At 36.7% G+C, this 72,089-nt stretch overlaps 1 long non-coding RNA gene across 1 annotated transcript; it reads right to left on the bottom strand.

The window, feature by feature from the left end:
* Window positions 1-3,016: 3,016 nt before the first annotated feature.
* On the bottom strand, window positions 3,017-47,214 carry LOC138915989 (uncharacterized). The gene is made up of 4 exons (XR_011422563.1): window positions 47,123-47,214; window positions 32,803-32,891; window positions 8,244-8,337; window positions 3,017-3,140 (listed from the first exon to the last, which is right to left on the bottom strand). It is a non-coding gene; the product is annotated as an uncharacterized lncRNA (long non-coding RNA).
* Window positions 47,215-72,089: the final 24,875 nt, after the last annotated feature.

Genomic DNA, 72,089 nt, shown 5'->3' on the forward strand with positions numbered 1-72,089 from the left:
CACTGAGAACCTTTATTTATAAGTTGTCTCCAACAAGAGAGGAAAGAAAAGATAAGACCTAGAAACCCCTCAAAGCTCTGTAAACCAACTATTCTTACCCAGTGAGTTCTACTCAGCATCGGTTGAGAGAAACTCCTACTAAAAGCTATCAAGAAAACAAAACAAAACAAAAACAAGCATTCTTCTAGGCCTCAAAATGGAGCTTCCCCTTATGCCAGATTATGAGGCATGTATTCTCTACCAAGAGAAAAACAAACTCAGGAATCCCTATTATTACCTAATTCTTTTTTTTTTTTTTTTTTTTGAGGAAGATTAGCCCTGAGCTAACTACTGCCAATCCTCCTTAGGAAGACTGGCCCTAAGCTAACATCCATGCCCATCTTCCTCTACTTTATACATGGGATGCCTACCACAGCATGGCTTTTGTCAAGTGGTGCCATGCCTGCACCCGGGTCCAAACTGGTGAACCGTGGGCTGCCAAGAAGCGGAACGTGTGAACTTAACCACTGTGCCACCAGGCCGGGCCCTTATTACCTAATTCTACACTAGATTTCAATCCTTCCTAAAAAAGATGTGTTCTTAATAACTTTATAGATTCAGTCAAATTTATTCCCACTTGGTTTACAGTAGCCAAGCCTTGCTTTTTAAACTTCTAAAATGGGGCTTATAAATATTCTTCAACTTGCCTAACTGAAGAATTTCTTTTTATAATGCTCAAGTGTTCTCATTTTAGGATTTCCTATTACTCTTTGTTTACTGACACTAGTTCAAGATAAAACTTATTATTTCTCTAAAGTCTCTGACTGAAGAAGAAATGTCAATAATTGTGTATTTGCGTCTTATGTCATCAAATTATCAAAGACCAACCTTTGTAGCTTTAGATAAGTGCACTTATCTTTCACTTACTTATCATTACAAGCGAAATATGTCAAGACAGAGTTGATCAGAAGGTTGATAAATATTTACTTTACTGGGAAAACCAGAATAAATACTCTGAGTAGAATATTGGCTAAAAAACATCTATCTTGGAATAGGTCCAGGGTTTGGAAATTAATTTATCAGAGAATATCTGTATTTACTTAGGTACAGATTTTCATAAGGAGAAATCTGAGAAATTCCAAGAGCTTTTGTCCCCTATCAAGACTTACATATTTTGGTATCAGTTCTCATGGGCCCTCCTCAATATACACAGAAAGGCAAATAGTTCTGGGATCCTTATATCACTAGTAGTTACCCAATGAGGTGAGAGCTTATTGTTCTCTACTGAAAGACTCCATGAAAACCAGAGGAGATTAAACTCTTTAATAGATAAAGAACTGGAAAGACAGAAAATCTCTATGTATGACCAATGTTATAAACTCTTAGAGCTTTTCTACAGCAGTAAGCTTTAATGACACTCCCAGTCTCCCCCACACCACCCCCGCTGCTCCAAAAAAAGTGTTAGGTTTCTTACCTGCTCAGTTTGCTTTGTTTAATGTTAAATTCCCACCATTCAATACAAAACACTGTAGTTGTAACTCTTTTTCCTAGTTCTGAACTTGAGTTGGTTCCCATTAGGATGTATACATATGTATGTATTGACAACTAAACTACGATTTTCCTTCACTCCTCTACAAACTACTTCTCTACTTCTGTCATAATTGCTTCCTCTTCCTTCCAGTGTGAGTGAAAAGGATCTGGCAACAGCCCCTAGGCCAGTGCCCCATGTTCCTGGATCTACTCTGAGAGCCCTGAGCATTCTGGAAGGCCTAGTTCTGACACCGTACCAAACATCTTAGAAAAGGTTGTTAACTACCAGCAACACAGACAACCCACAAGAACCCCTTATGTAGTCACACACATATTCGATCAATTATTGAAGTCCTCTGGTACAAAAGAACTTGGAAATTTGGATTTAGGCCCCAGTTTTACCACTTATTAGTTCATAAATATAAGCAAGTCACCTCGTCGATACTTCCATTTTCTTTATTTTGCAATTGCAAAGGCATGTTCTGCCTAAGGTCCCACAGACATCCAGCATACCTGGGTCCCTACATGGACCTCTGGGCTGTTGTTAGCTTAAGAGGAGATCATGTTCCTGCAAGTATTTGGAAACTGATTAGGTGCTATACCAATGTATGTGGGATTGCTTCACACAAATCACTGTGCTAGATGCTATGATGGATACAAGGAATTCACAAGCTGGTAAGGGAGATAGTGCATGTATTCAGGTGTGACACATAACAATTAGCACTACTTGAGTACCAACCAGTCAGAGAGTTCCAGGGTATACCACCAAAATATCAGTTCTAAATGTAAAATCAAAATAATATATTATAAACAGAGGAAGGTCTTGATTTTGTGTGTGACCTGCTCTATTACATGTTATACACTGTCACTCCTATAGTCTAATGGCTGAATTCAGACTTTCTGATGAAGGGCAAAGAATTATTATTTGCAGCTATCACATGTTAGTCAATGGTCGAATTCAGCAGTGTCACATCTTTGTATAGCAATGCCTATTTGTACAATTATCATGATATTTAATTGCATTTTTGACTTATTGTTTCATAATAAATGGTAAAGATAAAAAAATCAAGAAACTAAAAATAAGAATTATGGATCTCACATTTAATAAAACCGAAGAAAAGATACTATCAGGTAAGCTAAAAATTTCAAATTATAGCTTAGACACTTATGAAATTAAATGTCATGTGAAATTAAGACAGTAGACCATATGTTCAACTGTTAAGTAAAATAGTAGAAGGCTTAGAGAATATTATAAAAGACCACATCGTACTAAAGGTAAATATTTAGATTTTACCATTAATAGTATTTTTAGCACAATGGGAATAAAACATTTGAGCATGTTATTTGAGTTCTAGTACCTTTTATTTTTCAACAAGTTTTCAGGAACGCATTATGTGTGAAAGTTGGAGAAAACTGATAGAAAGTGCTGTGGGAATTGGCAAGAGAAAGAACTTTCTAGATGGGAGGATAAGAGCTGAGTCTCAAAAGAGAACTAGAATTTGAACTTACAAAGATGAAAAGGACATTCCACATATAGAGTTCACATTGATCAAAATCCTTGAGGTGAGAAAATGCAGGGCATATATGAGGAATGGGCAATCACTGTTCCTCATTAGAAAAGGTGATGTCTTCTGGAAAGCAGCAGAAAATCATAGTTAGGAAGTTAGAAATAGTTGCAAAATGGCAAATAAGATTTCAAACACTCAACATACCTCTTTGCAACCATTGTTTTTCAATTTTGCCTACAAGTGTTTCTTTTCCACAACTAAAGACACTTGACCATCACATTTATGCTCTGAACTCCACTCCCAGTTTTGAGATACACTTCCTAATCTGAGCGAGAGGAATTTAGGGGACTCAAGTCCAAAACACTGGGGCGAACATCAAGTTATAGTTGCTGTTAATGCATAACGACTTGCCATTTGTAAAATAGGTAAAATGTGAATCTTAATTTTGCAATTCTGGTCTGGTCTCTGCTGAGTGCGTCTCGATTATGGTAACCTGGACCTGTCCTGTCTCCTGGCCAGCCAGTTTTAGGATTACCTGCCTGTTATAACCTGATTAGTGCCCCAAACCATTTTGGAACGGAGTCATCATTTCCCCTGTCCAGCCCAATGGTTAAGATCCTTCCCTGTGATCCAAGTTATTCTCAGCACCAACTGCCTTTTTGTACCCAAGGTCTCTGCATGTCACCAGCCCCCCAGTTTCCCATAGCTTTCCTCTGTCCACTTGTTGAACTCCAATGGTCATCACTTGCCTGGTCATTGTGACTCTTGCCTGCACCTGAAAGTACCATGTTCTTCCTGTTGATTTGGCCTTTTTCCTGGTGATCACAGTTAACTGACTCTAGCAGTAGGTCCTACTGCCCTAACCTGCTACAATTAATAGAGTCATTCCCAGCCATGAACTGACAGATGATACATTTCTTCCTCCCTCTTTCTAACTGTCTGTATTTATAAAATATAGCCAACACGGCATACCGTTTTTCAAGGCTTCATCATGAACTACTAACCTCTTGCCATATGTGGTTTAGGCACTAAAATAACTCTTACCTTTAAAAAAAAGTGGTTGAGACGTGCAAGCAGGTGTATAGGATTCCTCAGTAAAGAATCAGAAGTGTTGGTTTCAGATCATAGTCATTGAGTGGCATATTGCTTCTGTCAGTGACAGAACAGTGACTGCATTTGTGCTGCTGGGGCCAGTCTTTAGAGGGTAGAGGTGGACAATGACTAATCATATGCATTTTACAAGTGTGTGATCACACAGCAGTGAGGGTGGATCAGTTGCTCAACCAAATTCCTGAACCTACACTCTCTGAAAAACTAATAGGAGGCACTGAAGGGAGGGCAAAGGAAGGAAATACACTGCCTGTCTCCACCAACATCCAAAGTCAGTGACTGACAGCCCTGGCTAGGATTAGGATCAGCGGAGAAGCTTTTAAAAGCAGCAGATGCCCAGGCTATACCCCAGAGTCTTGGAGAGTAGGGAGGATTCTGATGAGAAGCCAGGGTTGGAACTCCCTATTCTATGATCAAATTGGGGAGTAGGCGAAGATTTATGTAATCAATATCCAAAGACAGGTTAATGTGCACAGCAGCAGTAATGTGTGCCTTGAACAAAGATAAACCATGTGGGGATTTAAGAAATTATATTATCTTACAGCTTGCCATTTGTCCACTTCCTGTTGTTCATATCATTTCAGAATTATCTAAACGCTGTAAAAATCAGTGAATCCAAAACAACCCTGATGATAAAAAACACCTGGAGTTCTCTTTAAATATACAAATTTCAGAGCCCTACCGCAGTACCACTGAGTCAGAATTTCCAAAAGCCTGGAAACCTGGGTTTTAGCAAGTATCCCAGGTGATTCTTAACATCAAGGAAGTTTGGAAAACACTGATCTGGACAGAGAAGACATTAGGTGGACTTTGAAACTGTGATACGGAGCCTGTGACCACCTGATGAGCACATTAGGAGAGGCACACACAAGCGTGAAACTCTCCCACTGCCTGTACAGCAATCACCCAGACTTCTCACAATTCCTTGACTATTCTAAGCCCATTTCCATATCAGGGACTTTGCATCTGCTGTTTACCAGACTGGAAACTTCTTCCTCCAGCTCTTCGGCAGGTGGAATCCTATTCATCTTTTGCCATGTTCTTAGTAAAGCCTTCCCTGCTCTGCTTGACTAATCAGGTGCCCTGTTAAAATCTCTTTGCACCCTTTCCTTTACTTCATAAGAATCATTACTGTTTCTGGGTGACTATCTCTTGTGATAACGCTTTAGTGTCTGTCTCCTACACCAGATGGTCAGCCCCTGTGAGTAGGGCATGCCATACAAGTTCACAGTTTTATCTCCACTATTTTACCACAGCAATGCATCATAAATAAATGAATACGTGAATGACTTACAATGCTCAGTGGTGGCATGTAAAGATGGAGTAAGATAGTGGGGAGAGGTTTGCTGGAGTGACTGAGATGAACATGTGCAAAGCCAGAAAGCCGTTCAGAGGGAGGAGAGGATTGTGCTGGGCTCTGAAGCAAGCAGCAGCGGACTGGCATAGCACAGAGGAGCAGAAACATGCCAGGTGGGCGGAAGGCTCTCTGAATGCCCTGGAGAAGAGAGACAGCATGTATGCGCTCTGAAAAAGGAGCCAGGCAGCTTGAATTAAGCAGAGAGAACAATCAGGCTATGATGAAAGTGGAGGACAGTTAGATAAAGAGTGACTCATGATCAGTTTTGATTTGACGTAAGCAGAAACTCAGAGATCCTGCAGGGTTCAGAGAAGGAGAGAGATGATCAAAACAGAGCTTGCAGGGGATGACTCACCTTCTTTGTGTAGGACTGAATGAAGGCACAGGACTAAAGATACTTGAAACCAGCAAGGAGGCTATGGCAATCAAATTGCAGTGTAATTAGGAATCAAAATGGGTGCCCTATTTTATTTGGGTTTGTCCTACCCAGTGCCACAAAGTGTTTGTTTGACGCTAGCTAGAAATATGATAACAGCTGTAGACTAGAGGAAGGGCAGGAGTCCTAAGAAAGAAGCCATAAGACATGGATTAACTTCATAGAAGAAGGAAGAGAATCAGTGAAGATACTAATTTGTAGACCCAAAAGGTTGTATGCTGCAAAATGGGATGGAGAGATACAAAGGCAGGGAAGTCTGAGAGCAGGAGGAAATTATGAGCTCCCTTCTAAGTACTGAGTCATAGTGTGACAATTAAGGAAGCTTATCCTTCATTCAGTGAGAATTATAAGACGTGAAAAGGGCCTGAGAATAAGAAGGCCTCAGTTGCCACATGATCATGATCTCTGAAACTTGAAGAGACACCCATGGTTATCAGGCTGCTGGAGGAGATAGAAATGAATCCCAAAGGACGTTTTCTAGAGTCTCTGTCTTTCTAGAATGTTCAATTGTATTTGATGCTTTTGACAACTCCCTTCCTTTTATCATCATATTTTTGGTAATCACTGAAATCCTCCCCTTCCTTCTTACTATTATATTTACTATTACTATTTTCTCTCTACCCAGTAGAATGCCTCTAGCTTTACTATTTTTCTTTTAATAGCTCTATTGAATATCTCCTGCTTGCTGAAAATACATTGGAATGACTCCCTAAGACACTCCCTGCCTCAGTATAGAGTTGCTTCATCCAGACCATCCTGATTTTCTCACCTGGATTATTGAAAACAGCCTCCCTGCTGGTTGCCCTGCCTCTAATCTCCTGCCTTACCATTCATACGCATCCAGCAGTAAAATCGCTCTTCTATAATTCAGATACAATCATGCCTGCTCCCCTGCTTACCATCAAATGACTCTCTAATACCTTCAGGCTGAAGGGCAGATAGATTTGCTATTATAAAAGGTCTTTAGGTTGTGTCCCTTGCCCTGCTCGTCTTCTTTATCCCTCTCTGTGGGCAGCTTGTACTTCTCACTACAGTCACACCAGTCATCTCGAAGGAGACATGCTGTTGCTTCCCTCTCTACCTTTGTAAGTGGTGTTACCCATAGCTAAGTGCTCTTTATCATCCTTTTTTGCCTGATAACTTTTATTTTTTCCCAAAGCTTCAGTCATCAACCCCTCTAGGATGTCTTCCCTGATTCCCTCTGTGACTCTCCCTTGTGCTCAAACAGCTGATTGTAGCGGAAAAAATCAGAAAGCAGCTGGTTGCCTTGAGTGGAAAACTCTAATTTGTGTGTCTATTTTTTTAAAATTTTAAATAAAATATTATCTTCTTTAGGCAAGGATGGCATCTCTCATACGTCCATTTTCTATGCACAGTGCCTGGCACATTGTAGAAACTGACATACTGTTTGAAGAAAAAAGGAAGAAAGGAAAGAACAGAGGAAGGAAGGGATAGCTTTTCCTCCCTCCAAAAGTTCTTCCAAAAGGATGAGAAGAAAGGGAGAGAGAGTGCAAAAGCCAGATTAGTTGTTATAACCCAAATTGAAGAAGATTGAGTGAATTAGATGAGTTTGGCAGCCATTAAATAGCATGAACTATTTTTTTATAATTTCTCACCATTTCAATAATTCCACGTGAAGCATTGTGTTAATCACTGATGCCAGGTACTGTGCTGGTGAAGGGAGGTGGTATAAAAGTGAATAAGGTTTGGTGTCTGCCCCAAGGCCCTCACAGTTCGTTTGGGGAGACATTCAGACATATGTTGCATTGATGCCTGACCAAGGCCCATGCAGTACAGAAGAGGGGGCAGCCAAACATACCGGATAGCAGCGTGGTTCATGGATGTTTCAAAAGGCCAGTGACTGAAAAAGGATGAGTAGAAATGTGCCAGGGACGGAAAGGGAGGAAAAGCATTCTAGAGAGAGAACAAGGCATCTTGGGGAATGGAAGAAAGTTTGGAGTGATTGCCCTAAGCCAAATACTCCTCCTTGTTGTTTTTAGGAACTTGAGGTAGAGAGAGATTAAAATGTGGTTCTAGCTCCTTTCTCAAATATCCTCAGGCATGTTGGTTCTGCCATGTTCTCTCTCTTTTGCAATGCACCTGCTGCCCTCCTTCTCTCTCTTCCCCCCACATCATGTTTGTCCAGTGGGCTGACCATTCCTCTCTCCTCATTCTTCCATGATTCCCCACACTGCAGTGTCCAGTGCACCCAATCACCACCTACCTTCACAAGACTGTTCATGACCATCTTCTCCCACTAAAGTGGGTCAAGAGGATGGGGCAGTGGTCTCACTATTCATTAAACCCTCCTAGTAACACTCACCCTCAGAGGCATTCTGGTAAATAAATTCTTCTATTATCATGTTACAGGATTCATCATATTTCAACATTGTCACTAGAGGACTCTTCTGGTCATTCTGAAAAGAAAAATACATGCCTATTTAAGTGATGGGCTACCTTGGTCAGATGCCACTGATAGTTTCTATTGTTATCTAAGTGGGATGTTTGGAAAGGGAGAGAATACTGCCACAGCACATCCCCAGTGCTGTTACCACATATGCCCTGAGCCACTCTTGCATACAGAACTGACTCCCGGGTAGACCATTGTCAGAGCCAGCCTACAGCTGCTCATGTCTGAAGGCTCTTTGTGAACCTGGAGGCTCCTTTGGGGGTGTTTCATGAACCTAACACCGGCTGAGCAACTAATATGCACCAAGCTCAGTGCTTGGTGCCCTTGTCATTTCACTCATGCTCATAATCAAAGAAGAAATGTATGGTAATTATTCCAGTTTTCTAGATGAGTTATCACAAGAATAGATATCTTAAATATTTCACTCAAAGTAACAAGCACTTCCTAAATAATTGGAGAAGCTACCATTTGAATTCAGGTATATGATACAAAGGACGCCATTTTTCCTGGTATGTTCCTAGGCACTCGTTCTTCTCTGCCCAGGAAACATTGCTAACAAATCATGACAATATCACCCACATGGCTGAATGCAGCCTCAGAAGCTTTGTAAGAAGTGCTCCATGTTTCCCCCAGTAATTGATAGGAGCATCCAGGCTCAACATGATTGCTTCCTATAGTCATTGCTTTGGCCTTAACAACTTATCTATAACATAGAAATGAGGAATTTAAGAGAGCAAGAAAGTAGACTTACCTAAATTGTAGGGACTTTTCAGCTTTAGAGTTGAAACAAACCCAAATAGTCTCATTCCTTGAGAACGTGCCCCTCCTACCCAGTTACATATTCTTACTCTGCCCACATTTTCCATCTCATCTCTTTCAGATTAGTCATAAAATTATGAGCTGCTTATGTGTCAACATCAAATTGTCAACTGTTAGTCCTACCTTAGAATAGCATTTTAAATAGTCTCTTCTCTTCAGAGCCATTTATTCAGAATTACTAACTTTATTCTTGAGAATAATTGGGCCCGTTAGTAATCTAAATCTCCTTGTTTACCTCTTTGCCATTTTCTTTCTCTATAGAAAATATATCACTACATGGGGACAAAAGAAGTGGTAGATTATAAGATTTCTAATCTATTTACTGGCAGTGATTTATTTCACCTGAGAGAATTCCAGAAGCCTTTCTCTAATAATACCGAATGTTTAACATACATAGAGCTACATGGCAGCAAGTTAAATGCTCACACATGGATATGCCTATTTAATTCTCAAAACAACCAACTTTGTAAGGTCAGTGATGTTAGTACCACCATTACACAGATGAGAAAATTGAAGCTTTCAATAGATAAAGTAATTTGCCTGAAATCATAAATCTAGCCAAGGCATGGTGCCGGTATTTGAACCTGGGAAGTATGTCTCCAAGTTTTTCAAGCAGGACATTATACCGTCTCCCACCATTCACTACACACAAGTCCCTTTGCTTCTTATAGGGCCAGCTACTTCCCAGCAAACAACGTGGCCACAGACAATAAAGGAGACTGATGCCATGGCAGAATTAGTCATGAAGTCACTCAGAATCATCTGAAGTCTCCACCCAGCTACAGGCCCTCCCTCTCACCCATTCTGTGGAGATCACACTCTGCAGTCAAAGAATTGATGAGTCTGCCTCATGAGGCCCTGTTGGTTCTTTAGCAACTGAATCTTCTTCCAGTCCAAGAAATGCAGGATACACCTGTATCTCCTCCCTTGGATTTGATGCCTTCTTACAGAGGCCAGTGTGCACTGTGGACTAGCCCTGTCCATGGCTGGGTTTTAAGGTGCTTTTTCCCAGCTTGGGTCAGACCTGCTGGTGGCCTTATCCCAAGGACTGACGTCTGGGATTCTGCTTTGTCCTTGTGTTTTATGTTAGGCCTGAAAATTCCCTTACAGCAGTCGATCCAACAGTGACAGCTCTGAGTAATACCTACATATCAGGTCTATAGCTCATTTATCTATAAATTTGGTTACATTTCTACACATCTATAAGAGCATAAGAGAAAATAATCTAAATTTATGTGATTAGCTTTTTTTTTTTTTTAAAGATTTTATTTTTTCCTTTTTCTCCCCAAAGCCCCCCGGTACATAGTTGTGTATTCTTCGTTGTGGGTCCTTCTAGTTGTGGCATGTGGGACGCTGCTTCAGCGTGGTTTGATGAGCAGTGCTATGTCCGCGCCCAGGATTCGAACTAACGAAACACTGGGCCGCCTGCAGCGGAGCGCGCGAACTTAACCACTCGGCCACGGGGCCAGCCCCTATGTGATTAGCTTTTGATATCATAGTGGAACTGACCAAGAGTTTTTATTGTCTTACAATAATGCTTCTTTATCCTTAATAATGTCTAAGTATTAAAGAGTTCAAATTAACATTTTAATACTAAAAATTCAGAAATGACAAAAGTAGGTTCATGGATATTACCACACTTTAGACTTGTTATAATGAGAGATTACTTTATCTATTGTTGTAATGAGAGATTACTATAGGTAAGTAAGCAACAAGATAATTTATCATTTTTATGTCATATTAGTGACCTAAATTAGAACTATTATAATTTTATAGTTTTCCTGATCTGTAAGTCCACCTAAATTTCGTCATCAAAACTTCCCCATTCCACTATCCAGGCAACAAATTAAAAGGTTTAATAGTTATTTAAATCACTGTGGAAAAACCAATAGAGCTTAGAAAGCTCAAAATTCCTAGCACCTTTCACTTGTGGTGGGAAGTTTTCATTCAGAGTTTGCTTTACTGTGGCATGGGCTCCACGAGGGAAATGACACTATGTTTCATAATTAGGAGATGCAGGTTGACTCCCCCCATATAGGTTACCTCTCTGAGGATCCACAGTGTGGGTGTGGCCTGGACCACTCCTCAGTGATTTCAGCTTCAACCCAGGAGTCTACAGACAGTGTAGACTAAATGGACTCCATTAATAACCAACCCTTAACAGTAGCTAGCATATTCATTATCAGTTACATCTTCAGCAAGCATTTTAGAACTCCTGCAAAATATTGTTTACAGGACTGGGCCTAGAAGAGGCTAAGGAAGAAAGAAGTACTATTATAAAAAGTAGAAGAGGATCAAAGACCACTTCACCTACTTTATGAACTTGCCTGGGGCTGCTCCATCTATGGGACTCCAATTCATCTTTGGCATGAATGACCTATGTTGCCAAACACTTGACTTTACATAAAAAGGCAGAGAAAGACATCAGACTTGTGCCATCTGGTATTATTGTTCTTTTTTTGAGGACTAAATGTAAAATTAAAATGTAAGGAGGAAAACAATGAAGATTGTAGCTGGGGGAAATGAAAACCACATTTTGATGTTTATTTCTCTGGTCTCATGAGGTTAACTTTGTAACAAACAAAGGGATGTGGTAGATTAAAAACTAGCATTAAAATAAAGAAATACAGAAATGAATCAAGTATTTAGACATGGAAATATACAGATCTTCAACTTTAGTTTGTACAGCTGTTTGATTTAAAGCGTAGAACTATTCGTTGAAAAGAGTTAGAAACCAAAATCATCTTAGAGATCCATGAAATTCTAAAATGGCCCCATTTTCCTGGTTGAGGCTCAAATTATTCTGATCACTTTAGTTTGTCTTGGATAATTTTTGTTCAGTTGGATTACATAATGATTTTTGCTATCTCACTCACAGAATTTATTTTGCCATTTTCCCACAATCTAGAAGACTTTTAATGCCCATAATATTGTTTATAAAAATAAAGGTCAAGATCATTTTTACAATTGCTTAATCCTAAGATTTTTTGTCTTGGAAAGATCTATGGGTTCTAATACTGGTGAATCTATAGAAAATTTCTGGTAATTCAAGAAGAGCTTTTTGGCCTTTTCCTATCTTCCTAGAATATTGTGATAATCAAGGAATATAGGTTGGTACTTATTTTGATGTACAGAAGGGCAAAGAACACATTCAAAATAATAAAATGTGAACAACACAATATTCAATTGGATTCCATGAGGTTATTTAGAGAATACAATACAACTTTGACGAGAGGACTCCTGGAAGAAGCTAGGAATGACATTTCCCTGCATACTTGTAAGAAAAAAAAGATTCTCGATAATAAAGCAGGAGAATACCTTCTTAACAGTTTTAGAGGGAAGGAAATCCCACAAAAACCACCCTGTGAGACTAGGGTAGACCAAGTCTCAGACCAGGGTAAGAAAAATACAGTGTCAAGGTAGCTAATTTCACTCTGCTGATTTTAAAAGATAATCAGTATGGTTCATGAGGCCTCCACAGAAAGTGAAAGTAAAACTCTTATTTGATTTAACCCTGTTAATTTCAAACGCATCCTGTACAACTGTTGGCCAAAACAAGTACATTATTTGGAAACATGGGCAGTTTTTTTTAAATGAACAGAAAATATTACTATTATTTTTTTAAATCATTGACCATAGACTTGAAGAGTTTTTTTTGGTTGAAAAGGAGTCTATTCCACGTTAAAATCTTACGAGTGATTTCTAGGCTAATCCCCAGTGAAGGGAATGCACACATCCAGTGTGCATCAGCGGCCCTTGCATTAATAACAATTTCTGAATTTCCTTGCAGGTTTTTAAAAGGTTAGATTTGTTGGTTGTGTACAGACTAAATGCAATATTTCATGGATCTAGAACTTAAAATAAGAGGATGCCATAAACTGAATGTTTGTGTCCCCCCAAAATTTGTATGTTGGAACCTAACCCCCAGTGTGATAGTATGAGAAGGTTGGGCCTTTGTGAGGCAATCAGGTCATGAGAACAGTAGTTAGGTCATTGGTGCCTTTATAAAAGAAGCCTCAGGGAGATTCCTTGCCCCTTCCACCAGGTGAGGATACAGAGAAAAGACAACTGTCTATGAACCAGGAAACTGTCTCTCAGGAAACTAAATCTTCCAGAACCTTGATCTCAGACTTACTAGCCTCCAGAATTGTCAGAAATAAATTTATGTTTGTAAAGCACCAGTCTGTGGTATTTTGTTATAGCAGCCTGAAGGAACCAAGAAGAGGGGAGTGTGGGGGGAAGTAAAGAACTAATTTCCATGATAATCCAAGAAAAGAACATGCATAATTTAGACACAACTTGCTAGTAAGGATATCCTAAATTTATGAAATTATGGAAAAGAGAAAGGTTACAAGTTGAATGTATCTTTTGTTCTTGTTTCTGGTCTTCAAAAAAATGCCCAAAAAAAGGAGAGGGAAAGATGAAATAAGTTTGTGAGTTGCCGACTGTAGTTGGGAAGTGAAGCATTGATAAGTGAGTGTGCATTTATGTGTGTGTGTTTGGTTTTACTGAAAACGATCCCTTATCTTTTTTAGAAGTATGAGACATATATTAAAAATAAAAACAAATAATTGAGTTGAATAGAAGTAAGGGATATCATACTGATATTATTTATGAAGATTAACAATTTAAATTCTTCTTAATCTTGCTACAGCTAAAATCAAACAGATTTTGCCACTAGACACAACACAACAACATTTTAGGCATTTCACAAAGCCTTAGTGTGAGCAGAGGCCAACGCAAACATAAACTGAGGAACAGCCAGTACCAAAGTTTCAAACCCTCTTCAAAGGAAGGCAATGGTGTTGAAAATTCCATGGCTTGAGATACAATGATGCATCCAGTTGTTTCATTTCATACTTTGTAATTAAATTGGAATTATCAAGATACATTTTGGCTTTCCAAATAATCCGATAAATATTAAAAGACCTTGAAATGTTAATCATTGCAAATAAAATTAGTTATGTGGAGATTATTTCGAGAAACAAAACCTCATTTGATTGTTTTACCTACACTCAACCCTTCTTGAAAGGCCTGCCTTAAACGGCAACAGTCCTTTCAACCTGCCTGCCTCTCACGTACAAAACAAAGTACACAGGCAGTCATTTGATTGTTTGGGCTTTTAAACTTGGCTCTGAGTCCTTTGGAGCATAATCCCTTTACTGGAAATTCAGTTAAAGTAACTCCTTCAACCTCCAAAGCTAGCCAGACAAACGTCATTTCCTGTCTTCATGCTTTCTACACCACTCTGCAGATTCAGCACTGATGGCCCAGAAGAGTATAGCTTTTGACAGCTGGGCAGGTTGATGAAAAACAATCTTCTATCACTTGGCATCTATTTCCCTCTCTTCACTTTGTTTATCTACAACCACTGTCAACTTTGGCTGCTCATTAGACACCTAAAGGGAGTTTTAAAATCTCTCCTCTCTCCCAGGAGATTTTTATTTAATAAGTCTGGGGTGGGGTCCAAATATGAATTTCTTTTTTTTCTTCTTCTTCTCCCCAAAGCTCCCCAGCACACAGTTGTAGATTCTAGTTGTGAGTGCCCCTGGTTGTGCTATGTGGGACTCCACCTCAGCATGTCCTGAGGAGCAATGCCCTGTCGGCACCCAGGATCCCAATCAAGGAAACGCCCGGCTGCCCACAGTGGAGCAGGACAACTTAACGCCTCGGCCAAAGGGTCAGCCCCCAAATATAAATATTTTTAAGAAACTTTCTAGGTAATTCTAATATGTAAACAGAATTGAGAAGTTCCTGTTTACCGGGAGTAAGGATGGAAAGCTGAAGCAGGGCAGGAAACCAGGCTGAGAGTGGCCTCCTGATAACCAATCAGGATGCCCTGAGCCCCCTTTCAGTGAACCAGTCAGGATGCTCTGAGACTTCTCTAGTGAACCAATCAGGGTAATCTGAGGCCGTCAGTGAACCAACTGACCTGGTCTGCATGAGATAGACTCTAAGACAATGCTCCTTCAACTTGAACGTGCACAGGAATCACTTGGCCATCTTGTTAAAATGCAGATTCTGATTTAGTAGGGCTGCACGGGTCCTGAGATTCTTCCAGGGGAAGCTGTAGCTGTTGTTCCACAGATCACCCTGAGTACCAAGTATTTAGGATAAATCTGGTCCCATAATAATAATTTGGTCAAGTTCCTTTCAAAACCTGTTTAAGTAATACTGATGCAAAAGGGTGTAACACAAAGCTATTTATAATAGTGAAAATTTAGAAATAACCTAAATGTCTCATAGCAAAGCCAATATGAAGAGATAATATTCAATGTGTACGTTAACGAGTTTTTAAATTGCATAAAAAATCAATAAAATGTAAAATGAAAAGAGTAAAGTATAAAATTATATACAAACTATACAGGAATAACCCAATTACATTCAAATGGATGGAAATAGACTGAAAGAAAGTGATCAAGTATGTTAATTGATTATGACAGGTTTTGTGATTATGAACACCTTTAGTTTCTTTATAGTTTTCTGTATTTTCCATTTTATCTAATTAATATGTTTTATCTTTATAATAAGGTAAAAACGTATTAGGCAAAATACCGTATTGTATCAGATCATACATTTCTTTCTGACATTTGTGTCAAGGGACATCTACAAGATTTAACCTCCATTGGTTTCCCTAACTTTATCAAAATTTTCTTTATATCTATTGATGTGTACTTTTTCGTAACTCGTTATGAATTTCATGTGTTTATCGTCACTGTGCATATGCAGAGCAATACCTTCTCAGATTTGTTGAAAAAGTAAAAGAAAAAATTTATTTCAAGCTTCAAGAGGATTGAGTATTGACAACTGTGAAGCTAATAAAGTTACATTTGATAACCTCAATCTTTTCTCTTTTCAGGAAATTACAAGGCAATCACACTGATGAAAAATAGATGCTATATATACATACATATTTGTTGCTATGTTGCTTATGGTTTTTGCGTCTCTTTTTAATGAGTGTGATCATACATGATAAATCAAGCATCATCTATCATGATCAAGCTGTATTTAATCCAGAGATGCCGGCTGATTTAATATTTTTTAAAATTAATAATAAAATGATGTGATTCACTATAAAATAGGATCTCACAAGGTGAAGTCCCTCATACCATGACAAATTATTTGTGATATTTCAGTAAAAGCTCCCACCCCTCTATTCACCAGGGTCAAAGTCTCCTCAAAATCTTGGGCCTCGTCCACTAGGAATTCATCTAACAAAATAGAACACATATTCCCTGAGGAATCAAACTTACAGAGAAACCATCAACACTGCTTTTGAGTCTTAAATCCACCAAAAGCCATACACAGAAATATGTGGGTGGATGAGAACTCAGCAGGCTCTTTCATTAGAAAATGGTTATTTCTAAGCACGCTTGGAAGTGGCATAGGTTCTCATCCTTTCAGAAGAGGGCTACCAGTTGCAGTCCAGACCTGACTGAGCTATAAGGACAACTTTAACTAAGATAAAACCCTTCCTGAGCAGAAAACACCTGGGGATCTCCCTGTGGGTGGTGATACAGCAACCAAACTTGTTTTGTGGGTGTGTTCACCTGGAGCATCCCTCAGCTCAATCCTGCTCAGTATCTTGACACCACTGAACAACTGCCTTCTACCTGTCGCCCACATGTACTCCAACCCATGCTGCAACAAACTGAGGCTTAACCCTGGCTGGGTATAAAATTCACCTGGTGAATTTATCTGATGCTGGGCCCTACCTCAAGAAACTGAATCAGTCTTTGAAGATGAAGTGAGGACCCTCGAATATTTTTTAATCTCCTCAGGGAATGCTGACATGCAATAAAGGTTGAGAATGCCAGTGATGATAGCCTACCAACTTGGCTCACCATTGCCTTGAACAAAATAGAGCACTTTAGGGTATTGGCATTTTAATATTGATCAAAAATTTAAGCCAACGTAATGGGATTTCAGGCATCAATTATGACCGTAAGAGAAAGAAAGTGAATAGCAGGAAAAGAAAATCACAATTTTGACAATAGTAGAGCCTCTTGGGGGCCTCTCAACTCAGGCAAAATGAGTGGTCCTCTTTTTATCCAATTATAATGGTAACTCTCTCTTATTTTAGTGTTGTGAGATTTTTTTATTCATTTTATCTAATCTCAAATAAATATATGCTTCTCTGTTCTAACATTTTTACAGTCAAGCTGGCGTTCTGAGCTATGCTGATTAGATGGTCTAAGACTGGAGCTAGCAGGGATATTTTTATGACATTTGTAACATACATTGGCCCCAATTTCCAACAGTAATGGTCAGGTTGTCAGTACGAGCATCTTCTCCCTGTCAGGTATTTATCTATTTTCTACCTGTCAAATCTGAATGAGAACACAACCAGCCTCTTCTCCCCACCCCAAAGCAATGTGATCTTTCTAACTTGCCCTCATGTAGATGCTTCCCCTTCCCACAAACTTAATTTTTCTTCTCAATCTAACTTTATATTTCACTAAATTAGAGTTACCAGATAAAATATAGGGCTCCCAGTTAAATTTAAATTTCAGATTAAGAACAAGTAATTTGGGACACACTTATACCGAGAAAATATTTATCATTTACATGATATTCAAATTTAACTGGGCATCTTATTTTTTGTTTTTATTTTAGTTTTTGCTAAATCTGGCAACCATAAACCAAATATATTCTGAAATTTGACAAACCATTTGGGAAATTTGCTTGGCGTTTGAATTACGGCAGAATAAAACCAAGTAGTGTCGGCTCTCAACTTAAACTTACGATCAACCCAAGAAAAGAAGAATCCCAATTTCTAACCTTTTACTTAAAGACTTGAGGCAGGCTGTCCTAGTCACATAGTAGTTAAGTTCACATGCTCCGCTTCAGTGGCCTGGGGTTTGCTGGTTCGGATCCTGGACACAGACCTAGTACCACTCATCAAGCCATGCTGAGGCAGTGTCCCACATAGAAGAACTAGAAGGATGTACAACTAGGATATACAGCTCTGGACTGGGGCTTTGGGAGAAAAAACGTAAAGAGGAAGATTGGCAACAGATGTTAGCTCAGGGTCAATCTTCCTCACCAAAAAGCATACCTTTAAAAATAAAATAAAATAAAATAAAGACTTGGGGGCAAAATGGATAACCAAGCAATCTGTGTAGAAATCAGTCTGAGTTAGCATTGAAAAGACCAATTAAAGAAAAAAATCCAATTTTGAAAACATTATTATCAATATGACATTTCTTTGTAAAGGTTCTTGTAAATTGATTTTCCATTCAGTAAAAATTTTCTAGATTAAATGCAAAAGTCATCTGTTAATCAGTGAGATTTACTTTTAAAGTAAAACAAAAAGGAAAGTAAGACTACAGAAATAATGTGTCATTCTATCTCACTTGTTTTGTACATAGACACAGTGCCAGGATTTTGATATTTAATTGTTTCAGGCTCATAGGTTTTAATTATTTTATTAATTTTTTTCTAACAATTAGATGGTTAGGTCTTAAGCTCTTTTCAGTTTTACAGAGATTCCCCATAAGACTGTAAATTACATGATGGCACTGAGTAACATGATCTCCCCCTGTGATGCTGCAAGCCCCCCGCCCACCCACTAAGTACCATGAGTGGATTGCATTGCAGATGTGTGCCCTTCACAAATACTAAAGAGAAGCTTCAGTATTTTTTTACTTATAATTATATAAGAAGGGAGAGACATCATACTAAGATTACGGTCAGCCCTGAGCATGCAGTTAGCCATGCAAAGGACACACTTGGCATTTAAAAAACAAAACCCCCAGAAGACTTGTGCCTGTGTAGCAAGAGATTTGTACAAGGATATTTGTAGCTGTGCTGTTTGTAATAGGAGAAAACACAGAGCTAAACTAAAGTAAAAATGCTAATAGTCATTAACACTAGAATGCATAAATAATTGCAACATATCATGTACTGAAGTACTATAAAATGGTTGAATCTTATATACACACAATAACATGGTCGTAATGTTGACCAAAGATAAGCAAGACCCATAGCATAATATATCATTTAAGTTTGCTTATAATTTAGTAAAACTATAAGAAGACAAGGGAATGAAAACCACAAAATCCAGATAATAGTTACCTCTTAGGAGCAGTAACAAGATGGGGCTGGGAAAAGAAATACAGTGGGCTTCAAAGTAGTGGTCATGGTCTCTGTTAATGGGGGTGGCCATGGTGCTTTATACCATCTGTTAATGTGGGTGGGTGGATGCTTTATACCATCCATATATCTTGCACTTTCATTATCACACTAATATTCATGATATAAACTAATAACCACAAGCAAACTTCCCCTTCTAGGCACATTTTATTTTTTTTTCTTTTTGAATATACATACACAACCTCAAGAAGTTGATTTTTGGGGGGCTTATTCCAGTAAATATGTCCAAATCATACATTTTACAGCTCTATTTATGTTGCTGTCAACCACAGCATGGAAGATGCAAAAAACATATTTAAAAAATCAGCAGTCAATTAATATTTTATAAAACACTTCGAAAAATAAGGAGAGAAGAATGATTGGATGGTAGCAAGAAGAGTCAGAGGGGTTAAGGGAGGAATTTATTTTTTTCTTAATCTTCGAGAGAAACTTCACCATATTCCTAGTCTGAGAAGGTTTGGGTTGAAGAAGGGATGACTGATAGAGTAAAGTCTTAGACAGTGGATGAGTTAGTCTTCAACAAACTTGAAAAAGGAGGGGCTGGTAGGGATAGGTTTATAGAAAGTGAAGCAGAAAGCTCAGAGTGAGAGTAACAACCAGGCTGGACCATTGGAAATAAAGGTCGAGAATTGTGAAGTTTAGTAGAACTGATGAAAGAAATGAGATCTGCCAAGTAAAAGTAGGATTGAGAGGTGGTTTTGATGGGCCAATTTGAGTTATTATAATGAATTATAATGGCACCAATCTGCAAAATTGTGAGATTTTTACCCAGCAGTTTAGAAATAGATGGGAAGAATTTTAGTAGTGGTCTGCAGTTATTTGATGACGAGGGTATCTGTAAGGGAGGGTATCTGTAGGTCAAATAATCAATCATAACATATACATAGTGGTCAAGAAAAAAATATTATTAAGAAAGGAAGAAATGAGTCTCATTGAATGAGAAAATTACGGGATATAGATGAAGTCAAAGACCAGGTGTAGTGGAGTAAGTTAATGAGCGCAGAGCTCTGGAAGATACAGCATCAGGCATCACATTCAGAGAACAAGACAATCATGTTTTCAGTGGTGGAATAATTAGACAAGGTTTGTGGGGTGGCCTGGAGAGTGGGTGGTTGAAGTCAAATGGTAGGTAAGTTCATTGTCATTATAGAGAGCAAGGAACGGAAGCCAAAATCACTTGCATGGAGATTAATATCATTCAAGATTATGGTATGACTAGGAGTTGAGAGGAAGATTATGAGCCTGCCGAGGACTTAAGTGAAAGCAGGTGTTTTGCTAGAAATTAAGTAGTGCACAGAGACAATGAATGGCATCATCAGCTTCTGGAAGCCTCAAAACATTGTGACATTTTACAGGAGGATGGAGAAATTATGGTCTGAAAGTGCTGAAATTTTTACTTAAATAGTATAAGGACCCTTGTAACTAATGTAGAGAATTCTCAGACTGTCAGTCTGCAGTTTCTCAAGGTCATACTTATTGGGTACTAATTCTTCACTCACTTGGTTTATAAATTCTAAGCTTCCTAAAGTATATACTAAACAAATCAAAGGAAGCCATTATTAAATCACTTGGTGTTATTGTGGGTGGGGGGAAAGGAACAATAAAAAAATGCATAATATATGTCTACTACATCAAAGAAGGTAACTACCTAATAAAAGTCGGGGTGGGGCAAGGGGCACAGTATAAAGCTTACTAGGAAAGCAATAAAAGTCAAGGCTAAGAATGAGGGGAATGTTGAATGTTGCTAGAAATGGAAATAGCTAGTCAAGGCTCCAAATTAGAGTACTCATCAAATGTCGATGAACAACACACAACCTACTGGGCTGACTTAGGACAGTTTCCCCAAGACACAAATTCTGAGGCAGCGAGTGCTATTGGGAATAATACTCGTGAGGAAGTGAGGGAAGCAGAAGTGGACACAGGGAGAAGTTGAACTGCAATGCAGTTGCAACAGAGGCCTGAGCTCTGGAGCTGGAATAGCCCTTCAGAGTTTTCCCAGATGGAGACAGAACACTCTGGTTTCTCTTCAGAGCATATAAATCTTTCGCCTTTTACCAAAAGGAGACAGGAGGACAGGCCATTGTCCCCTATGATGGCAAGTCATTAGATGTGCTCCAGAGACGGAGCATAACCTTGTGAAAGGCAGCTCCTTTGGCCAAAGGGAATTCCTAGAAAGGGACTCATCTGGGAGCAATCAGCAACTAACACGCCCACAGCAGAGGGAATGAGTGCCTTGGTGCTAAACTGTGGTATACCAATGCATCCATACAGCCCACCCTTCATGCCATTCAATTTCATTTTCTCCATTGACTACACCTGACGAAAGTTTCTGCAAGCTTCTGGCTGGTTTCCTCTTCTGGGGAAATTTATAAGAGGACGGTTATTAGAATGAACTATAAACCCTGCCACTGCAGCTGGCCTCAAGGCCACAGCGGACACTCATTTTCCTCTTCCTCTACTGCCTGTTCCAGATTCCCCTCACCCTTGGCTAGCACCTCTGCAATCTAGGCAGCTAACCTGGTAGGATAATCCAGGTCCTCATCTCTGAAGGATCTAAGCCCCTACTCATCATGCTCTTCTCTGTCTTCTATACTGTTTCATTTACCATCAAAATTGGGCAGGGAAGATATGCACTAATAAATCACTTGGGTACCAAGCCTACTACTGATGATCAGGGCCAATCACCCACACCAAAGTGGCGACTTCTCTTCCTCCCTGCTTTACTCAGAGCCTGAAGTGCTGAGGCAGTAACCACAACTTCAAATTTAATGGAACTCTTACCATATCCTCTGGTGGAAGCATTCCTCTGTGGGAATCAGAACATCTAGACTCACAGAAGTGCAAATTCCCCAAAGGGATCACTAGAAAAGATGGGAAATGGGCCTGGTTCTTGGTTCTTAGACCCATGTATTTTACCAGCCAGGGACATAGCACCATAACATGGCCATGATTTAGGGTGTAGACTGCTTCCTGAAGAATAGCGCCTCATCTCCCCAGGGTATTATCTCCAAGTTGTCACTTCAACTACACCTTTGAAAAGCTGCTCCTTATTTGTCCCATGTCAGCATCTTCCAGGAAGTTTGGTATGTGATAAGACCAGAAGATCCTAGAGTCATGAACCCACTCTCAGACCTCCTTTGCTGTAAACCAGGTGTCTTGGTCTGAAGTGATACTATATAAGGTACCTTGTTGATAGTTCAAACAAAATGCAAGCCCTTGGATAGCAGCGCTGACTAAGGCAACACGGTAGGAAAGGAAAACTATATCTAGAATATATGTTGATTCCAGATAAACTGAATTTCTCCTCCTTCCAGGATTGTTTCATCAAGGAATAGTAGCCTACCAGGGCCTTAGCATTGGTCTCTGTTACTAGCAGTTTGGATGTTCAGCAGCATAGTAGCTAGATCAGTCTTGGTGAGGAAAGTCCATGCTGTTGGGCACATGTATAGACTCCATGCCTGCCACCTTGGTTAATGTGCCCATGAGATCATTGAACCAGCACTGAGCACCAAAATCTGCACACTTCATGCCAATTCCCATAGGTCCATCCTGTCTTCAAGAATATGTTTTATAATTGCACAGATATGGTGAGGCCAACAACAAGCGCCATTGAAAAGACAGTTTGTTATACTCATAGATCCCAGGAGGAGGTTGCAGTCCATACCACGGGGAGTCACAGAGGGAAGCACCATGATCAATCAGCAGGCAGAGGGAGAGGGGGAAAATGGCAAGATATTTTATTGTGGTTTCTGTGGGGAAGAGTAGCTAAGACAGGATAAGGATGTTTGGGACTGGCTAGTTTGAATAATTACAGCAGACTCTGGAGTTTAGGGACTATCCCTAGTAGTCTTGTACCTGGCCCTGGGGTGATTAGGGCAGAGGCACAGTGGCCCAGAATGTCAGAGCCTGATATAGGAGGTGGTTGGTTTATACATTAAAGGTGCAATTGCAGGTGAGTTGTTTGCTATCTCTAGGAAATAGCTAGCCCTAGGAGGGGTAGTCATCCTACGGTCAGACCAAGATGTCAAAACATCAAAAATACAGAATAATGAGACATGGTTAGTGCAAATCCATATGCTTCTTCCCCATACCACTTGGTCCCTGATTTTTTCAGGCTTTATTTTTCCAGGACCTTAAAAAATCCAGCCAAGCTATTCACCACTACCAATGAGTTGATATATACTTTTACCTCAAGCCACTTCCCTCTACAGAAAGTGGATGACTAGGTACACTGGTCAAAACAGGGAGCCTGAATTTCGATAGGGTTTATCTTCTACACTCTAGATCAGACATGTCTTAAAATCTTCATACTCGCTGCTACTTGCTCATCTGGTTAACCTGATGTCATCAATATAATGGACCATCTATGGAATGTCCAGATGGTCTAGGCCCTTTCAGACTAAATTATGACAGAGAGTAGGAGAGTTAATACAGCCCTGCAGTAAAAGCATAAATGCATACTCTTGGCTGTCCCACATTAATTCAAATTGCTTCTGTTGTTCCTTCTTGCTATGGAAAAAAAAAATAAAACAAACAGATTCATCAATTTAATGTACTGTGTTGATCTGCTCTAGAAGAAACACTATATCTAATACAGCAGTTGCAAATGGGGTTACAATTTGCCTAAGTTTGTGGTGAACTGTTATCATCAGTCGAGGTCTATCTATCTTTTAAAGATCAGACTGGTGAATTAAATAAAGATATAATGGTAACCACCATCCTCGAATCCTTCAGGTTTTGAAGGGTGATGTTCTCTGATGTTTCTCCTGGGATGTGATTTTTTTTAATTTATTATCTTGGCTGGTGGTGGGGGCAGGGGTGTGAGGGAAGCCCATTTCAGAACTTCAATTTAGTGTTCCCTACTATGTTAGCTGTTACCCTCAGGACAAGGAACCACTGCAGGCATTCTGCAAACTACCAAGTGTACCATTCTGACTGTATATCAGGGACTGGAAAAATAACTACCAGATGGATGTGTGGACCCAGTGAGCTGGACCTGGGCCAGGATTCCATTTTTTAAAGCTGATCCACATATGCCTCTCTCTCTCGGACAAGGAGTCTTGGTGATATTTTGGATCCTAGGGTATCAACCTCAACCTAAGCCCCATGTTCAACAGTTTTCAAAAAACCTGAGTATTCCCTACCTTACTTGCATAAATGGTCGTAGGTTGCTTTAGGGGGATTGTTACGTATACCTGCTATGCTGTTACAAGAGGCTTCCTCATGAGGATCCAGCCTTTCCTTCAGTCAGTGATTCAGGATCTAAAACCAGGATAAGGTTCAAAAATAGAACAAGGGATCATGATTTTTTATTGGGATGACTGTCCAATCGGTATAATCCTATTCGTACACATTAGCAAGTCTTGCAGCATTGTTTATCTAGTGTCAGCATATCTCTGGCAGGCAGTGTTGTGACTTGATCCTAGTCATTTTTCTGATGGCTAGTAGGAGAGGTGGGACTAGATCCTGAAAGAGTGTGCATGGTCTTATCAGTCAGAGGCCTTTGCACTGTCTTAAAGCAGAGGAGGAGCGCTAGACTTTAACAGGAAGGAATGGGCTACTTCTACAGGTCCAGCATCCAAGGAAATCTGGAGATTAAAGATTTCCAAGTATATTGAAGCAGATGTCTCCATCCCACATCTCAGGGTCAAACACCTTGGCAATCAAGCTCCTGAGCATAGCAGTCTTTCCAGGATTAAGGATTCAATATTCTCTGGAGCTTTTCTGCCCTTATAATTAGGTCCTAGGCCTGATTCTCAGCTAGTTTTTTGCCTTCTAGCTGTTGGAGATGAGAGTCTCTTTGCATGCTGCTTGAAAGACCCTCTGGCTTTCACTTTCTTTTTCTAATAGTACCCAGCAAGAACCACGAGATTTTATAGTCCCTATACTTATTACTTTCTTCAAATTAATTTAAAAAATATTCCTTTATAATACATATTGATATAGGTACTTAAATTCTGTAAAAATGTTATAACTCAGGATATTTCCATTTTTTCCTCATTATAAATAATTTGATAAGCAAAGTGTACATCTTTCTTGTTTCTCATCTATTTCATTGAGTTAAATTACTAGAAGAGAAGTTTTGTGGTCAAATGGTACATCTGTCTTAAAACCTTTTGGTATGTATTGTCAAATATCTTCCAGAAATGTTAGACCAGTTTACTTTCCCGCTAGCAACGAATGAGAGCACCTGTGTCCCTAGAACCAATGATATGGTTCTGTAATTTTATAATATCATTCATGGCAATGTTTTTGTGTGTATGAGGAATATTTGCCCTGAGCTAACATCCGTTGCCAATCTTCCTCTTTTTGCTTGAGGAAGATTGTTGCTCAGCTAACATCTGTGCCAATCTTCCTCTATTTGATGTGGGATGCTCCCACAGCATGGTTTGACGATGGTGCTTGGTCTACACTAGAGATCCAAACCTGCGAACCCTGGGCTGCAGAAGCAGAGCCTGCAAACTTAACCACTACGCCACCAGGCCGGCCCCTCATTCATGGTAATTTCTGGTAATGTGGCAAGATAAAAAGGCATTTCTTTTTTTGTTTTAAATATTTTGAGTTTTAAATAGTTAGTGGCTATTTATGTTTTTCTTTTGTGAGTTGCCTATGTAAATTCTTCAGAAAGGTCGACAACAATACTCAGAGGAACAATGAAGGTCATCTGGTGAAGTGTTTGCGAACTGCTCTCTGAATATTCCTGTGCTCTGATAATGAGAAACTTCAGGGGTTCAAGGGAGGGAGCCATTATGAGAAGAGAAACCATGCTGTGGAGGAGGGAAAGGTGAGCAGATAGCATTATTGGCGCACTCGTGCGCGCGCGCACACACACACACACACACACACACACATACGCACACTTTGCTTGAAAAAGAGTATCTACATTTTTTAAAAAATTTATTTGGCTTCTCCCTAAGATTTTATTTAAAATAAAGGATTAAGTGAAGCCACTTTGTAAATCACTACTTCTTGACCAACTTCCCAGGTTTCAGATGAGGAGGAAACCAAATTTCAGAAAAGCTGGAGGCCTCTGGGCAGGCAAGAGAAGACCAGCACCTCGGGCTGGTCCATAAAAACAGGCAATCACCACCACTCTACTGTTTCAAGATGTTTTCTTTTTCTGATTACCCAGCCATAAAATAGTTCAAGGTGATTCAAGTGTAAAACATGCAAGAACTTTCTCCTTACAACAGGTTACTTCCCTTGAGAAAGGGGTCTGACTCTTGTAACAAGCCTTTTATGACTCCTCATTGCCCGCAGCTGGCCTGCATGTCTGGTAGCTCTCTGGATGCAAAGCAGCCTCATCAGGTGGATTTCTATGACGTTATTTTAAATGGAAGATCAAAGATTAAATAAACTGCCTCAGTTTTCTATCTCAGGGGTACTGGCATCCACATCTCCTCTTCTCCCTCCTAAATACCTGATTGATAATGTTTTCTAAACAGTAGTTAGTGTGTAACTTACCAAATCGTAATTTACTGATTTACTATGCATCTGAGGGATAGCGTCTTGGTCATTCAGTCCTTGGGTACTACCAGGGCTGAAAATCTGTTTCTGTTTCAGGTTTTACATGTTTTAGCAATTGTTTTCGGTTCATGTATTTTTACCCTAAAGCAGTTTAAAGAGAGTACAATTTTAAACATCAAAAAGGGACTAATGACAAATACTTTACTTGAACTTTGAACTTTAAGACTACCAACAAGTTTTGCACTCTAAAAATAACCTTAATTATTCCCAGCTTTTCCACTTTTTTATTATTAACTCTTTATCTTCTTACTCAATATTTTATATCCTATGTTCTATACCTACCATTTATTGTATGCCTTCTATGTGTTAAAAAATTCATCACCTCATTTAATCCTCACAGTAACAAATATTTAAATGGGTCAGAGACTATTTCTCCGTTCACAGAGGCAGAAATGGAGTCTTAAAGAGATTAAGTGTCAAATCAGGCTTTAAGTCATCGTTCTTCTGTTTCTGGAATTCAAGCTTTTATCCAGTACATTTTATGCCTCCCATGGTACAGAAAGAAATTCTGCAATCATTTGGATAGTTCCTTTGATTGAGCTTTAATTTCTATGGTCTCTCCAAGCACTTCAAGACACTTCAAAGTATAGAAATTTTATTAGACATATAGCAGGATATACTTTATTCTCATAGCCAAATCTGTTGAACTCAGCATACTGAAGATGTCCTATCATATGCTGAATTGTCATCAGACTCTTTAATGCTCAGTAATTCCCTTATGCTTTGAAATAAAATTACAGAATCATAATAATTTGGCTTATAAAATTAACAGCCTCTGGAGCCAGGGCCAAAAGTATACATACAGATTCTAACAACCTTGTCAAAATTTTTCACTTCCATTTTTTATGTCTTAAAATATATAGTTTGTCTAATATACATTATTATATCTTGAAAATTTACATCTTTTATCAGAGAAAGTTAAAGTTAAAATAAAATATGTTCCATTTCCATGAAAATAGGCAGAAACTCCAATATACAGGGGATGAACAAATGAGGGCACTTATGAGAATGACGAAGTAGAAAAAAGAGAGAGAGGGAAAGAAGAAGAACAATGTTTTCCTTTGTTTGCTCTCCCAGAGACTCAGGTGTTAGATGGGAAAGTTGCTCGCAACAGGAATATAATACGGCAGTTAAGTGAGTCCCTCTGAAGCTAGACTGCTTATGTGCAAATTGTGGTGTTGCTAAATTTAGATGGATGACTTCAGAACCTAATCTTTTTGTGCCTCAGTTTCTCATCCTTAAATTTGGCAGAATAACTTTTAGTTTTTTTTTTTTTTTTTTTTTAATTTTTTTTTTTTTTTTTTTTTCCTTTTTATCCCCAAAGCCCCCCGGTACATAGTTGTGTATTCTTCGTTGTGGGTTCTTCTAGTTGTGGCATGTGGGATGCTGCCTCAGCGTGGTCTGATGAGCAGTGCCATGTCCGCGCCCAGGATTCGAACTAACGAAACACTGGGCCGCCTGCAGCGGAGCGCGCAAACTTAACCACTCGGCCACGGGGCCAGCCCCATAACTTTTAGTTTTTAACTAGTTGTCTTATGCTCTATAAAAATAGACTAAAACTCTCTTATGTAGTCATAGTAACTAAAAAACTATATAGTGGACAATTATTATATCCTTCTGATTGAACAAGGATAGAACAATAACCCTAGATAACTTTGTGATCCAGCTAGAGAGTCTGAGGGCAAGAAGACTGAAGCTTCTTTCTCAGTTGCCCAGGAAGTATAGACCCTCTACAGCCCAGTTTGGGGACCCAAAGCAGTCCTAGACCATAATGCGTGTGTCCTTCCTCCATCAGGAAATTTTATCATATCAAACTCTTTATTTCCTTTCCACTGAGGGACATCCACTTAAATGCCCAATATGTTCTGGGTTTGAATAGTACCTGGGCAAAAAATGTGTGCAATGATTCATGACAGGTGGCAATTTGACCTTTGTCCCAAGGTCTCCTTTTGGCAGATGCTACAAATCTGTAGTCTAGAATTGCCTAGATTCCTGAAACTGGCTTGCAAACCTCGTTAGCCTGTGCAGTTCCGAGCTCTAAATCCTTGCCTGAGGACCTCACCACCTGCACTGGTAAATATATAACTTTTGGTTCTTTCTTGGCTGCCTAGGTTCAATCCTTTGATGATTTAAGGGAAGTACTTGGTGTACTCCAATTTAAGACTGGTTTCAAACATCCAAAGTTTACTGTCTGGATTTCAGCTCTTCATCTGCCAACTGTTTCCTTGCTTAACCTTTTGGTCAGATTTACTTGGTCCTGGGTTCTTGGCTCCTGCCACCCACAATCCTGGTATTATCACCTAACACTTGCCTCTTTGGGAAGGTAGACTAGGTAGCTATCAGGATAGGGTCTTGAACTAATATTTATAGGGTAACTACTAAGTTTAGGAGCTAAACTGGACCCTACAAATGAGTGTGTGTTTAATACTGATTAAAAACGATGATATAGAGATTATTAGCCCCATTTACAAATTAGAAAACTGAGGCTCAGAAGTCATAAATAACTTGCTAGAAAAAGCATACAATTAGCTCATGGTGGAATTTCTGACTCCTCATCACCACTGAACATAGCAGAATTGCATTTATGGCACACCATTAGTAGTTGGCTTGCTTTCCTTCACTTCTTTGTGAAGAGAACTGCCCATGTGGTTATTTATTTTTTTACTTTTTCTAAATAAATCTTGGCTATTAAAATGAATCAGAGTTTCCTGGAACCAAACATTCACTGGGACCCATATTATACAGATTCTTCCTGAACTTCTTGACTTTCAGTTGAGCTAGAAAGGAAAACAGCAAAATGATTAACACACAGGCTTTGGGGCTGGACAAATGTGGATTCAGGTTCTGGCACCAGCACTAATGGGTGTGTAACTTGGGTCTGATTACTTAACATCCCTATATGAGACTGTGCACGTAAAGCTTTTAACAGGACCTGAGAAGTGATCAAGAGAAAGTGTTCCGTAAACACTAAGTATTGTTGTGCTCCTATTTCATAATTATTATCAACCAGTATTATGTTCTTCCAATGCACCTTCTCAATCCTGTGTTCTGAATTGAGGTCACAAAGAGTCAGGCAAGTAAAAGGTAAGTAAGTGTGATAAAAACCAAAGACCCGAGGGGCTGGCCCCGTGGCCGAGTGGTTGGGTTCGCGCGCTCCGCTGCAGGCGGCCCAGTGTTTCGTTAGTTCGAATCCTGGGCACGGACATGGCACTGCTCATCAGACCACGCTGAGGCAGCGTCCCACATGCCACAACTAGAGGAACCCACAACGAAGAATACACAACTATGTACCGGGGGGCTTTGGGGAGAAAAAGGAAAAAATAAAATCTTTAAAAAAAAAAAAAAAAAAAAAAAACCAAAGACCTGAAACAATAGTTCTCTCTTTTCTTCAGCATCTGTTCTCAACTACCTCTCAGGAGAAGAAAATACATGGCGATGGAAGGTTTAAAGCTCCGAAAAGAGGAATAGATGGTCACACTCCAGTTCTTTTCTGAGTTCAATTGATCTATTATAGTAACTAATTGCTTTGAAACTAGGAAATGAGAATGGTTAATGGACTTTTAATGCAGAGGTTACAGGGAACCAGATTAACAAATAGAAGTGAGCCAGAATTTACTAATGAAATACAGAACCTTTCTCCCTGGATCATTGATCCAAACCTGGTCAGGTTGTCACAATATTTCATGCTATAATAGCTTTAACTACAGTGCTGGGGGCACTCTGCATTCTGTTTTTTCAGGCAGATATTAGTATAAAAATACTTGTTAAAAATTGCATATTCTCTTAATGGCTAACTGAGTAACTCCAAATAAGCTTTTTGAAGTGCTTTCGCTCTATATTGGTTCATCTATAAAAGTAATCCCTTTCTTGTATCAACTGCCTATAGCTGTACCAGCGAGTGGTGAGTGCAAAAATCTGATAAACAATTTTAAGTGCAAGTCAGTTGACCTGTGGTCCCACCATCCCACTGTTATGTGATCTGAATCAGGTCATTCACTGTCTCTGGCCTCAATTTTCTCTTCCATAAAACAAGCATCTTAATGGTATAATTTGTATGGTTTTGTCATTAACAAATAACTCTCTCATGCATTATCTCAGTTCATATAACAGCTCCCCTACACAACTACCTCGTTAGGTTGCTGTGGAGATAAAATAAGTTAATAGGTATGAGAAGCTTTTGAAAATTTAAAGAGGCCAGTCAAATGCATGCAGTAATAATGGTTTCACAATACAATTAGAGAATACTGCAGAAAGGAACCGTGTTTCTATTGTTTAAGAAGACGATGTTCTTACGTTACTAACACAGGCCTCCACTGGATGTTTTAGCTGGTGAGCATTTAATTTGCATTGCTGAGTTCATAAGCCAGCCAGTCCTCTGTAACACAAAGGGCAGGGCAGCCTATGAGGAGAGCCTTGTCAGCGCCATGCCAAGGGCAGCCTCTGACTGGCTCATTCTGAATGGCAGTTTGTAGCTGTTATTCCAAGAAACTCACACAATGCAGAACTGCTTTTCCTTTTACACTTCCCACTGCTGTACTAAATAGTAACTTTTTCCTAAGTTAGTAATAGTAAATAGTAGTAAATAGTAACCATTCACAAACCACTATGCCACACACATCTAAAGTACCTATTTTGAGATATTCTAAGAAATATGCAATCTTTAAAATGGCTCATTTTTCAATCCTCACTTCTCTCTGTATGCTCATGATTTAAAAGTATTTACATAATGAAAAAGGCATTTGAAAAGCACATAATTATGAACAGTTTTTGAAAAAAAAAATGTCATAAAAATGCAATCTGAAAAGTCCTGGACTCAGAAAGCAGTAATCTATTTTCGTCTTAATTTAAAAATTTACTTAATTTTTAATCTATTTTTAATTTAATTTAATTTTAAGTAGATAAGGAAAATTAAACAATAAAGATGAATATAAAAGATCTATTTCTTATATGAGAAAGGGAATAGAGTGTATTTGAAGATGATGCTAAGATTAACTCTTAGAAATTAATAAAAGCTGATTTTAACTGCTTATAGTTCCTGTATTCTAAAATGAGTAGGAGCTAAAGAGTACAAATCTTTAATTATAAATTCACGATTCTTTATGGAAACTTAAACATTCTCTTTTTTGTTTTAGACATTTTGTCTGAGATTTTTAACCTCTGTAACTTCAATTAATGTCTTATTTTCAACTCAAACCTATTTTCCTCATTTCAAAACTCACTTATCAAATTCCTCCTGTTAGAAGTCTCATGGTACCTAAAACTCATCATCAATCCATCAAAATTCTCATCTCCACAGATGTAGCCTCCTTCTACCCAAACAGGAAATCTTGGAGTTAACCTAAACTCCTCTTCTTTTTATTTCTTGCCATATCCAATAAAGCCATGTTGATTTAAGAGATGAAGAGGAGATGGATCCCTAGGATTTAGAGATTAATAAAGTAATGGAAGACTACTGGTAGAAGAGAGGGAGGAAGCAAGGATGACAATTTGCAACTCTGGCGACTAGCTGAAGGGTCAACTGGAACATGAGAGGAGAAAAAGGTTTACTCATTTTTCAATTTGTTTGTTTTTCAAAAGTGTGCATTACTATGTTAGGCAAAGACATGTTGAATGTGATATGTCAAAAAGACTTGTCCAGAAGGCAGGTGGATATATGGTCTAGCATTCAGGACAGCACTATCAGATACAAATATAAATTTAAGATTTACCCTTAAAGGTGGAATCAAGGGAGTGAAGGGGACTCCAGAGAAAGAGAGGAAGAGAGAGAGAGAATGAAAAGAGAATAAGAGATTGCCTTGATATGAACACCAGGATAGAAGAGATGGAATGAAGAAGAAGAGTCTATAAAGTAAAAAAGAAAAAAAAGCCAGAAGAGCTGACTTGAAAAAAAAAGGAAAGCTATGTGCTATGAAAGTAATGGTAGAAAGTATTACAATAAGAGTCAGCAAAAGATATCAAGAAAACTACCTACCTGTTGATTTTGCAGCAAGTAGGCCATCTGTAATCTTGGTGAGAGTAGTTTCAGTAGAGTTCTTCATGTGGCTGCCAGATAGCAGTAAGCTGAAAAGTAGTGGGAGGTGAGAAATTGAGTAAATGAGTGTGAACAACTCCTTTAAAAAGTCTGCCTATGAAACGGAAAAGAGATTGAGCAGCTGGAGCTAGAAGAGTGTGTGAAATCCAGGGAGGGTTTCAGATTTTGTCTTAAAGATAATAAACACTTCAATATGTTTAAATAAGGGTGACAAGAAACCAGTAGAGAGTCAGTGGTTACATATTTAGGAGAGCAAAGAGGAAATGGATAAAGATCTCTGATTCACCGAGATGGATCAGGATCCAAAACCCAGGAGAAAGCTTAGCTTTAGACAGAGAGGGGGCCATCTCTCTGCAATAAGAGGAGAGAAGGAAGAAAGGCAGAGTGGATGCAGGAAAGGGAGGAGTTGGCTTCTCTATTCCTTGTGAAGTCTTATGCTCAGGTTGGGGGTTGAGGCAAGGGAGGAGAAAGTTTGAATAAAGTAAGAAAAGTTTGAAATTGCTGTTGTGGGAGTGAGAGAGGAAGGTGAGTGGGAATCTTAGAAAGTGCCTCTTGGCACTGCAACCCCGTTGAGGTTGATGTTATGAATTTTATAGAGTAAATTTGAGATATTGCGTAGGTTTTATTCCAGTAGTATTTATCAGCCTGAACATGGACAAGGGGAGGATACCTGGATAGGTTTATGTAGAGTTGTGATTTTTCCAGGTAGCTGTGACAGAAGGGAAGTGGGGCAAGAATGCTGAAGATGATGACAATGAGGATAGAGCTTTAGCCTCCAAGTAAGGTACCAGGATGTTTTTTTTTTTTGAGAGACAAATGAGAAATGGTACAAAGTGGACTTTGGGAGCTTACATACTTGCCACTGTACCAGGCTTCAACATACATTACTTCACTCATGAGCCACAACAAACTCATTTTGTGGACCAGAATATTATTTCCATTTTACGAACTGAAAAGTTGAAAATCTCAGGGAGGAGGAGTTCCACATGCACGGTCATATAAGCAGGACCTAGTGGAACTAGGACTCAACTAAAATCAAAGCTAAGGTCTAGCTGACCTCAAGGTCCAGATACTAAACACATGCCTCAGTGAAAGTAGTGAGTGGAAAGATTCTTTCCCTGTAAAATTCCGTCTTTAGAAAATGCACAAACAATTTGAGGATGCAAAGAAAAATTAGAATGACTAAAATGCATAAGTCAAGATTGAGGACATTATTAATTCCAAATGGGATATTCTCAAACAATAATATTTGACAGCTGTGTAAAACCTTAGAGAATCCAAAGAAGTTTCATAAATTAAATCTCAATAATCAAAACAATTGTATGAAGTAGATATTTTATCATTTCTATTTTATGGTTCCAAGTTTACTAACCCGTGATTTTGCCTTTTCATTTGTGTGTGTAAAAGCCCCTGGAAAGCACAAAATTATTACAGATATGTTATTAGCAAGTTTATGCTCCACATATGAGTTTGATGCAGTAAAAAGGTAGAATGTCTTTATGCTTTTTTATTATTCCAATTTTGAGACTATCAGGAAAACATATTCAATATTGGAATCAATTTTTCTGAACTGTTGGATAGAAAATCTGCTTACTTCATATAAATCAGATGGGGTTGATACTGGAAAATAGTCCAACATCTCTGTCATGTGGAGATTTGGCGATTTTTCATTATCTTTCTGTGTAGAGGTCACAACTTAAGATTCTTGCAGATTGTTTTCATTCTGAAAGCATCTGACATAAACTTGCCCACTCCCCTCAGATTCAAGATACTTCCATTGTCTTTTTATTGAGAAAATAGAGAAATAAAGAAGTAAGTAAATATAGAAAAATAAATATAGACGTACAGGTCTATGGAAAAGAATAGAAAATATAAACTAGGAAAGGAGCTGGAAGAAAACCCAAGTGAGCAATCTGAGAGACCAACGTTACTCCTTCCACCACATACTTTGGCGGTAGTCATGATTTCTTTTCTTCCTTCCCTGTAGGTGGTCTCCTTACCCTACTCCCTTCCTCTTGAAGGAATATTTCTGACTTCACTAAACCAATAAGTCTACACAGATTATTGTAATCCTCTGTACCATTCCTTAAAGCTGAGACATTTTTGACGTATGCTATTCTTTCAGTGCCACTAAAATGGTTTACACAGGTATTAAAATGAGGTCTGATTTTTGTTAATTGAATTTATAGGACCAACATGATCTAAGAGGATCCCAATCTTAGCATGTTGTTTTGAAACAGAAATGTGTTGTTGAGCTTTGTAAAGCAGCAAAGATAGATCATCTAAAGAAAATATTTTCAATAAACAATTTATTTCTTGGTTTTAGTACCCAAATGAGAAACAGAAATTATGCCAAATGAGAAGGTTAAGAACTTGACAAATAAAAAAGACAGAAATGCATAATGTTAGAATCCAGTGACATGACAACTCATGGATCACATCTACATAATTTTGATGTAAGACTGTAGTCTTGAATGAAATAAGAAAGGCTATGGTGCTGAAACATCCTAAGGTTGTATCTATTAGTAGCTGATTAAAAAGAAGAGGAAGAAAAGACAAGAAGGAGGAGGAGGAGGAGGATGGGAAAAAGAAGAGGAAAAGGAAGAGGAAGAGAAAGAAAACAAGTTAACAAAAAAAGCATTGAATAGTTTCCATTTTTCTCAATGAAATAAGTTTGATTGTTTGCTTGTATATTTACTTGATAGAGTCTTGGTTCCCACAGGGAGGAAAAAGCAATCTGACTTACACATGGCTGAAAAAAATGTTTAAAAAAATCACTATAATATGTATCTTTTAGCCAGAAATTGGGGTCATCACCATGATTTAAGGTGCTTTCTGAGTGTTCATATAACCACATGTGGCCCAGCTCTCTCATGGAAGCTCTCAGTGGTTTTGGAAACAGACAGCGTTTTTCGCTAAAGCCAAGAGTATTTCCTCTTAGAGACTGATGCTAAAATCTGGACCAGGAAAGTTTATTTCTAGTTCAATGAAGATGGCTCCATAACAAGGCTATTTCCACCTCCCTGTGGAAATTAGTGCTCTGGTCATCTGCTTACAGAAAATTCTCTATAAAGAATAAATCAATACAATCAGTAGTATTTATTGTTCACATTCAGGAATTTGATTCCTAAGGTATTGAGTTATTGACCTTTGTACTGATGCCAGTTTAAGGAAGAAGCAAAGAGTAAATATATACTATTTCATGCATTAGACATGGATTTGAAATTTATTTTCAAAAATGATTTTCATTTAAATCATCCCAATCAACTCTGACAGAAATCTGACTTATATTGCCACTCACTCATTAAACTGCATAATCTTTATCTACCAACCCAAAGACTCAGGGACTTTTCAAGGAGAAAAGGGTGAGTAAAAGGGTATTGATGTGACATGTCTCTATTACTTTATTCAAACAAAATTCTGAAACTTACATCCCTCCAGGCCACCCGAAGATAATTTAATCAGTAGTTATATGTTATGCCAGCCTCGGTACTAGATGAATAAAACAAAATTTCTGCACTCAAGGAACTGTTTTGGTGGTACATGAGCAAACTTATTGGTATAACAAGGAAGTAAGTACTAATCAGGGAATAGAACAAGGCAAAGAAAATAATGGTAGGCATTCACTCAGGAATAAGAGAGAAGAAAGGAAGTCATTTACGTCAGAGAGAACAGAGCATAGAAAAATTTTCAGGAAAGATTTTCAGGATTCCAGCAAATTTATTGGAACAGAGTAGAACTGCTAAAAGGGGACTGTGGAATATGATCCTGGAAACAGGAAAGGCCGTTAGGAGACGCCAAGGAGCTTGGAGTCTAATCCATAGGCAATGGAGATGCCTTTAGATTGGCCTTTGAGACCCCCTAGCAACTATGTAGAAGCTATATGGAAGAACAAGGATGAAGGCAAAAAAGGAGGAAATTTCAGAAGGCAACTAGTGATGGAATCTTAAAAGAAGGCAGTGGTAGTGTGTTTGGAAAGTAAAGAACAAGTATAAGATATATTAAGGAGGTAGAAATATTGGGCCTTGGTTATTCATTGGCTTGAAGATGGGGCAAGATTAAGAAATCTAGAATAACTCCAAAGTTTCTGACCTGGGCCACTTAGAGGAGGATGTTAATCACTGAGAAGGGGAAATAAAAATAATGAATGAGTCTAGAAAGAAGGTTAGAAGTTATGCAGGTTAGGCTTAGGATATTTTGAGCTTGAGGTGCTAATGGGATCAAAGTATAGATGCCAATAAGCATTTAGATATGAGCTGGAAATAAGAAGAGAGATTCAGGCTAGAGACAGAGATTAGAGAGTTATATACAAGTGAATGATTGTTAAACCTAAGGTTGTTTATGGAGTCCAGTAAGATTTTGAAGAAAAGAGGACCAATGTTGGAACCATTGATTAAAAAAATAAGTAGTTTAGTCTGTAAGAAAAGAATTATTCAGTAGAAAAAAATAGAAAGAAAGATCTAGGTCTTAGAAGAAAACGTAGGGGTTTGGTTCTAGGCAGAAGGATTTTCCTCAATGAGAACAAGATTTCCATCCTATCCTGAGACATAAGAGAAAGATGGACACAGATGTTTATATATATACACATGTGAGTTTGAGGGAAGTAGAATCACCTGTTTTGTTTCATTTATTGTAAGAGGAAAAATTTTTTTATGAAAGTTATGAAATATGAATTGAACAGTTATGCTGTTGACACAGTAAAGGTTTGGAATAGTGAGTACATGAATTTTATCAGTGAGTAAAATAACCCACTCCATGGAAATAACAGCCCAGTTCATGTTGAAGAAAATACATTTTTAAATGCTACCTTATTCATGCTTGTGTGACTTTCTTTGTGAAAGGAAAAGCTCATGGTTGATTTGATGCAGCAAATGGCAATAAAAGAAGTTAGCCAGGAAACTAGGGGTTTTGTCAGTAAATCACTGAAATATCATACTGATTCCTAGAGTCTAAGCTGGTTTGCAAAAGACATGTAAAGCCATAATTGAGTCAATATAAAGGAAGGGATCAAGGTACTTGCTGTCTTCTGAGGCCACACGGCAAGTATTAAGGAAGGAAAAAGATTAGATGCTAGATTAAAACAATGCATTTAGTAGTGTTTTAGACGTTTTTAGAAGTAAAATAGTAAAACTCTTTTAGAGTTCAAAAGGTCTGTGAATCTTCAACTAACTTTCATCTTTATTTCAATTCCAGTTTCTTCCATTTTCCTAGATAAGTTTATTATTTATATGGACAATCACCCATAACCCTATCTTCAGAGTTTTGGGCTTCTCTATCTTCAATAACATCCATTTCTTTCAATAACCTTAATCTCATAAGAAATTAAGATGTGTAATTATAATATAAATAAAAGTTATTGAAGATGAATCTCTTAGAATGCTCACATCTGGAACACTCCCTCTCATAACCCAGATGCCATGCCATGATAATCCCAAGCCACATGGAAAGCCCAAGTATACATGCACCAGAAGACAGCTCACATCAATTGCCAGCCATGTAAGTGACCCATCTTGTATGTCCAACCCAGTCAAGACTTCAGATGACTGCAGCCTCAGCTGGCATCTGACTGCAACTGCCTGAGTGACTCTAAGCAAGCACCACCATCTCAGCCCAGTCAATCCACTCAGTGATGAGAGAAAACTTGTTATTTTAAGCTAGAAAATTTTGTGGTGGTTCATTATGTGGTGATAGATAACTGGAACAATCTACTTCATATTGAATTCCTCTTACTGAATAAAGTTTTAGTAATTACTTAATATCAAGATTCGACTATAATGAATGGTTTTGTATCCCTTATGTAATTCCTTATAGAAAGATTTAAACTTCAAACAATATTTTTCTAAATTAGACACCACAACTCATTTCTTAAAATGGATATAAAATAAGGCAGCAAAACATGCAGAAACTCGTTGGTTTTTCAGAACCACTGCTAAAGAAAAAGTCTTTAAAACTTAGCATATAATTGGATTACAATAAACCAGGAGGGATCTCTTAGTACTCGTCTGGCATGACATATTGCCTCCTTGGGAATGGAGTGTTTAATTGGTTTGGATCTCATGGTATTATTACACTAGACTTAGGAGGTAACTGCACGAAAAGGGAATGCTCATATTTAAATTCACTGTCAGCACTAAAATCATGAGAGTTTCCAAGAAGTTAGATTTCTAGGAGAATACTTGTCTCCTTTCAATTCAATTTTTTCTCATTCATCTTAAGGGTATCTTAAATATCCACAAAAGAAAACTGATTACAATGAGTATGTTTTCATTATCAGAAAATAAATTATAAATCAGATAAAAATAAATAAATAAATCAGAAAATTAAATAAAGCATATTTTTCATTTAAAAGGAAAAAATAGACAGACTAGAATGTAGTATACTAACATTAGAGTGGCCTGTAAAAGTCATATTTCTGACAAATTAAGAAAAAACATTTGTTTTAATTAATACTAATGTTGAAATCATTGCCACTCATGTGGCAAATGACACTTGAAACTCATTGTTAAAGGTCTTGACAGCTCATTAGTGACTAGAGACTTAGTAGAAAACTCAAAATTCACACAAACAAGACCAAATATCCCAGAGCCTTTCCTCAAAAAGCACCTCTGAGAAATAGAATTCATAGAACTCCTAACCTTGCTACATGAAATGTGTCCTCAGTTTAGTGCCGTAGTCTGTTGATATTATCAAGGTGATATAGAGAGAATGAGATTAATAAATATGTTCCCACTTTTTCAATCAAAGGGAGATACATTTTATAATTTTTGTTTGAATACCAAAGAACTGAATAATTGAGGGAATTTTTTTCTTCTGCTTTAGTGGCAGTCTTCTTTTTTATAAATATTTCCTATAATGACTCTTGCACATTTGTAAACAAATAGCTGAAGTGAAAGCATACACAATTACTCACAAAATGTAAATTACAGAAATGCAGTTATTAATCCAAATGATGTGCATTCAAAATAACATTTCAACAGCATAAAAATTAGTCAAAGTAATAAAAAGTGTTGATGTGGTAGATTGATTTCATTCTTCATTTGACTGAAACTTTTTTAAATGTTTACCTTTTTTCATTTCTTTCTCAAACTTTTCACCCCAAAACACTGATTCCTCCTGTATCAAAGGAAAAATGATTTTGATCCAACCTAAAATTATATGAAAACATCAGGACATTATTAATCCACGTGTGTAGCAGATAAGTAGACTAACACCTTATGCTCACACGCACATACGCAAGCAGTAGAGTTTGGATTTAATTTAGTATCTTTGAAAGTTGCTTTATGTCATGCCATGTTACTGAGCAGTTTTTATGGTGATTTCTAAAAGAAAATATTGGTTTAATATATTCTCTTGCTTAATTTTTATGCAAATACTATAAAATATTGGGTACACAGTGCAAACAAATCATTTCTATTTCTCCAGTTACTCTATATTTTGGCATTTGAACACAATTGCTTATATGCTTTCCTAGTGGCAGGTTATTATGGCCATGCCATGTATGCCTGTTTTTCAGGTAACTCTCTGTTTGAAGACATCAGAGTAACAAGGAAACTAAGAGACCTAACCATAAATCTGGAAAAGCTCAACAGGCATACCTCACCCTTCACACAGAAAACTCTTCTTTAAAGTACAGAAAAACCAAAATCTTTAAGACACGAGCAACTGCCAAGAATAAATAATTTCTATATGTTATGGGGAAAAAAGATTTAAATGTACAAAATAGTACCCCAACAGATAATGGAGATGCACCAAATAAATATGTCCACAGTCAGATGAAACTATAACTTCAGAGTACCAAACAAGTAAAAAATTAAAATGTACACACTAAGAAGTATCAACATAAATCGGAAATAGAAAACCAAGAATAATATGACTAAAAAAAAAAGAACAAAAAGGAAATGTCCTCAATTTGGTAAAGAATCTCTACAGCTAACATCATACTAAATGATGAGAAACTCAAAGCTTTTCCACTAAGATCAGGTACAGGGCAAGGATGTCCACTCTCACTACTCCTTTTCAACACTGGCCTGGAGGTTCTAGCTAATGCAGTAAGAGAAGAAAAGGACATAAAAAATATACAGATTTGGAAGGAAGAAATAAAGCTGTCTTTGTTCTCAGATGGCATGATCATTTATGTAGAAAATCCAAAAACATCAACAAAAAAACTTCCTGGAACTAATAAGCAAGTATAGCAAGGTTGTAGGACACAAGGTTAATATACAAAAGTCAATTGCTTTATATATACCAGCAATGAACAAGTGAAATTTGAAATTAAAAACACAGTGACATTTACATTAGCATCTCCCCAAAAAAGAAAAACTTAGTTATAAATTCAACAAAATATGTACAAGATCTGTATGAGGAAAACTACAAAATTGTGATGAACAAAATCAAAGAACTAAGTGGAGAGATAGTCCATGTTCATGGATAGGAAGAATCAATACGGTCAAGATGTCAGTTCTTCCCAACTTGTTCTATAGATTCAATACAGCCCAATCAAAATCCCAGCAAGTGATTTTGTGGATATTGGCAATCTGATCATAAACTTTCTATGGAGAGGTAAAAGACCCAGAATTACAGACACAGTATTGAAGGAGAAGAACGAAGTTTGAGGATTGACACTGCTCAACTTCAAGACATGCTATAAAGCTCCAGTAATAAAGATAGTATCATATTGGAGAAAGATTAGACAAGTGAATCAGTGGAACAGAATAGAGAGCCCAGAAAAATACACACAGAAATTTAGTCAACTGATCTTTGACAAAGGAGTAAAGGCAATACAATAGAGAAAAGGAAGTCTTTTCAACAAATGGTACTGGAACATCCATATGCAAAATAATAATAATAAGAAGAAGAATTTAGATACAAACCTTACACCCTTCACAAAAATTAACTCAAAATGGATCACAAACCTAAATGTGAAATGCAAAACTATAAAACTCAGAGAAGATAATATAGGAGAAAATCTAGATGACATTGGGTATGGCAATGACTTTTTAGATGAAAACACCAGAGGTGCAATCCATGAAAGAATTGACGAGCTGTAATCATTAAAATTAAAAACTTCTGCCCTATGGGAAAAAAAAAGTCAAGAAAATAAGAAGACAATCCACAGACTGGGAAGAAATATTTGCTAAAGACATGTCTGATAAAGGACCATTATCCAAAATATATGAAGGACTCTTAAAACTCAACAATAAGAACATAAACCAGATTTAAAAATGGGCCAAAAATGTTTACAGACAGCTCACCAAAGAAAATATACAGACGCCAAATAAGCATATGAAAATGCACTCCACATTATACATCATCAGGGAAATACTAATTAAAACAACTGTGAGACCACTACACAACAATTAGAATGGCCAAAATCTGGAACAGGGACAACACCAAATGCTGACAAAGATATGGGAAAACAGGAGTTCTTACTTATTGCTGGTGGGAACGCAAAATGGTACAGCCACTTTGGAAGACAGTTTGGCAGTTTCTTATAAAACTAAATATACTCTTATCATATGATCCAGCACTCACACTCCTTGGTATTTACCCAAAGGAGTTGAAAACTTACATCTGCACAAAAACCTGCACACAGATGTTTATATCAGTTTTATCCATAATTGCCAAAACATGGAAACAACCAAGATGTCCTTCAGTAGGTGAATGGATAAACAAACTGTGGTACAATCAGATAATGGAATATTATTCAGTGCTAAAAAGAAATGAGCTATCAAGCCGTGAAAAGACAAGGAGAAATATTAAATGCATATTTCTAAGTAAAAGAAGCCAATATGAAAAGGCTACATACTGTTTCCTTCCAACAATATAACATTCTGGAAAAGGTAAAACTATGGAGACAGTAAAAAGATCAGTGGCTGTCAGGTTTTGGGATGGGGGAAGGATAAATAGGCAGAGCACAAAGCATTTTTAGGGCAGTGAAAATACTCTGTGTGACACTGTAAGGATGGATATATGTCATTATATATTTGTCTAGACTCATAGAATGTACAACACCAAGAGTGAACCATAATGTAAACTATGGACTTTGGCTGATTATGATGTGTCAATGTAGATTCACCAATTTTAGCAAATGTTCCGTTCTGGTGGGGGATGTTAACACTGGAGGAGGCTATGTATGTGTAGGGGCAGCAGGTAGATGGAAAATCTTTGCACCTTGCCCTTAATTCTACTGCAAATTTTAAACTACTCTAAAAAATAAAGTCCTAATGTTTTTAAAAGAAGAAAGATTTTAAAAGAGAACTGAAAGAAGAAAATAAAAAAAAATTATTTCAGATGTAAGTAAAGTTTATTCAGAAAAAGGTAAAGGGTTTTTGATATTAGGAAATCCTTTAAGGTAATTCATCACATCAACAGATATAAAGAGAAAAATCATATAATCATCTCAGTAGAGATGATCTTCTCATGCATTTCACACCTCTAATACTAATTTATGATTTCTAAAAAACTGATAAATGAAATAGTTTCCTTAAAAACTGATGTATATTTTAGCTTTAATGCTAGCATCTTAATGAGGAAACTAGAAGCATTCACATAAAAATTAAGAAAAAGAAAAAATGTTTTCTATTTCTACTACTATTTAACTATATTGGATGTATTTGACAAAGCAATTAGAAAAGAAAAAGCAATTAAAAGCCTAAGATTTAAAAAGAAGAGGAAAACTATCTCCATTAGTCTATGACATGATTAGACATCTCAAACAATCAAAAGCACTAATGGAAAAACTGCCAAAGACTAGAAAATTAGTATATAAAAATCAATAGTCTTCATAGATCCAAAAATAATTATTTTGTATAAATATAATGGAAGATCCCATTGATATATCGAAAATGAAAACAAAACAACTGAGCATTAACTTAATATATAAACATAGGAAAAATATAAGATATTCTCAAAGAAACAATAGTATACTTGAACAAATGAAAAGACATATGATGCTCTTGAATAGGAAGACTCAATATCACAAAAATGTCACTTATTTTCCCTAGATAAACTTATAAATGTAACGTGATCGTGACAGTAAAGATACCATCAATTTTTTCTCAAGCTAGATGATTTGATTACAAAGACTAAATGATAGAATAAACCAGTAGAAATAGTTAGAAAGCCTCCCAAATAAAAAGCAGTACATATGGGAGGTGAGAAGAGAGGCTACCTGTACCATAGATTTGAGCATATTATAAAGCCACTAAAGTGAAAATAGTGGTATTTGTACAAGAATACACAGATAAGTGAAACAAAACTGAGACTCAACAGACTTTTTACATCCAAACATTTAGTAGATAATAAAGGCAGCATCTCAATCAGTGGATGAATATATAGACTTACTTAATAATCAGTGTTGTAACAATTGTATGGTCACATAAAAAAATTAGATTTATCTTACACCAAAACCAGGATAATTCCAAATGGATCAGAGTGCTAACTTCGAATCTGGAATCAAACGAGTATTAGAAGAAAATATGGGTAAATTACTTTATAACCTGCAAGGAACATTTTCTAACTGTAATTCAAAATCTACAGCCAAAACAAGAAATGATTGATAAATAATATGGCAAATAACAAAAGTAATGAAAAAAATTCAAATAAAAATGGAAAAAAAAATATGTATACTGGATCCTAAAGGACTAATATCTTCCTTTTAAAGAACTTCAAAACTTGGATTTAAAAGTCAAATAACCCAAAGGAAAAAGAGAGAAATTATATAAAAACATGGTTATATGCAATATACACAAATGATCCTTAAACATATGAAAAATGCCCACCTTCATTCAAAGTTATAGAAAACAAATTAGACTATACTGAAATACCATTTTCAACTATCTGATTGGTAAAAATCTAAAAGATTGATAAAATGCTCTATAGAGGCAGTTCTTAGGAAAGACACTCTCACATTCATTGTTACAGTAATAAAAAAAATGATGCATTCCTATAGAGAAGAATTTGAAAACATTTAGCTAATTTATTTATGTATTATCCTTTGACTTTGTAATCCTACTTATAGATTCTGGCAAAAATACAGTTTCCCACAAACAAGGCTGTTAATTGTGGCATTAATTAAAGATCCACTAATAGGGAATTGGTTGAATAAATCTATTACATCTGTTCAAAGCAGTAATACACAGCTGTAGAGAGGAATGAGGAAGATTTCTATATATTGATTGATACATAATATCAATTATATTGATACAAATAGATAGATAGATAGATAGATAGATGGAGATATAGATCGACAGATACAGACAGCTGCAGGATACAGTTTAAGTGAAAAAGCATATAGAGTATTAGTTATAGACTGACCTTATGTGTAAAGGAAAAGAGAGGTTGTATATGTGCATATACATATAATATGTATTTCATTAAATTTTCCAATATAGATGCCATGTAAATATAAAGCAAAAAATAATAAAGTTTTCCTAGACAGGGAGAAGGGGAAACGGGTCAATGGAACAGGGAGAGAAACAAGACTTTTGTGTATTTTTTCCTATTTGACTTGGAACTATGTAAATACCTTGCACAGTTTAAAATTTTACTTCAAAAAGAAAAAATTAAATACCTAAAATTGTAAAACATACTAAAACAACAGCTGTCACTTCCGGTGAATTTCAGTTTATACAGCAGCTAAAAGATAGTAAACTCTCTGATTAGGTTTTCTCCACTCTCACTTGTGACCATGTGTAAATTTTCCAAGTGTGCTTGTGAAACTCTCCTATTATGTATTAGAAATGCAAGGTTTTAAAAAAAGAATAATAAACATATTCATGTAAAGTGTTTCCCTACCTCTAGCATCCCTCTTTTCCTTCGTGTGAGATTGAACATGCTCAAACACTGATTTGATCATATCACTGTCTGTTACTCAAGAATCAACAGAAGGCTTCAGTTTATTTTACGGAATAAAAAACTCTGCAGATTGTGTTTCATGGGTCTCTTCCAACTACTCTGTATCTTCCTGGATTCATCCCTCTGCCATTATCGTCACTGGTTTCCACTCCTTGTTCATCACCACTCTTCATGACAGATTCCATTTTGCATCCAGGCCAACAGTTTTCCAACTTTGCCTTCCCCAGCTCTATTTCATCACAGGTCCCTGGTCTACAAAGCCCTCTTTACCTCCTCCTCACCGGTAAATTTCCTTCAATGAACAACTCTTAATCCAATATAATCTCTTCATCAAATGCTGTAATTACCTCCTACTATACTGTTAAAATTAATTCTTTACTCAACATTCCCTAGCCCCCACCAATATAATTTTTCACTTAATTTACTAATTCTAATCTCTATGAATATCAACATGTACTACTTCTTTCAGAGTAGAAGCTCCATCAGTTCAGAGAATCATTTCTGGTGTGTTCTTCCACACCATTAAGCCTACCGTGGGCTGACGAGACTTATCCGAAGTCCCAGAAGTTCTGCTCTAGTGAGATAAGAGCCACATCTAGGCGTTAATTAGTCAAGGGAATTTGTCTAACTCTATTATCTGGCTGTTCCGGGAAAGACTGGATAAGATTTATGAATTCATCTGTACACCAAAAATGCTATTAAAGCAAATTATACAATTAATAAGGAATTTATTTGCATGTGAATAGGAACACAATGACCCAGAAGATGAGAATGGCATGAATATTTTAAAGGAGAAGGTCACTTAGCCTGTGCCAAACCAATGTGATTTCAATCCAATGGTGACGTAAGTCAGAGGCGGCGTGTCAGCCTGAACACAAAATTTCCTGGCTAGGGTAAGTTTGCATCACACTCTCAGTGCATGCTTCTTCTAATAATACGCACTCAGAAATAGACCTGCCACTTTCTAAATGTCTCCCCAGACACAAATGCTTTGATATTCTGGATCAAACACACTATTTGAAGGCTTTTTCTAAGAAAAATGTTATCCTTATAGGGACACCTAAAACCTCGCATGCTATTACTAATAATTTCTATAGCTTTTTGCATAGTACACTGCACAGTAGATAGAATCTACCAAGAGAACCCAGATTCTTTCCCAAAAGTCTTATTTCAACTAAAGATAGAATTGAGGAGAGCACAAAATTAAATAATTTGTAAAATGAGATGACTCTTCTATGGCATAAAGACAGCACTCAGTCATTGAAAGGAAGAAAATGAAGTGAAGAATTTGAAAAGGAAAGGAAGAAAAGTCAAGAGAAAAATTAAAAGAGGCATATTTTGACGTTTGATCTCTATATCTTTAAAAGTTCAAGGAAACCATTTCCATATCTAGAGTTTTACTTACAAGCTGTTAGCAGATTAAGAATAAAAGTAATTTTGGCAATGTCTTGGCCCCGGCACACCAGACAATCTAGAAATGGAGGAGAGGGTTCTGTGGTAAGGCAAAAATATGCTTTCACTTCCACATCACCCTGACTCCAACCTTAACCACACCCACTCCTAAACACACACACACACACACACACACACGCACACACTAATCCACTAGGAACATAGAACCAGCAGGGGCAGGGAGGAGGCAATTGGAGAGAATGGATAGGGCTTGTGGAGGAGGGAGATGATAAGAAGCCCTTTAAATCAAAGTTGACTTTGAAATTGTAAAATGAACAAGATTGAAATAAGCCTGTTTTAATAAAAAACTATTATAAAATCTAATCAAAATATCATTCTCTACCACTAACTGAGAACGAGGGTTTAGCATACAGATACCGTTGGGGGCCAGATATTAATAAATAAATAAAACTTACTCCTGTGTATAGCACAATAGCTATACGTATAGTTGGATTTACACATTTCAAGTTGAGTTTAGATTGGGAAATTCAAAATTTTCACTTTCTCTGAAAAGATTTTAATTTAAGGCAGAGAAAAGATCTTAAACACAACAGGAATGAAATATTCCTTTAAAAGTTTCACCTTCAAAATTTTATACATAGAAGTTTCATGCTAAAGTTTTAAGGGGACTTCCTTTTTTTCCAGTTGTTAGAAGTCTTTTTCAATATGAAAATTACACATGTACTTCTGATACTTTTATCTTATAGATTAAAATTTGGACAATTAGTCATAATTAATGATCAACAATGTATTCCACTGCCATCAATTGGGGGTTTTTCGAACATCAAAAGGTCTTTGAACAATAACAACAAAAATGAGTCTTAGAAGAAAAGAATAAATGCAAGTACATTTTGTAAGGTTGTATCATTTTGTAATATTCAACAGACGTGTGCTAAGAGCCTTGAATAAAAACAGAACCCATAAGTCTAGTAAACATAACATAAAGCTGAAAAGTTTTCAACACAGGCATTTGTTTACTAGTTGCTGATGGACCTTGAACATATATGTACATATGTATGTAAGCAAATATACACATAGCCCACTTTTATTTCCCTCATACATCATTGCAAAAGGAAAACTTTGTTTTATGTCTTACTTATATGTACTACCATTTCTCTCAACAAATGTTTATAGTTTTGTCCTTGAAAAATGTCTTATGTCAATTTTATTCTGAGTAAAGGAATAGCTATTCTTGAAGGACGTGTAAATTGAAAGGTATTTAAAGTAACATTTTAAATTCTACAAATATATGAAACCTCTTAAATAAAGAATAATGCCAAAATAAAATCATCTCCTTAAAGAAAAATACAAAAAGTCATCGTATGAACCCAGGGCTTAAATTAGTCATAGGATCCTTTCAGTATACAAAACCACCATCTTAGATGACAGCATCCATTCTGCTAGGGTAAGATTGTCTTGTGGTGGGCGGGGGGAAGGGGGAACAGGGATCCATGTCAAATTATCTTTGATGTTTTGTCAAAATACATGCCTTCTGTATGAGAGAATCTCAGATATGAGAAGATAAAGAAGACATTTATTTTTAGAAAGCTTTCCAATTTATTCTGATATATCTATTTCAGCCTATGTCACCCATATTTGAAAACCATAGTACTGAAATTTCCTAAATTGCTAAAAGATAATATGTGTTTAATTCAATCTAATATATATTTATGGGCATTTATGAGGTCTGTGATTCTCCTTAAGTTCGCATCTCAAAGAAGCCTTCACTGACTCTCACCGCTCTCCATACACCTTTCCTCCCCACTGTCTGATGAGGTGTCCTTCTTCTCTGCTCACAAAGCCCCTGGTACATCCCTCTAACAGAGCAATTACTACACCTTTTAGCTTGTAATTTTTTTTTTTGAGTACAGATATGCTTTACATATGTAAGACCTAGGAGAATGTCTAGTATAAAGGAGATACACAGTGTTTGATAGGTGAAGGAGTGAATCAACAAACATATTCACAAATTCAATAAGTACTTGTTGAGTGTCAATTCTGTGTCTCAGGCACTGTTTTGGGTGCTGGGAATACTGACACACACATGTAAAAGAACAAGTAAATGAATGAGGAAGCAGGGAGAGATGGGGAGAGGGAGGGTTAAGTGATAATGAACAGGAACAATCTCTCTTCTCAAGGCTCACACAGTCTAATAGGGAAAACGACCATCTCTTACTCCTTCAGTCAGTAGTCAATCAGTCCACAAGTATTTCCTGAGCTCCAGTTGTGTCAGGCACAACTGGAGACACTCACAGCAGTGAACAAGAAGTTCCAGGTGCCTACCTCAGTGACCTTAGGATCTGGGGCAGTAGCCAGTGAACAAATGGACAAATCAATGTGTGATCTAATACTCTGTAAGTAGGTAAGTGCTAGGGAGAAAACAAAGAGGATAGAAACTAATGGAACAGGTGCAGTAGGGACTACTTTCTACAGGATGCACAGGGAAGGTCTCTCTGTAATGTTACCTTTAAAAGCCCCTGAGGGAATATCGCAATTTAAGTGCTTTCGCATCTTTTACTAAATTTGTTATGTGTGCAAAAATGTTAACAGAAGTTCTTATAAAGAGAATTTATGATAACAGACACTCTATCATTCTCTACAAAACCACACTATACTACCTATAAATTTTACTACAAGACCCAAGTCCATTTGGCTGAGAAAACGATGCCTCAAATTCCTCCATAAAGCCACCAAATCAAACGGAAGACATGTAAGATTAAACATTTCTCTACAATAATGACTTGTCTATTCAACCCGCCCTAACCCCCATCTGCTTTCCTGCTGTTCAGCCCCTCTGAATTCCCATTTTTGGAACCCATTAGTTATTTTAAAGAAATCTAAATTCCCCTAGTATTTAATATATAAGTAATTTAATACCTAAATACATCCCATAGCCTCGACTACAACTTACTATATTCAAAAAGTTACACATAATTATTTCTAATAAATTTCTTTTAAAAGAACTACTGTCTTCTACTTTAAGCTTGTTTCTAGGATTTACATTTGCAATCAATACTCTTAATACTAGTGTATACTTGCCAAAATCTCTGGTCTTTGTCATAGGCTCCACCCATTCATCTTATCAATTCCCCCTGTTAAACAATCAGTCTCTCTTATGAAGTCAATTTCTAGGACCGTAAAGGAAAGGAAAGAAATATAAGAAAACATTAGTCTTTTGTTTATTGCTCTTTTTATTCTTACTCTCCCCAGCTGTGTAATTTCCTCATGATGGTAATCCTTCCATGGCTTCATCTATCACCTTTACACCAAGCTTCTTAAATTCATGATCTCTAGCCTCACCCCTCGCACCATATTGTCTGACTCCCTGCCAGACTCTGACATCAGAAACTCCACAGGTTCAGAATGAACCTTATCATTCTGCTGTCACTGCAATGAATTCTTCTTTTGACTTTCCTATCTCCATTTCACCAAACTTCTCATCACTTAAGTTCAAAACTTTAGGGGAAACTTTTATTTTTTCCTCTCACTTGCCAGGTCCTGAAAATTTTTCATTCTGTAGTGCATCACTCAATCTTCTTTACCTTTTCATTCCCACTACTATTAAGCCAGATATGGGTTTTTACAATAGGAAGCCTAATTGGTTTCTAATTCCACCATCCATCCCCCTGGTTTTTGCTACCAGTCATCACCGTATTAGGCATCCTAAAACACAAAACCAAATACAGGATGTCCTTTCCCTGATCCTACAGAAATATATTAAAAATTCTTCAGTCGGGCATTCAAGACCTTCCATGCTAAAAATCAAATCTACATTTCCAGTCCTGAGCCACCACACTGTTACCTGTCAAATTGTCTGCTATTTCCAGTACATGTTGCTCTCTCCCTCCTTCTTGGGTTTGCCATGATGTTTTCTCAGTCTGAAAATGTCTTTTCCTCCTTAGCTTTTCCTCCACTTGGTAAAATTTTAATAATTTTAGAAAGTGATATGAATTGCTATTTTCTTCTATATGGTTTTCTTCTGTATGGTTTTTGTCTTACAATTTCTTCACCACAGGATTCTGCTACTGTTTCACTTAGGTTTAAATTATTTTTTTAATTCTATAAGTCAGTTAGGCTAATCTCAGCTCTCAAAATGCCACTTCCTCTTCCATTAAAAATATTGCATTCTCCATCCTTAGACATTTTTAAAAATTACACACTTAAATTTACACACATAATTTTAAATATTACACCTGAATTAAAATCTCTGTGCCAAAATTAAACCTATCCATTGAGATAGGATATGTGTCAATTTATGTATGCACTGTTTAATTTGTACACTCATTTACTCTTTCATCCATTTTTGTATACAATATTAACTCATAAAGGCTTTAATGTCACAGAGTCACTTAAAGTATAAAGATTAAAATAATAGTAAAATATAGTAAAATGAAAAAAAGACTAAGAATATTAGAAGAAGTCAGGAGTGGGAGAAGTGAACAAAATATATGATATTAAATACCATTTCCTAGTTGTTTGCCATAAATAAAATAGTTTCGCATCTCTTGCATGATTTATCATAATGCCTTATATCTAGAAAGACAATGAATGTTTACTAATTGTTAACTGAATTATTCTTGCTACATTTTTTGAGAAACAAGTCAAAATTCTTTAGGATTATTTTTTATTTTTAGCAAATCAACTATATTATTCCTGAGTATTAGTATTAATACTAATAGCATCATAAACAAATAATGTTCTAGTAAAAATTTTTTAAAAATTCAAAAACTAGAATGGGAAGACTCAAAAGTAACCTGACATACAAGAATGTACATATTTACATAGTTCAGGTTTATATTTATGTGCTCATTCATAAACATTTATTCAGGGTCCACTCGGTGGAAGGTACATTCTACCAGGTTCTTTAGAGACACAGGGAGGAGAGACTTTCCTCAGAAAAAAAAAAAAAAATTAATCACTCAAGAAAAACAGGAAGATAGAAAAGAATTGAGTAAAATGTTATTTCCTTAGTCAAAGATGCCAGAAAGCCATCATCTGTTTCTCCCAGTTCATCAAGAACTTTATTCTTTCAGTATCTCTTCTCTCTGTGGCACCATCAGTCCTTCCTTTTCTACCGCATCCTTCCATCAGTACAAAGCAACCTCTTATACCTCCTACATTTAAAATAAAACAAAACAAAATACTCTTGCTTGTCTCTGTAACCCTCTCCAACTGTTGTTTTCATTCATGCAAACAATTCTTTATACTATTTTCAGTCCCACTTCTTACTTCCCACTCTCCCACTACAACCTTGTTTCTGTCCCAATCAGGTCACTGAAACTGCTCTTATCAGGATCACTAAAGCCCTCTTGTTTCCAAGTCCAACAGCTTTGGTTTTTTTTTTTTCCAGAGTAATGAACAGCATTCCACATCATGAGTCATTACCTCCTTCTTTAAACACTACTATCTCTCTATCCACTCCTAAGTTTTTTTATTTTTTCCAGTTTCTACTTCTTGACTCAGCCTTAAAATGTAAGAGTTCTTCAAGGCTTAACCCTTGGTCTTGTCTTTTCCTCACTCTACACTCTTCCTCTTTCTCTAGGTAATATCATTCAATTCTGTGGCTTGAACATGCAATACTAACTACTCAAACATATGTTTCCAACTTAGACTTCTCCACTGAGCTCAATACTTCAAATATAAAAATGCTCACTGATGTCTCTTGGACATCTGAAGTACATTTTAAAGTTAACTCATCCAGGGCTGGCCCAGTGGCGCAGCGGGTAAGTGCACACGTTCCGCTTCTCGGCGGCCCAGGGTTCACCAGTTCGGATCCCAGGTGCAGACATGGCATCGCTTGGCACGCCATGCTGTGGTAGGCGTCCCATGTATAAAGTAGAGGAAGATGGGCATGGGTGTTAGCTCAGGGCCAGTCTTCCTCAGCAAAAAGAGGAAGACTGGCAGTAGTTAGTGCAGGGCTAATCTTCCTCAAAAAAAAAAAAAAAAGAAGAAAAGAAAGAAAAAAATATTTAAAGTTAACTCATCCAAAAGTGGACTTAGATCCTTACCCAAAAACCTGTTCCTCCCAGGTCGTTAGTAAATTACACCACCATCAACCCAATGGTTCAACCTATATTCCTGGTAGACATGCTTTATGCTGTCCTTCCTTTCTCATGCCACAAGTTCAATCAATCAGCAAATCCTACCAGTTCTGTTTCCAAGATGTATCCCACATCTCTTCTTATTTGCTCCTCTACTATGTTGTCCTAGTCCAAGCTATTACCATCTTTTGAGTGGACACTATTCTCAGCTTCCTAAACGTGCTCCCTGCTGTTTTTCTCTTTCCTCACTTTCTTCAGTTCTCACACAGCAGCTAGATAAAGTGAAAACACATCTGACATCTGTCTCTCTCAGATTTAAAATTATTGACTGGCTTCCAAACTTCTTGTCTTGTCCTGCAATGCCCTACATCATCTTACCTCGTGACCTATCTAATCTCTCTATTCCAATTACTCTGGCCTCCTTTTAGTTCCTGAAATACTCCAAGATCTTCCATGGCTGAATTATTTTGTTTATGCTATTCTTTTGGCCCAGAATGCTCTTTATGTCTTTACCTACTTCTTTACATGGCTGAATCTCTCTTTCTTTACATGTCAGTTTAAGTGTTACCTCAGAGAGGCATTCATTGATACTGTCAGAAGTTTTTTCTTTTTCCTCCCAAATTTAATGTTTTTATTATTTATTTAGTTTTCCTGATTCTCTTACTAATTTACAACCTCCATGTGGGAAGGCACTCTTCTCTTTCACTTGCTAAAGTGTGAATCATGTAGCACAATGCCTAGTAGGTAGTTAGCAAAATAAATATTTTCCAATAAATATATTTTTAATTGAATAAGTGAATTACATACTACTATAAAGAATTTAAATTGATTTTCTAATTTATGGGCCAGTTGTCTACCAAACTCTGATGAGAGTCATTATTATTTAATACTAAATAATAGAAGCAAGGATTCCGTAGGTGTAGCATTTAGGTCAAAGAAAATAAAAAGAGAGAAGTTGACCATTAAATATGTGTCATACCTGATGCATCGACCTATCAGATAGCTTGTTTTAATTTATGTAGCTTTCTTATCTCTCAATTAAAATTCAGAAGTAAATACAAAATTTTACAAGGATTTTCTTTTCAGTATCTTCAGGATATCATTTGCATATTTCCATTTTTTTAGTTTATCGGTGTCTGGGAAGATTTAGGTTTTCGTGGGATTATGGTTTCGAAATCTCGGCGTTCATTGTTTCTTTAAAGATTGTGATAGCATGATTAAGTAGGCCAAATGATAAAGATCTCTGATGACAGAATTCATACTTTTTGCTTTCACATTCTGGAGTCTAGCTGGAAGTCCCTTCAGCCAAAATCACGAATCATTTATTACAACCCAGTAAAGAGCCAAATGCAGCTCAACATGGACTGATGTCTTGCTTCAGTCTAACTTGTAATGTTACCACTTTTTACATGAAGTAGGAAGCCTGAAGCATAGCAAAACAGAAGAGAAGAAACAAGCAAGAGATCTTTTCCTCTCCCTTAGAAAACAATGAAAAAGTTTAGATTTAATTTTCATAATTTTTGTATATTCTTACTCCAATAATCAAACATCAGTGTAAACATTTATGTAAATGCTAATCAACTAAACCACAATTAAATGATTTTTTAACTATTTGTACCAGCAGCCTCTATGTTTAGCATGAGGAATCAAATACTGACTCTATCATATTTGAAGAAACATTAATAAACAGAAAGTGCTGTAAAATAAATTCAAAATTAAAGACCAAAAGTATTTGCTGGAGGTTAACTTTGAATGATGAATATTAATATTTGCCAAACATTTTACATTAAACCTGAGTCCAGTTCTTTCCTTTTTCGCTTAGGAAGAAGATGGAAAATTTCCTCACACACTGCAAAATTCAGATACTAATGTTCACATGCGCCTGTAACTGCTGGCAATGTAGCTTTCCCAAGAAGCAGCATCATATACTAGGAAGAGACTTCTTTTTCAGTGAGCTCCCCCAGGTCTGAACATAAACCTGAAATCCTCCTGCTTATATAACTTTATAACCTCCTTATGAATCAATTGATTTTTCTTATCTTTAAAATTAGAAAGATTCAACCTTCCTCAGCAACATATTGGAACTATTATTATAAATGAGATACTATATATAAAGCAGGGGGCACTTAGAGGTGCTCAACAAATATTATTTCATATGATCCTAGGGAAAGGTAAAAAGAGATTAAATTTTATCAAATGTTTGCTAGTGTTTCACAAACATTCTTATATGGTAGACAAACCTTATATCTGCCCTGCAGAGCTGATAATACTATCATTATTTCTACAAATTTGGTACTCAGAAAGGTAAATAACATGCATACCACATAGCTGGTACACTGGGACACAAAGGATTTGAACTTGGATCTTACAATTCTTAAAGCCATATTCTCTCTCCCTTTAGTTGACCCATTAGGGAAGTTTTCAGTGATGTTGGGAACTGTCCAAACTACTCTAATAGGGAAGAAAGTAAGAGCAAACCAAGAGGACAGTTATCAAGTAAAAGATCCACTGAGAGCTCCCTGGTTTAAATGCATCTTCACAGCTCTCCTTACCTACACCCAGAACTAGGTCAGCAAGGCCCCCAAGAAGCAGAAGACTTTGTAGAGAAGCCCAACCAAATAAGACATATTTCTAAAGGACAAGGGGTGAGGGGAAACTTTTAAATTTATCACTATTGCTTTCATAGGTCATCTACTCTTCTCTGTTTTTGAGTCCAACAGATTAGAGTAATAGTGGTGAAAGATGGCAAAAGCTGTGGACAGACTGCAAAATAAACTATTTTAGGAATTCCCTCTAAGCCAATCCCCAAGCCCAACCTTATCTTAATTGAGTATCAAAGGATGACACCAAGGCTGTATCATTTGCTACCTATTAAAAATGGAGCCCATTGAAACAACCATCTTCAACACCTGGCACCAAGGTTGGATAATCAGCTGTGAAATGTTTTGCCTTATTTCCTACCCATAACTTAAGAATTACAGTTGCGTAAAGACCTAGCTGACCCTTTGCTACTGATAGGTGCTCATAAAACAGTTGTGGTGGCCAAAACTAATTGATTTGACTAGGAGACAAAATTTGAAAATACTAACATCTCTTCTTCTAAAGCTCATATTATTTTTCAAAAACACCATCCCACGTTCCAGAAGATATCTGTTCTAAACATTAAATCCAACTATCTGTTCTTAGCATTAAAATTTAGCTCACAAATATCTTAAAACATTTGAGAGTAGTTTATTTAATTTCACCCTTCAAAAACTTTTTTCCAATCAATATTTGGCTAGCTTTGAGAAATCTGGCAATCATGTGTTATTTGGTAATGATGATGGCTGTCCCACTCTCTTTCCTTCTGCCTTTGAAACCGCATCTGGAGAATATTTCTATTCAGATATTTTTTTCCTTCTTAAAACATCTGGCTACTTCATTTTTACCTCCCTTCTCAATTAGGTTCAAAATTGGTATAACCTATGATTATATGGTAACCATATTCATGGAAAAAAACAATGAATTTATTCTAAGTATGAGATACTTTGTAGGACAGTAGAATAAAATAGTTAAAACATAAACTGAATCAGAGAATCTAGGACATGTGGTCAATGCGCACCCAGTGATTGCCGATAATTCTTTGTTTGTCTGAAGCCTTATTACTGTTTGCTATTTGAATAGAGTACTCAAAAGGATAATAACAGGTTTCTTTTACAAGTGTTTCCTAGTAGCCAAAATGTCAATAAGCTACGCCTGATAGATGCCAAAAGTCCTGTGTTATGGTGACAGAGTAGAGAATATAAGATACTGGACTTCAGAGCAATGGAAGCTGGGGCATTTTCATGAGAGAAGGTGTTCATAAGGAGTACAGAAATTACACGACATATTACAAAAGAATTCCAAAGATTTTACTATAGATCTGTGTGTATCCCCAATATCCCAGGTATCTGAAAAAGAACTCATTTCAGGGGAGAAACCAGCCATCCAGTATAGAGGGCAGCATAGTGTGGGGACACACAGCAGAACCTGGGAAGACAGAGGGAAAGGTAACGTTGTGATAAGATAACATCAAGCTTGGATTATCTTACACACACACACATCAAGGAATTGTGAATGAAGTTGGGAAGCACAATTATGAGACTTCAAATAGGACTTTGTGAGATGGTATCATGGAGGAATATTCTGCATCTTAAATAGAGTATTTGTTGCTATTTTCTTAAGACTTTATTTTTTAAGAGCAGTTTTAGGTTCACAGAAAAATTGAGAGGAAAGTGCAAAGATTTCCTGCCCCCACATATTCATAGCCTCCCCTATTAGCAATATCCTCCACCAGATTGGCACATTTCTTAGAATTAATGAACCTACATCAACACATCACAATCACCCAAAGTTTGTAGTTTACCTTGGGGTTTACTCTAAGTGTTGAACATTCTATGGGTTTGGAAATTTGTTTCTATTTTTCAGGTGTAACCACCTGAAATGATAGAGTCCTTGTAAATGGGAATAGTCAGCTTGTTTCTGTGAGTAAATTTACCAGTTATCTTAATAAGGATTTGAGTCAACAACACAACGTAAGAAGAAAAACAAAACATAAGACATCCCAGGGTATAATTTTCAAGGGTATCCCAGTACAAGGGGTACAACAAATTGAATCATTATACAGATAGCACTTGGAATTTGTCAGTTCATCTAGACTGCTACTTATGTACCATGTATTGAGCACCTTCCATGTGAATGTCCTGGAACCAGGGGCAGATGATACGTCTTGAATGAACACACCATGCTGTGCTTTCAAGAAGTTTATAGATGGACAAATAAAGAGATAATTCCATTGAAACAGATGGAATTTGAAAGTGCTACAACATCACACAATTGCCAATTGACTGGCAGTTGTTCTAGACTAGAGAGGGGTCGGTAGAAAGGAAGACGGCAGAAGACTCTCCGTAGACAGCAAGTCCCCCAAGGTAAGACTTGACACAACAATGACACCAATGAAAGAGAGTCATCTGAGTTTGCCTTCAAATGAGATGATAATTATCTTACCTGCCAAATGCATCAATACAATTATAACTGGATTTACCAAACATGATGGTGATAGATAGAACAGCAAAGTTGGAGGGAAGAAGGAATCATACAACTGAGAAATTAACTAGAGATTACTCTCTGACATTCTCTTACATAATATTTAGCCCAACAGACAGTACCTACCTCTAAGCACAGTGCTAACTCATGGACTTTTTAATCTACTTCGAGTACTGCACTGATAACTCCTCAAAATAATTTGTATTTTGTAAAAATATTTGTAAGACTGGAATTCTACATTCTTTTGCTTTCATGGACTTATGAAAGGACATGTTCTCAATTTAAGGTATTCTCTGTACCCCTTTACAATTGTTTCTCTAGGAGATGATGGACAGAACTCAGAAAAATTGTGTAGGAGGGCTTCTGTTTCTTTAGTCCATCTGTCTCTTCAGTCACTAATTCATACCTCTACCCTTGGAAATTTTCAGACTATTTGGAAAAATAGCAAATGACATAAATACAGGATATGTTAGTAGGTAGAAGATTTATGCTCTGCCTCCTTTACTTTGGCATATTTGGATAAAATATCAGGGCACTGTAAAGTCTACGAAAATGGAAATATTGATTTAAAGTCAATGTCTTTCCTCTTTCGCCATTCTCCATTTTTGCTTTCTTCCAGCCACTCTCCCATAACCATACTCATATACATTTTATGTTCCTCTTAACTTGAAAATTGTACCATTGATCTATCTATAAACACGCACACACACACACATAGTTTTTAATCTTTTGTTCCACAACACATGTTTCAATGGATTGGGCGCTTGGATAAAACAAATAAGACACGGTCGTTTCTTCCCCAGAAGTCCTAGTATAAATTAGACAGTAAGAACACAAATAAACATACAGGCATTTAGACAGCTGTGCAAACACTGACTAATAAATAATGTATGTCATTTTAAAAAATGTTAGTAAACATGGATTATTTGGAGGAAAATAAAAAGTGAACTGAAAAACCTCAACCATTATTGCTGAAAGATGCCTTTGAGACCATCTATGCTGGCAACCACATGGTACAGAAGGAAAAGCCCTGAGCACAGTTTCAGAGGTGGATGGAAGGGAAGAAGATCACAACATCACCTCCCATTGGTGGAGTAAGGCTCTTTGTGGGTCAGATTTCTGAATGCTCTGAGCAGAAGGATTGAACTCTCTGTCCAAATGATTAGATAAATTATCAACCTGAAAACAACAAGGGTTTTTCAAATGGTAACAATTTTCCCTTGCAAAGTGATAAAACTGGAAAGTCTTCTAAATTCCAAACCCTTCTCTTGTACCTTTAAGCAATTCCTTTTCTCAGAGTCAGATGCCTTATGTAAATCTTTTATTGCCATCTCAAACAATCCTCCCTGGTTTTTGCCAAAGACACAGAGAACAGTCTCCAGGATGGATTTCAAGTTTTCCTTATGGTCAGACAAACACTCTTAGGTTTCAAAAAAGATATCCCTGATTTCCTGGCTAAGGGACGAAGCTATACAGCATCCTTGCCCCATACACTAGCTTTCCGTCCTTTTTTGAATGGTCAGAAGCCATCAAAGTGAAAGACGATGAAAGTCATTTATTTTTTATTTTAAACTCTAAGTAACTTCTTTTTTATTGGTGAAGTAACTTCCTTTTTTGGGGGTGGGAGGAGACATTGGGCCTGGGCTAACATCTGTTGCCAATCTTCCTCTTTTTTTTTTCCTCCCCAAAGCCCAGAACATAGTTGTATATCCTGGCAGTAAGTCCTTCTAGTTCCTCCATGTGGGAAGCTGCTACAGCATGGCTTGATGAGCAGTGCTAGGTCCGTGCCCAGGATCTGAACCAGCGAACCCTGGGCCACCAAAGCGGAGTGCACAAACTTAACCACTTGGCCATGGGGCTGGCCCTGAAAGTCAGTTTTAATAAGCCCGACTCAACATAACTGGGTGCAGGGGATCCCCAGATATTCCACTTTATTATAAATGTTACATGTTGCTAAACAAGTAATAATATAAAATTAATACTTATTTTTTCTGACCCGAAGGTAAACCACTTTATTAAAATATAAATCCTAATTTCCAAATATTGTAATAATAAAAATTTGAAAAGAATGTGTAACATGAAAATGTTGAAACAGGCTTGGCTTTATTTTTGAAACTCAGAGCGTCACCAATTTATTCCCAAGGGCGGGCGTCAGCACTGATGTCGACAATGCCTTCCCTAAAGCAGCCAGCCTGGAGTCCTGCATACGCGGCGTTCTCAACAAAGCTTGCTCATCAATCTGCTGACTCACTAATAGGTCTGCCACTGTTTTGTGTCATCAGTTTAAAACAGTTTTATCTGAAAATAATTTATAGAAATCCATGGTCCTTGAAAATGAAAAATCACGTACTATTGTTTTTAGTTTTCATCATCTTGTTTTCCCTTTTTTATAAACATTCAAATGACAAGGTAGGCTATCAGAATCGTCACAGCTAGATTGCCGTCTCCTTAATCTTTCTCACAGAAGATGTCCCCTTTGTCTCTATTTCTGTCTCTTGTTTTGGAATCAATAGAAAGCCCTATAATCCAAATGTCCCTGAGGGCCAGCAGTTCTTTCCTCCTGCAGAAGTCTAGTAGACTTTTATACTTATGCAAATGCGAGTACCTATCTAATTATGCTGCAATACTTTGCTTATAAATCCTCCTTTGCTCATATGGTCAACTCATGACTCCTCAAAGTCAAGAACCATTGCCTCTCTTTGGTTCCTCGGTATATAACACTCTTTACTAACCTCCTTTTTCCGCCTTTCTGAAAACTTTTGCAACTTTCTCATTATCATTTGAGTTCTGAAATATCATGTATGGGTTGACTCTTTCAGTCTGAAGACCTGTACCTTTCTTGGATTAGGACAACTTTTCTTTATCTAATAGTAAGTAATTTCTACATCTCAATTTTCCCCATACTTTTTTTCTAGAACTCCTAGAAAGATGTCAGAGCTCCTGAATTGATTTTCAATGATTCATCACTATTCTACTCATATTTTTCATCTTTTTGCTCTATGTTTTATGAGTTTATCAATTTTAAAGAATAGGTCACTAATTTGGTATGTTTGATTTCCTTTACAAATTTTCAGAAAATATGTTTTTAGTTCCAAAAATTTTTGCTTGTTTTTAATAGTAGTCTGATTTTCTTTTCTTTCTTTCTTAATGTATTTAATATCTAAATAAATCTTTCTGAGAAAGTGATCAGAATATTTTTCAAGTTCTCTTATATTCATTGAACTATTTCTTTTTCCCGTAGTCATTTGTTCTGTTTTTTTTTTGGTTCATTTCTTTGCATTTAGTTTGTTGGTTGACTTAAACTCTCTGATGATCTTTATTTGGCAATTCATATTTATATATGAATAAAGGACTCGATTCATGAATTAGGGTAGCTGTTACATCCTCTCTGTGTAGGCCTGGACTTATTTCCCCCAAAGTCTTTTCCTTTGAATGATCAGACTTCTTTCCTGTCCGTGTAAATAGGTGAGGACATGTCAACTGGTAGGCATCATTTTGGGATGTGTGGCCAAGGGTAAGCAGGCAGGCTGCCCAAATGCCAAAATAACAAGAATATTACTCTGGGAATGGAGTATTTCATATTTTTTTCCTGGTCTGAGGGGTCTTTCCCTTTACATTGCCTCTGTATGGCTGTAGAGCTTTGATGTAGCTGGAAGTCAGCTCCGCTTCTGTCTAGGTCACAAATGTCACACTGGATTTCTAGCCCACTCTATGCTGTCTGTTTAATTTCTTTCAGAAGAAATTTTCTGGCTTAAGCTAGGGAAGAAATGCTACTGTTGTCAGTCGCTCTGCAGGGAGATGGTGAAGGGTCACATTGGTCCTATCAGCCTACAGACAGGTTTTTAAATAATTATGCTGATTACTGCTTCACAGCTCTCCCCTACCTCCACCACTACTAATTGAACCCGGAGCTTTTCCCAACATATCCAAGATGTCTCTTTTGATTGTTGGACTCCCTATGTTTTCTCCTAGTCTGGAATATTTGTCAGTAAGATCCTCTTCTCCAGAAATCATTCACAATTTCAATGGTGCTAGTAGCGTCACTTCCAATTTGCAATGTAGCTATGGATTATTTTTCCCTGTAAAACAATTTTGTTTCAATGAAATTGGGAAAGGAAAAAGGTAAACTCACTTTCTATGTTCACCATCTATGAACTAGAGACTGTGGGTTTGGATTCCCAGATGGAGTTTAGACTTAGCTCTTCCTTTGGACTGTGGATTTCCAAACATAAGCATTTGTTATCTACTGTACTTTTAAATGTTTATTTAACTGATTTTCCTTCCTTAGAATGCTGTCTCATGTCTAATTATTAAACTTTAGAAAGATTCTAGTCTTATTCAGAAAACAAAAGCCAGACTCATAGAGATTATCTTTTGGCCTGTAATAGCCTTCAAAAACATGAAGGTTAGTTTAATTCAGGCTCAGGGCTGAATGCGACACCTGAGTCACAGGCTTCAATATGTCAATGAATATTAAAGGGGTAAAAATGCCCTTGATACATATATTCTACTAACAGCAACAACAAAAGTAGGCTTGTTAAATATTTTTAAAGTTCTCTAATCAGTTTCAAAAGTATATCTGAAGTCCAAGTAAAATCTAAATAATTGAGATCATATGTATCATAATGTAATATCTTATATAGTGATTATATATTATATATAATTAATGATCATAGTTTATATACCAATTTTCCTAAATAAAAAACAAAAGTATTCCTCAATTTTGCTCTCCATTCCTTCGTCACATTTTATTATTCCAAAAAGTCTATCTAACTCTTCTTCCTCTAAAGTCCCCGGCCATATGTTCATTTAATCTCCCAATTAGAGGCAGTCTTCTATTACTTTGCAGTCAGTGAGGATGAAAGGCAACTGACCTTCTCAGATGACTCTGAAATCACAAGAAGTGCGCTTTGAAAAGATAGCAGCTGTAGCTTCTCTCTCTTGTTAGTTAAGTCCAATATTTTTTAGTAATTCCAAAGATAAATTACATTTTCTATTTCCTTTGTGTTACTCCATCTTAAGCCAGAATAGAACATGGGTGTTTTTCCTTTGCTTCCTAGTGAAATTTATTTCATTAATTTTTTTTTAATAGGCAAAGCAGTATATTATTCAAAATTTTCCCAGATTTTTCTTTCTCTTGTTTCTAACATCTATTATTCCTTTCACACATCTCTAAATATACTTTAAATCATATCTAAGTACAAATTCTTTGTGAAATTAAATCTTATTCCCCACAATCAACTAATTTAAAAAAATCCAATGTGTGTCATCAATCATTTTTAATTTTTCTCATGATAAAGGCAATACAATATCAGATCAGATAACGTAAAAATTTACTTCTCAAGTAATCCACTTCACTGAATAAATTAAGTCAAAATGTAATTTAATGCAATGAATAACACTAAATATAAAAGTATTTGCATGTAAGATGTGGAAGTAAGGGCTTAGGTGGATTGATGTGGGCTGAGATACTCTTAGCATCAATACCGAGGTGGGAACTCTTTTTCTTTAACAGATAGCTTTAAGTTTTGTGTATTTGGGAACTTGATTTTTTTCATCTAGAATAATCAAGCTAAAAGTGGTTAGTTCACATTAATCATATCCATAGGGTTGCGAATAAAATCATTGCATGCCAACACAATTATGTACTCTGATAACATGTCATTGCTGAGTAGATCGCAGCACTTTTATCAACTGGGTAGCATGCTCTCTTTCCAAAGGGAAATGGGAAGTCAAAAGGCTGCTAGATGAATATAGGGTCAAATTAAAGAAACAGTGTGATATTGATAGTACCTTGCGAGGACATAACAGGTATTGGATAAATAGTTGCTGAAATAATAAATTAATCAAATCATTAATCAATGCTGCCATCACATTACAATAGGTTGATTTAGTCATTTCAACTTTAAAATCATCTCTTATAAGGGAATTAGATCAAACATCGTATATTCTAATTTATTTATTTACGTACATGATTTCTTCTCCTATTAATCTGTGAAATCCCTAAGAGCAGGGACTTTGTCTTATTTTTTTCTATATAACCAGTGCCTATTATTAGATGTTGAGTAATTGTTTAAATTCAATGAAATGAAATATTTATGCTAGCTAGACAAACTAGCCTCTTCCATAACAGAAGTTTAGGGAAATTCCTAGCTCCAAGGGACATGGAGTTTTAAAGATGGGATTTATCAGGGAAACAGCCTAGATATGCTAAGTTCAGAAAGCTCTATGTTCTCAGAAAATGACACCTATCAGAACACAAGATAACATCCGAGTCTCATGCACAGGTATTACTGCCTGGGAGATCCAGCCAAGTTCTCCATAATGGTCCAAGTTGTATTTTTCTCCTCCTTAAAAATTCTCACTCAGTTCCTTACCTGTTCTTGCCTTGTTTCCACTGCAAATGTGATGTTAGCACTACATCTCTGAAGACCATTATCCAGCCACTGGAGACAGTTGCTATCTGCCTCAACTCTACTCCCTTCCCAGAATTTCTGTTTAACCAGTGACTGGTTAGTGTTTGATTCCTAACACTAATGGTATGTGCTCAATGAATACCAACTTGACTCTCAGGCTACAGTCAAAAAAATGGTTCAATGAGCTCTGCAGCAGCTCTCTGCTATTCCAGTTTACAGCATCCTCATGAGCCTGGGAAGTAATATTAGTAATAAAAATAATTAACATTCATTGAACACTTGTACTCCATTACAAAATGCACAAAAATTTATTCTTTCCAGCCTTTTTATATGCCTGTCTCTCCAACAGAACTCTCTATAAAAATATCTAAATCAATATTTGATGAATCACTTATTAAATTAATGAATAAATTGATCAAATAATAAATCAATGAATTAAGTAAGTTGTGTGCTCATGGCTGAGCCTCTCACTTGGACAAGATTGCCTTGTTTTCTATTTCCTATTTCCCCAACACTGGAGAGACCACCTTCTTGCATTTTCTTTTTCTAGAATTCAAGCAAGACTACCTCCCTTCTGTTTTGGCACACTTAATATAAAGATAGACTTTCTTATAGTAGACATCCAAGTGACATTGGGAAAAGCACCTATCTTCACTGGCAACACTTCTATAACTATATTTCAGGGATTTCCTCTGATTTTGATATTAACATCACAAAGGACTTTCACCTTTGGCATGACAAACAAAACAAGCTGAATAAGCTATTAAATTACCATTAGTGTTGTTTTTAATCCACTAGAGAGCTGAGGAGGCAAAGTATCCTAGTTGAACCAAATTCCAAAAAGTTACAAGCCCTTCATAGGAGAGAAGAGACACATTTTTTCTCATTTCTGATGGAGTGGAAGGAGGAGAAGAAATCTGCCATTAAAGGATATAAGGAACAAGAAACCAGCCAAAACTTTAATGAACTTCTAATGGCCACGGGCAGGCTGGCATGACAGATACAATTCCAAGAAGACCCTGTCAGAGAGCAAATCTGCACTCACTCAAACATTCTTTCCCACAGGTCTCCAAATGTAATACACTAAAGGCTGACAGCAGGACTGAGAGAGCCTCCTGAAGTGTGTGGGCCATCCTGAAACTGAGGCAGGCACCTTCAGAAGGCTGCAGGTGAGAGGAGCTGAGAGAAGTCCCTCCACGTCACTCCAGTCTTGACAGCTTTCAGTCACCCTCCCAAAGCTACAGGCAGAGTGAGAGGGCAGAGAGAGATTATCTATAACACAAAAACAGCAGGCAGCTGAACTGTAAACCAGAGACAAAATTCCCATGACTCAGAAAACTGGTGACTTTCCTATAAAACACAAAGATATCTCTGGAATCATGCCAATACACAGATGTTAAAATTATCAGAGATGGATTATAAAATAATTACAATAAAAATACCAAAGGATCTAGTAGAGACGATGGACCACATGTGTGAAGAGATGAGGAATTTTAGTGGAGACATGGAAACTCTGAAAAAGAACCAAAGGGAATGGTAGAAACGTAAAATGTAATCAGAAATGAAGAGTTCATTATATAGGCTTAACAATTGGGAACAGAGGAAGCCAAGACAACAGAATACATCCAACCTGAAACATAAAGAGAAACGAACAAGCAGAGCATTCACTATCAACAGTAACCGTCTACATTCACGTAAAAGTAGTTCCAGGAAAGGAAAGAGAGAAAATAGAAGAAGAAATATTTGGTAAAACATTGGATGAGCTGTCCCAAATTTAAGAAAATCATTCTCTTACAAACATCAGAAGCTCAATAAAACTGAAACAGAACGAATAGAAAGAAAAATCATACCTAGGCACATCATAAACAAAATGCTGAAAACCAAAAATAAAGACCAGATCTTAAAAGCAGCCTGAGGAAAAAAAAGTACATTATATCAAGAAAAACAATGATATGGTAAAATCTGAGTTTTCACCAGCATATAAAAGAGCCCAGAAAAAAGGAAAATTCCACCTTTAAAGTACTGAAAGAAAAAAAAACCCCAAAATTTCATATTCACCAAAATGTAGCTTTAATAATAAAACAGAAATACATTGTCAGACTGCAAAAAATCTGATATAATTTGTTTCTAGCACACCTGTGCTATAAGAAATGCTAGAAAAGGGCAGAAAGGAAATAATACACAGAAACTCAGATCTGCAGGAAGGAATGATGAGCATTAGAAACAGAAAATATTTGGGTACAATATAAAATATCTTTCTTAAACTATATACATACATATATATATATATATATTATTTTCAAGTGCACATGGAATATTGATAATAGATCATATGCTGGACCATAAAATGAACCTCAAATAAGAAAAGATTGAAATTGTATATAGTATATTCTTCAACTACAGAAGCATTAAATAAGAAATAAGTAAGAAGCTATTTTGATTTGGAAAACCTTTAATATATTTTAAAATTAAGCCATATACATTAAACAATCTATGAATTAAGGAAACACAAGAAACTTAGAAAATTCTTTGAACTTAAAACACAGTACTTTGAACTAAATGAACAAAAACACAACATATCAAACTATGCAAGATTCAGTTCAAGTAGTACTTAGAGGTCAATTTATAGCTTCACTGAATAGTCATTAAAGAAAAGAAAAATGTGTAAAAACAATGAGATTAGTTTCCATTTAAGAACTTAGGAAAATAAGAACAAATTAAACCCCAAATAAGTAGAAGAAAGGAAATAAAAATAAGAGAAGAAATCAATAAAATAGAAAACATACCAATAACTGAGAAAATTAACAAAACCAAAGTTATTTTACTGAAAAAATTAATAAAATTGACTAATCTCTAGACTGGATAAGAAAAAATTGTATAGACAACACAAATTGTCGATCTCAGGAAAACAAGAAGGATTATTGCTACAGATTTTAGTAGACACTCGTGACATAGATAAAAATGCACAAATTCTTTTAAAAACACAAATTATCACACCTAATCCAAAGACAAATTTTAAAAACCTGTATCTGCTAAATAAATTAAATTTGTAATTAAAAACTTTCCTGCCATGAACATTCGAGGCCCAGAAGTCTTCACTGATAAATTTTATCACACATTTAAGAAAGAAATAATACAAACCCTATATAAACTCTTTCACAAAAAAAGAAGAGGAAGGGATATTTCCCAACTCATTTTAGAACATTAGTATTACCTTGATACCAAAAGTCCCTAGAAGAACCATAGCCTAATATTCCTTATAAACATAGATGCAAAATTCTTAACAAGATATTAGCACATCAAATCCAGCAACAAATAAAAAGAGCAATACTTCCTGATCAAGTGGGGGATATCCCATGAATGCAAGATTGTCTAATACTCAAAATTCAGTCTGTATAAATTACTAATTTACATAGAATAAAGGAGAAATTAGGATTATCTTAATAGATAGGTAATAATAGGATTATCTTAATAGATGCAGGAAAAGTATATGACAAAATTCAACACTCATTTACAAGAAAAATTTTTAACAAACTAGGAAGAGAAAGGAACTTCTTCAATATGATATAGGTTATGCATAAAAAGCCTACAGCTAACATCGTACTCAAAGGTAAAGTATTAAAAGCTTTTCCTCTAACATTGGGACAGGACAAAGATTTTCCATTTTTGTTTGTGTGTAAGAAAAAGAAATAAAAGACAAAACTATGAGTTGGAAAGAAGTTAAACTCTCATTATTCACTGATTTTGTATGAGGAAAAATCTATGTAACTACTGAAATACTACTAAGTAAATTGTACTTTTTTATGCTAACAACAAAGAATTGGAAAATCAAATTTTAAAAATACTATTTATTATAGTATTAAAACCCTCAAATATCTAAGAATAAATCCAATAAAATATGCACAATACTTCTACATTAAAAACTATAAAATACTGAAATAAATTAAAGAATATCTAAATAAATAAAAAGATAATTGGTCAATGGAATGGAATAATTATTACAAAACTAGACCCACATATTATGGTTAATTGATTTTCAACCAGGGTATCAAGTAAATTCAGTGGGAAAAGAAATATCTTTTTTTCCAGCTTTATTGAGGTATAAGTGGCAAATAAAATTGTAAGATATTTTAAGAGTACATGATTATTTGATATACATATACATTCTAAAAGGATTCCCTCCATTGAAATAATTAACACATCCATTACCTCTCATATTTACCTTTTTTTTTTTTTTTTTTTGGTGTGAACATTTAAGCTCTGCTTTCTTAGTAAATTTCAATTATGCAATACAGTATTGACAACTATGGTCACCATTTTACACATTAGATCCTCAGACCCTATTCATCTTATAACTGAAATATTGGTACCCTTTTACCAATTATCTTTCCCTTATACCCCTATTCCTTAGCCCCTGACAACCATTTTTCTACTTTGTATGAGTGCAACTTTCTAATATTTTTTTTAGATTCCACATATAAGTGAAACTATGCAGCATTTGCCTTTCTAATAAATGGTGCTAGAACAACTGGATTATCTACAGAAAAAGAAAATGAACCTCAACCTCTATATGATTCTAAACACAAAACTTCAAAATGGAGGGCCAGCCCCAATGGGGCTTAGTGGTTCAAGTTTGGCACACTCTGCTTCAGCAGCCTGGGTTTGGTTCCCAGGCACAGAACCACACCACTCGTCCATCAGTGGTTATGCTATGGTGGTGGCTCACATAAAAAAAGAGGAAGATTGGCAACAGGTATTAGCTCAAGGAAAATCTTCCTCAGGAAAAAGAAAATAATTCAGAATGGATCATACTGGCAGCAGACTTAGAACTGGTGCAAACCAGGGGAATTCAACTGTTAGTCAATTGTTTACTTAAAACAAGACTTCCACTTCTGACCAACACTAAGTAAGAGAGACTGAATTTACTTTACTAACTGAATCAACCAAAAACCAAAATATGTGAAACAGCAGTTTTGAAGGCACTGAACATTAGGCAATGAAGAACAGTGATCTTGAGAGAAGGGAAATGACCCAGGTGAGCCCAAGGGTTGTCCCAGTGTAGTCTTGAGAGAGTTTCCAGGGTGCAGCACAGAGTGGAGGTACTCCCTCAGAACCATACAGCCTTCCTGAGTTGAGGAAGCCAAGGAGGCTACAGTTCACAGGATGGTGTACAGGAATGTAGTAACTGTAGGAATCAATACAATGAAAGTTATCAAACATACACCATGACTTGATTTTCCCTCATTCAACAAATCCTGTTTGTGTTCTTTCCTCCATAAGGGTTATTGAACAAATTGTGGGTTATTACTCTTCCTTGAAATTTTAGTAAGGCTCAAAACTGGTTGGTTGAGAATGGTTAGTGAGGGTAATTTAGTGTAAATCATTTTTACTTTAGGATAGTAGACGACTAAATGTGCATTGGTCATCACAAATGCTTGTGATAGTTGGGGCTGGCCCCGTGGCCGAGTGGTTAAGTTCACGCGTTCCGCTGCAGGCGGCCCAGTGTTTCGATAGTTCGAATCCTGGGCGCCGACATGGCACTGCTCATCAGACCACGCTGAGGCAGCGTCCCACATGCCACAACTAGAAGAACCCACAACGAAGAATACACAACTATGTACCGGGGGGCTTTGGGGAGAAAAAGGAAAAAATAAAATCTTTAAAAAAAAAAAAAACAAAAAAAAAAACCAAATGCTTGTGATAGTTAACCTTCAAGTATTGGGGCTTTCCTGCATCGCAATACAGGCCCTTCACCATGTTCTGTCCTCAACCACAGAGACAGGACATTTACACGGTGTTAACAGCTGCTTTGTTTCACCCTCAATCTGACTGGGTTTTAGCAGTGGATGAAACAACTTTTACTGAGAAAAATGTAGAAGGTTTACATAGCCATTTAGTTCTTGGGCTGGAAACTTCAGAAGGAATATGATAAACACCCACCCACTCTTTCCAGGCTACTTGTAGATTAAACAATACCACATCTGTTTGTGAGTTAAAAGACTTACTCTAAGGCTTTTGCGTTTTATCTTCGTTTCCTACTCTCATAAATAATAGCATGTGACCACAGCTAAATTGTACTTTGAGATTATTACATCCATACCATTATATTTCTCTATAAAACACATATGATATTGTTTACATATATCTCTTTAGATCATATGGGGCAAACATTCACTGTGTATGATACGAGAAATTACTGCTTGGTACAAACAATGCTGACTTGTAGAAATCATGATTTAAACTGCACAAAGTGCATTTTTATCCAGTGGACTTTTTATGATCCAATGGAGAATAAGAACATTATGTTCATCCTCCTCAAAGATAGTCTATTAGTTTTAAATGTGTCATTAGGGATTTGTGATTAAAGAAATTGAGAAAAAACCCCAAAACTAGAAGACAAGGTGAAGTGCAACAGATAACAGAAAGAATTAATCAAGTGTAGGTCAGAGGTGAGCCACAAGAGTACAGAAAGTCAGCAGGAGGATAGGCTTAGGGAGCTGAAAGTGGGAGAAAGGGACCAAGGAGAAAAGACCACTGGGGCATGCTGGGATCTGAGATGCAAGATGGGAGCTTCAGTGAGACTGCTAATCTCCCCAGTGGGAAAGTAGTCTAAGGATTTGCCCTGTTTTCTCTTAAGCAGAAATATTTCTCTGAAACTCATACCTATCCTCCATTCACAGAGTAGGGCTTCCAAAAGCCATTTCTGTTTAAAGTTGACAGTAACTAGGAGGGGGTTTGGCTTACAGGTTCCATTTGCACCTTAACAAAATGGATGTGTACTCATTTGAGTCTTTTGAAGCTTTACAGCAAGGCATGCTCTTCTGCTGCTGCTATGTCATCTTCGGCTGTAGTTTTTCCCAAAATAAATTACTTCATCCATATGAAAATCTGTTGATTTGGGTAATACCCCTCTTGATGAGGATCACAGCAAGTCTCTTCCCCAGCAGGTAGCATGCAACAACACACAGTTTGATGATATACAAAAAGGACTACTGGTCTTGAGCCTGTGAATCACCCTAGTTTTCCAGAAAAAAGTTTCATCATCAGCTCTTTCATCTCTACCTTCTCAAACAAAGTCTTATCCTATCTTGAGATAGTGTTAAGTCAATAGGCATTCCATACTGATGCTGATTTTCCTAGCCACAGTGAATATTCTTTAAATGATGAATAATTTTTTATTTCATCTATAACTATTCCTTATCTTTTGCTGAGTAACATTGACTGCATAGGTAACATTTGTCATGTGTTGAATGATTTGTTCTTTGTCCTTTTGAATTTTTCCTACAGGAAATAACTTTTCAATTCCAACAAGCTCATTTTTTGTTTCCATCATAATCATAATGGCTCTACTTAAAACTCTCCTTGCTTTTGTATATGTTGACCATAATGGAATTAATAA

Source organism: Equus caballus, chromosome 10 (genome assembly GCF_041296265.1).
Source record: "Equus caballus isolate H_3958 breed thoroughbred chromosome 10, TB-T2T, whole genome shotgun sequence".
Classification (NCBI taxonomy): domain Eukaryota; kingdom Metazoa; phylum Chordata; class Mammalia; order Perissodactyla; family Equidae; genus Equus; species Equus caballus.